Genomic DNA, 72,089 nt, shown 5'->3' on the forward strand with positions numbered 1-72,089 from the left:
TTTCATTTGCTTCGCCACCAAGGCTGTGCATTTGGAGTTGGTGAAGGATTTAACCACCGGAGCATTCTTAAATGCACTTAAACGCTTTATTTTGACGCGCTGTCGACCTACGAGGATCTGGTCTGACAACGCTACAAATTTCGTTGGCGCACGGAACGAGATGGCTGAGCTAAAGCGTCTTTTTGAATCCAGCGAGCACCTGCAGGCTGTGCAAGAATTTTGCCTTGCTGACTGTATTGATTGGCGTTTCATTCCGCCGCGCTCGCCTCACTTTGGTGGTCTATGGGAAGCGGCTGTAAAGACTGCCAAGCATCATTTCTACAGATCCGTCGGACTATCGCTGCTCGAATTTGATGAACTGCGCACGCTTGTATGCCATATCGGGGCAATTATTAATTCTCGCCCATTGTTATCCCTTTCAGAACATCCAGCAGATCTCGATGTCTTGACTCCAGCTCATTTTCTTGGTGCTGCTCCGCTGTCAACGTACGTTGAGCCTGATCTGACGAAGCTCAATTTCAATCGGCTGGATCGATGGCAGCGCGTGACGTACTACCAGCAGATATTTTGGGCTCGCTGGCGTGAAGAATACTTGACGCTTCTTCAACAGCGCTCAAAATGGCGAGTGTCGCAGCCTGGACTCTCCATTGATGATGTCGTTCTGGTCAAGGACGAGAATTTGCCGCCCCTCAAATGGCCATTAGCAAGGGTGGTCAGCCTCATCAGCGGCGCAGATGGCGTGTCGAGAGTTGCAGAATTGAGGACTTCCACTGGAACCATTCGGCGAGCCGTTCGCAAATTATGCCCGCTGCCGAAACAAGATGTTGTTGAAGACCCTGGTTCTTCAACAGGGGGAGTATGTTTGGTCATCCGGCCAAAAACAGCCAAAACCAGCAGCACATCATAGTTAATAAGTAACGTAAATAACTCAATGCAAAGTGCTCGTTTTCTTGTCGCTTGCTTTGCATAGCAAGCCGAGCACTTAACGTTTCCTTTTGTTGCCATAAATTTGCATAGGCTGCTGCGCAGCCGCCACATATGTACTAGTTATTGTCGCTAACTCTGCAAGTCAAGTTCGTTTTTCGTTATCGCATCTGGTACGGAGAAGCTTAGCTTTCCGTCTACCAGCATAAACTTTGTAAATCTCGGCGATCGCTACCTATGCAAAATAAACATTTGTGCACCTCTTTTAAATTGAACAATTTCGTTTCGCTTATTTTGCAAATATTTCGCCAACATAATTTCGCATATTTGGAATCATAAAAAAGCTTATGATTATACAATATCATTTCGAATATAGTTGGGTAATTCGTTTTATACGTAAGCCACCGTCAACTCTTTTTATGGAACATAAAAATATAATAGTTATAAAGAGAAGTTACATAGTTCTTACATAATACAAACCCGTTTAAGCTCTGTTTAATTAGGTTAAGCTGGCTGGAGCGAAAGCACTTAGTCCTGAAGGCTATTGTTATGCTATATAATCCTCTTTGTTGTTATTGGTCCCCTTTGAACCACCCGCTGCCGCTAGCTCACGATCTCCAGTTCTGTTATATCTCTGAGATCATTTAGGAACTGTTACCTTTAAGTAATTGGCCCAAGCCTGATAGGTGACAAAACAAAACAAACAAAACCATCCTTGTCTTTCCCATCTCTGCAGCTTTTTCCGAATTTTGAGATGCGGTTCAGAATAGAGGATGAGTAAATTGTAAGCTCTTAGGGTTTCTAATAGTCAATAATATTATGATACTTAAAGAATAACACAAAATATATGAAATCCAATTTAAAGAAATATCAGTTTGTAAGGAAGAATTATAATAATTTAAGTCAAATCATTTCAATTGCAAAAAAGCAATCAACTTTTCAGGCGTTAATTCCGATTAAAACGTTTCAAAATACTTCAAAGCTGTTATTTATATATTTTAAGGCGCATTTGTTATTATTGAAGGAATAATAATAAAAATCTTTTCGGCCCACATTTAAAATACTTTTTTTTCCGAAATAATCAGATTGAAAAACATCGGGAAACCGCACATTTTATGCACATTAAATTTAATAAATTAATCAATGTTTACTTTAAAAAATACATATAAACAATGAAAAACAAACAAGCAATGGGCAGACAGACAGCAAACAGCATTTTGAGGGCCAACACTGCACAATAAAATAAATAAATTATACACGTAGGCAAATGACAGGCAACCTGGCTCCCATTGCAGTCTGTACATAAATTACTCAATTTATTCAAATGTTCCGCAATAATTTTTCAGTTACAAACGGAAAACCAATAGCTCAAATAAAACATAACTAAAAAGCACAAGATTAACGCACTTAATCAAAGACAATCACTCTCGGTAGAGAGCAGAAGCACAAGAAGGACATGGAAACAAAATTAAAAAGGGATAAATGTGTTGTAAATTTATAGAATCTTTTATTAGCTCATGCCTAACAAGTCACAGCTTGATTGATCATAGATAAGGGATGACTATAAAGCATGTCGACAATGCGATTGGTATTATGTTGAAATTAGGCGCAACAAAGTCAAGCAGCAAACAGACTGAGAATAAAGGACACTCATATCCGTTTTCAATGATTTGCATATGACGAACGGCCGGCCATTCACAGCAGTTGGGATAAAACATATTTTTAAATCAAAGAAACCGCTATTAAGCTAAAAGAAAAACGAAGAAGAAGTAAACGAGAAAGGAAGCCGGGACAAAAAAGAAAAGAAAGCGCTATCAAATCCAAAAAAGCGACAGCACAAAAAAGGTTACAAATAGCCATAATAAAAACTTTATTTGCACAAAGGAGTGAAAAAAGTCAAGCCCACACACACTCACACACATGCACTCACACACACACACATTAACGTACAATGGCCAAGAAAGGCCAACAGGCTAGAAGACAACCCGTCTACTGGTGGAACAGACAGATTGCCGACCTCCGCAAGAAATGCATACGCGCACGTCGAATATGCCAGAGAGCTAGAGGTCGCGAAAACTTTGTCGAACTTCAAGAAGAGTATAAGGCTGCGAGAGCCACCTTAAAAAAAGCTATCACCCAAAGCAAAAGGAACTGCTACAGAGAGATGTGCGATGACGTTGAGAATAACCCATGGGGCACAGGGTACAAGCTGGTAATGAAAAAGCTAAGCAGCTTCCGTCCACCAGTCACAACATGCGCTACGAAGCTCAAGGCAATTGTGGAGGGACTCTTCCCCCAGAGGGCAGAAATTACATACTCAGTGGCAAGCTGTGAGGCCACAGAAAACATCCCAGGTGTCACTCTTGAAGAATTAGAGGCGGCGAGCAGAGGACTAAAACTAAAGAAAGCACCTGGAGTGGATGGAGTCCCAAACATTGCCCTCAGGACGGCTATCGAACACGAAGCTGAACTATTCAGAGAGACCTTCGACGCATGCATTAAGGAGAGGAAATTCCCCCGGATCTGGAAGAAGCAAAGACTGGTGCTAATCCCAAAAGGAAATAGCGCCCAGGACGCTTCAGGCTACCGGCCGCTCTGCATGATTGACACTGCCGGCAAACTACTGGAAAAAATAATTAGCAGAAGACTGGACGAAGCACTGGAAGGAGATGGCCTCTCAGACCGACAATATGGCTTCCGCAAAGCCCGCTCCACAGTAGATGCGATAGCAGCAGTTATACACACAGCGAAAGACGCCATTAAAGGAGTGCGGTGGCTCGAGGGAGAAAAAGAGTACTGCGCCATTATCACGCTGGACGTGAAAAATGCCTTTAACTCAGCAGACTGGGATGTCATTCTTGCAGCACTTGATGGGAAAAATGTACCAAAGTACCTAGTAGAGATCATTAGGGACTACCTTAACGACAGAGTGCTCCTGTACGACACAGACGAAGGCAGAAAGCATTATGCCGTGACAGCGGGTGTACCACAGGGATCAGTGTTAGGCCCAATACTATGGAACATAATGTATGATGGCATACTTAGGCTGGAACTGCCCAAGAGGGCAGAAATCACTGGGTTCGCGGACGATATAGCAATAGTAGTGACGGGAAAACACCTTGACATACTGACAAGAATGTGTAACAAAACTGTAGCAATAGCTAGGAGCTGGATAGCAAGCATAGGACTCAAACTAGCTGACCACAAGACAGAGGTGCTACTTGTAAGCAGCAGGAAAAAAGTAGAGTTCATAACAATAGAAGTAGGGAATGAACAGATCACCTCAAAAGCAGCAATCAAGTACCTGGGAGTCATGATAGACAACAGACTCAACTACAAGGAGCACCTCAAATATGTTGGAGGACGGTGTGCTGGAGTAAGCAATGCCCTAGCACGAATAATGCCCAACCTTGGTGGACCGAGGCAAGACAGAAGGTTACTATTGATGAATGTAGTCACATCAGTAGCCCTATACGCAGCGCCCATCTGGTCTGAAGCAATGGCTAAAACTTCATATAAGAAGCACCTGCTCTCAGCCTACCGAAGGTGTGCCCTTAGGGTATCTTTCTCGTTCCGTACTGTATCAACGGAAGCAGCAATAGTAATCGCAGGAATGCCACCGCTAGAGCTGCTGGCAGAGGCAGAAAAGCAGAGGTACCTTGGCAGAAGAACCGGCGTAACATACTCCCGGAGGCTAAGTGATGAGGCGATGGCAACATGGCAACACCGCTGGGACACATCCACCAAAGGAAGATGGACACACAAGCTGTTAGGAAACATAAAGGAGTGGATCGAAAGGAGACATGGGCAGGTCAACTACTATTTGGCCCAGCTGCTAACAGGACATGGCTGTTTTCGCGCATACCTGCACAAATACAAGCATGACAACAACAACACTTGCCCGGAATGTGCAAGTTGCATAGAAGATGTAGAACACGTGTTCTTCCACTGTTCGCGATACGACCGCCAGCGGAACCACCTAGAAAGGGTAGTAGGGGCGCAGGTTACACATAGTACGGTAGTAAACCTGATGCTGGCATCCATCGAAAACTGGACCCATGTGTGCGACTTCGCCAGAGAAGTCATAAAGCTACAAAGGATGGCAGAAAAAGAAAGAGCTGCAACCCTAGAGATCAGCACTCGCTGAATCACCACCCCCTGAAGTCATGCTTGACGGCGGTACCGGGGGGAACACATGGTCTGGAGGATACGGATAAGGATGGGGGTTTAGTACGTAGGCGCGAGCAAGCCAAAGAGTAAGTCTTGTCTCACATGCGAATCGTGCATATTGGTAGCTCGGGCTACCAATATCTTTCGAAGATTACCCAGCCTTTAGCTCGTATAGCTATAAAAAAAAAAAAAAAAAAAAAAAAAAAAAACACACACATTAACGTTAAAGTGGGACGCGTGGCGCATACCAAGCCAGAAAATATCCCGTTCATCGTGCAGGCAGGCTGGTTGCTGCCAGCAAGCCTGTGTATCCTTTCTTAATAATATGGTCAATAGCGACAAGCGTGTTTATTGTTGTTTATGTGTGTTGGTCGACTGTGTTTATGTGCAAGTAAAGAGACACATACACACACACACACACACACACATACATCCATACATACCTAAGACATTGTCAAATACGCCTTTGATTTTTGGTCTTGGGGTTTTTTGATTGCCTTTGTTCAGTTTGAGCTTTGTGTTGTTGTTGTTGTTGTGGCTGATGTTGCTTTGTTTGTTGCTGCTGTTGTTAAAAAACATTTATGCGCCATAATCAAAAGGAACGCGATACCCATACACATACTCGTATATAAGTAAGTAAAAATAATATATGTACATATATCCATACATACGAGTGTATGTGTCTGTGTGTGAATACAGAAACAGAAAATCCCGAACATTGCGTTGCTGATGCTCGTTCGGTTCACACAGTTCAGCCAGCGGGGTTATAACATTTGATTATTGCCGGGGATTAAGCCATAATTGCGTATCGCATTTCGTTATTTGTTTTCATTTGGCATCGTCTTCGCCCTTTTTGGCTTAACGCTTTTTAACTTTTTTCGGCATGTGCGGGCGTATTGACTCCAAATGGCTTCTGGCTGCTAGCGGTGGCGCTCGCTATCATTTGTGGCGCATTAGCTGCGCTTATTATGTGTAAATGTGCCGTGAGTGTGCGAGTGTGTGTCTTCCTTGTTGTTTTTACTAATAAAGATGAACGGCAAGCGCTTTAAACAGAAAAAAAAATAAACAGCAGCCAAGGGTTAATATTAATATCATTAGCGTTTTTATGCTACGATAAATTTTGATGAGCTTATGAGATGATGAGCTAAGCACTTTGAATCGCTTTTTAAAGAGATCGCTTACAAAATATGCCAACCACCAGAGACTCGATGTTAAGCCTCAAAGTATACAGCAAAATATTTCATAAAGTGATCAGTTCGACTGGAGGATGACGACAATGAAACCAAATATACACGAGCAACATTCGCAATCGCAGTATACAAACTCACTCCTTCAAACACCCAGACACACACACACAAACAAACGCTACAAGGCAAAAGGAAAATGTTGACTTGGAATTGGTTCGAAAATTGCAGGCATATTTGGCAACGGGTCATTAAATACGGAAATTGAGTCAACAAAGCCAAACGCCAGGCAGGAAGGAAATATACAAATACACACACAGACACACACACCCGCAATCTTACACACAAATCGTTACACACGCACAATACAACACAGCTTTAAGTTTATTTTTGTGCAGTGTGCTGGCGTTCGCAAAGTCAGGCCATATATGTATAGTAAAGATGCTGTTATTTTGTCGTTGCTGTTGTTGTTGTTGTTGTTGTTCTTGCTTTGCTTTTGATTATGTAACCTCTGACTGGCCAAATACATAGGCACACCCATTCATATGAGCATGCAATAATTGCTACTGCATAGACCAACAGAGAAAAAGAGCAACAGCGGCCATTTCTTTGGACCTTTTCGATTGGCTGCCAATAACAGAAAGGCTTCCAAGCGTAACCTGTAACTGTACATATGTGTGTGTGGGTGCATTCGTGTGTGTGTGTGTGCAGCACCAAAGGTTATATAAATGGGGTCGAAGGACATGTGTTGATTGTCGGTCAAGCGGAAAACTCAAATAGCAGACGGCCCTGCGACATATTTAGATTGTTGATTTTGTGACAATGTTGCTCAGTGATGGAGAAATTCAAAGTTGACTGTGGCCAGGTTGGAATAAAGGTGCTTAGTGGTTAAACGGTTCTTAGAATTATGAATTAGCAATGTAGAATTCATAATAACACCAATCATAATTTATAATTTAAATATGGAGAAAGCTGGGCTGACCATTGCATGTCGTTAAATGTTAAAATGTAATATATACCGACCATTTATCCTGCTAGATGTACAAAAAATCAAAGCTCTGAAGTTTATTTTCTCTGCAATAAACTTCGATTCCCAATTTATTTTTTCATATATGCGTTATTCACGCCCAATCATTAATGAGCTTGGTTACAAACCTTAACAATTGTCATATTCAACGCAAATAAGTAAATGCTAGATGCCACTTAATAGACCATGTATTACAGATTAAATGCAGGATACAGACTCTTATGATACGAGTATGGCAAAAACAAAGGTTCACAGAATTTATGTAAAAGGAAGACTTGTTTCTTTCTACGCAAATTTATTGGCTTAAAAAAAATAACACTGTAAGTTAGCTGCAGAAAAAACACTCCAAGTGTATATTAACACAACTAAATTACTTTTTATTAATTCGAATTGATACAATTAAGCTTTTTGTGTACGCGCGCTGATGGCGCTAGAGATGATAGTAACTATCTTATCGCTAAAGAGATCGACGCAGCTGGTGTCATCGATTTTTTGGAGATGTGCTCACGAGCCGATGAGGTCGCTACAACACCTTCGCACAGTTCGACTTCACAATAAAGAGTGTTTTTATAGCCTGTACCCAATGAGTAAAAGGCTATATTAGTTTTGTGCGAATGTATGTAACACACAGAAGGAGGCGTGGCAGACCCCACAAAATATATATATTCTTGATCAGGGTGACAAGCCGAGTCGATCTAGCCATGTGCGTCTGTCCGTCCGTCTGTATGAGCGCAAGGATCTCAGAAGGTACAAGAGCTTGAATTACCAAACATGGTATTCAGGTTACCCTAAGCCCTAGGCAGGTAAAGTTTATTTTTTTATTCTGATACACCATCCCCCCACTCCACCGCAATTCGTGTTTTTTTCCATAACTTCCGTAATTCTTGGAACACAAATTTAGTGACTACATCCCGTTAGTAATTATGAGTCTGTACCCCAAGTTTCAGAATGATAGGTCAATTCTGAAGAAAGTTATAGCCATAAATAAAATCGCTGCCCATACTCTGATAAACACGCAGATACACGAATGTACTTGTATGCTGTTGAAACTGTACATGAACATGTATTTAATTCAATTTAATAATTTAATTAATATAATTTTTTTAAGTAAAATGGTTTTTTCAGATTGCATAACATCCTTAAGAGTTGAGCTTGGTTTAAAATAGTTATAAATAAATAGGTTCTTCAACACTGTGATTTATATGTCAATAATTTAATATCGAATGCTCACGAATAACCGATTATATAGTCAGACGGACGAACAAACATGTCTCGTACAGGATATACAATTTCACCAAATATGTGTAACCCATGTCCTCGCTTTTCTTAGATAACTCCACAAATCCGTTACATGAATTTAAGAACTATCGATGCCTGCCCCAGGCCTTAGGAACACTTTAGAAAATCCACATAAAACTAATGCCTGTGGGAAAACTTTGGAGCTAGCTGAACGCCCGTGCCCACAACACTTTCCACAGTCAGCGCTCTTCCAATTAGTGTAAACAAGCGCCTCTAACTCATGGCACCCCCTACCCGGCATTAACACTTGTAATGAGACACCAACAAGCATGACAAACTGGAGACGCCTCGCAGTTAGTCTGGCGCAGTTGTGTTTAATATTTGAAATAATTTTGGTTATTTTGCAAAATTTACTCAGCAGGTGAACGAAACTTTTGCCAACGGCCTGCAAGTAGTTCAGGCATAGTCTCCTTATCCCACTATGTGTGTGCGAGTGTGTGCGTAGCAATTTATGTTAAATATTTATTATTAGCATGATTATGCGAAGGTTGCGTTTTGTGTGTAAAACTTTTGCGCTGTGTCTAGCAAAATGTTCACTGTAGATTTATGTGTAGCATCGCTCCATTTTTCCTTCCGCCTTCCCTGCGGTAATCGAACATTGCTTCCTTCTTGGCTTGCTTTGTTTGTGGCTTTGTCGAGCAGCTGTTGCAGGAAATTTTGCGGTTCAGGCACATTCTGTTCTGTTTGTTCAGTGTGTAAGCTTAAAAGTTTCGATTTAAATGTACTTAAATCGCTTAAATCACACATCCCACACTCGTGTGCACAGTCACCGGTCGAGAGGAAAGCACGGTAAACTCATCAGCGCAATTATAATCAGACGCACAGCAGCAAGCCCCAAACAAGGCGTCAATGATAGCCACAATTCAATGCAATGACCGCGGTTGGTGGCTTTCCTGCATTGGCTGCATAAGGGCATGGTTGTCTGGTGCAATGCTCAATTGGTCAGTTGGTCAGCTGGGTGGCCAATTCGCTTTGTGCGCCACATCGTGCCAACCAATGTTTATTAACCAAAGGCAACCCCCAAATGGCCAGTGAGAAGCTGACCTGCAACTGAAACGGCCACCAAGTGCGTTAGCCAAAATTAGGTTAATTAAATGTAAAGGTAGATGCGGAAATTACCTGGATTTTGCCGATTGCAATGCGGCACTGGGTGTTGAGTGGCTCGGAACGCTGCTTCACCATTGTGTTAAAGCAATTTAAGGAGGTGCGCAAACTAGACCCAAACAATGTGCGTTCTACATATTTTTAAAACAAAGCAACTTTGTTTGTTGGATTCTGAGTTGAAGACTAAGACCAGATTTCCGATGTACCTAGTATCATTTTTAAAAGCCTTGAACAAATAAATCTAATTGTCCATATGGAATAAATATAAAGAAGTGTACATTGGAATCTGATATTATTGTAATCGACTTTGACAGAATATTTAAATCGCAAATTTCTAATTGGACGACTACGGTGGTTTTTGGGAATATATGCTCTGGAATGTAGGCTTTCCTAATCCTTAGACAATACTCTTCCGTTCCAAGGCAAAATATATACGTAATATACTTCAAATATACTCCAATCGGCTAGTCCGCTCAAGCGCTTTCGTTCTTGGCTTGTACAACTTTAACAATTTCTTTTGTTAGAAGCAGTATTTATGTAAAAGTTCCCAGAGCGTCGCGGCCTAGGGCATGTTAGAGTATTTGCTGAGCTAATAGACTAATGCATTACTTGCTATACTGATATGGGGGGACTTACATAATCTGTTCCCCAACAACAGGCACAGCTATCTTACACAGTCGTTTGAGAGTTGCAGTTTTAGTTATTATTATGTGTGGGAAAATCTCTGGTTTAATTTACTTGAATCGATTTTATAACTAAAATTGAAAGAGGTGTTTCATGGTTATAAAGATTAAAAACAAAAGGAAATTAGTACATATTTTCCATTCGAAGAAAGTTAAATGCGCTGTTGATTTAAAGCAAACTCAAAAGCTATGAAAGCTATATAAATCAACGTATTCTTTTCTTGTACACACACTACTCGAAAATGTTATTAGTAGCTCGGGGAAGTGTTTCCATTTTATGTTACACATTTTCCAATATATAAATCTGATTTCGCTTTATTGCGCAATCTTATTTTTAACCGACTTCAAAGAAGGACGGGGTTGTCGATTCGTTTGTTTTTTTTTTTTTTTTTTTTTTTTAATTTATTATTGTTATCTTTGTTATCGCATAGATTTCAATTTTAATTGGAAGGGACGTACTTCAAGGGTACGGAGGAGGACGTTCTTTTTTTTATTGATTGTTACCTCAGAACTTTTGACTGGGTGAACCGATTTCCATGATTCTTTTTCCATTTGAAAGCTGGTGCTTTCCGAATGCTCCTATTTCAATTCATTCAGTTCTGACAATGGCATCCATGAGAAAACGACCTTAAACATACCTCATGTAGTCCAAATAGCTGAAAATTCTATTTCTGAACAGGATGCTGTTACTTCAAAATCATCCTGGAAACAAAAGCATTCATTGCACAAGACCTTTTTTTGCTAAAATTTTACTTGTTAAAACAAAGCTTCATCTAGACATTTTTAAAATGGCTATCTAGTGTATTATTTATAAGGTTTTCATTTGTACAGCAAGTATCTAATTTTAATTCCGAATGTCATATCCAGATCTGGTAGGCATATGTATTTAATTGATGAACATTTAATGGCACCCTAAGCGGTCACTTGTCTGTGCGCAACTACATAAGTGTATACAGTATACAAACGGATATGTTAAGGAGGTTATTTAATATAATCGTTCTCCTGGCTACAACATTCCTTCAAAAGAAGACAAAATACCTTCTCACTCTATAGAGACGGCAGCAGCCACTACTGTTGCTGGCAAAGTCAAAGCCAGACACTTGCGCCGTGAAGTATGCAATAAACATAATTAAAATGTTTTAAATTTACGTTAAAGCGCCAAGAAAATTAACTTTTCAACATTGTGTCACATGCGATACTGCGACAATTTCCAGCACAGCCACATCGCCACCAACGAGCATCGAGCTAGAGAAAGAGAGAGAGAGAGAAGTTCTCGTTCACAGGCCCAACAAGCACAATTAACATATTTTATCAATCTTTTTTGCTGCCGCGTCGTCGCCACCGCTACTGTCGACACCACTACCGTGCCTCGCACCCCACCATCACTACCGCTGCCACCGACGCCACTTACGCAATTTAAATAACTCAAGTGCCAAACAGCAAAATGCGCAACGCAAGGACACTTGAAATGGCACAGACACCATTACCAACACCACTACCAACACACAAAAGCTCACTCATACACACACAAACACTCGCTTATATACACACACACACACTTAACCGCCCACATAAACACATTAACACTTTGGGCATGCATCAGGTGAGGGGAAAAAATTGGGTATCCGCGAGGCCATGGGTCCAGCTCCGAGTTCAGCATTGAGGCGAGCGTTTTTCGCCTCTTTGCATATGCCAGCCAGCATCGACGCTCGGTACTGGCGTTGGTGTCGACGACTGCCACAAGGTCGTAGAGCGCGAAATGTTAAATACATTACGCACTTTTGTCGCCACTCCACGCGACGTGAGCGCTGCAAAAAAAAAAGAAGAGCCCAACAGCCATGTGATACACTTGGATAATCAGCCCAAGTGGAGATGGAGATGGTCATACAAGTATACTCGTTCGTATACAAGTATAGGCATGTACATATATACAAGTATGTACACATTTGCCCAGCGCAGCAGCGAATGAGCTGCCCATAAATTACACTTTAATTTTCAGAATTTTTGGCCACGGATTATAAATCAGCAGTGGCAAAGGGAAGTCGGCATAGGGCGAGAGTCAAGAGGCGAAGGAGCCACACGCCAAGGGCACATAAGCTGCTGCCGAAAAAAATGAGCAAGTGCCGTCCATATCCATGAAGCGACAGCTGTTGGCTGCCAGTCTGTCCGTCGTATGTTTGTTGTTCCCTGACTGGCTGACTGGCTGGCTGGCATTTTCGCTCACTCGCAATATTGAAATTTCAATTTAATTACATTGGTTGGCGCACGAGCCATGCTCTGTCCAGGACCAGACCCATCCTCATCGCTATGCCTACGATGAGTGCGCTCCACAACCGCAAAATGTGCTGTCGGTGGGTCAAAGCATCACCAGGCATCAGAATCATCGAGGGTGCACTTGAGCGCTGCGGTTTAGCTTAATTTGTTGAGATAATTGTGCTGAAATTATGTTATTATTAAATTCGCAGCCGTTTTGCGTTTCTCGTTTTGCACTCTGCGATGCTTTTTATTTTTAATTTTTGTTGGTTATTATGAAAATTGGATTTCAAGTGGCTGCGATTGCGTGAGCATGAGCGTATGAGCTCAACGTTGACCTTATCCTTACCCTTACCCTTATCCCAACCTAAATGGCGCACTAACTCAGTTTTGCTCTTTACGTAATTGGATTTGAGCAAGATTTGGCCAAAAAGAAAAACGGGCAGCTGAACAGCACTGCAAATGCCTTTAGCTTGGGCCCGAATTGCCTTGGAAAACATTTTTGCTTGCTTAAGTTTAACGCGCTAAATGTTTTGCCCCGGGTCACACAATTATGCCTTCCTCCTTCATGCACATCAGCCTCCAAAGGACTTGAAAAGTTGTATTCCTTTTTTTGAGAATTAATAAACCAAACAAAGCCGAGAGCGCTAATCGAATTACGAAGAAGGAAAATATGCCCTTTGCTAACAAAATCTAAGGCATCTCTGTGAAGATGGAGGATATAGCACTCTATTAACAATATTAAAGTTTTGGCACAAGATTTATTGAACAAATCGCAATCGATGCCACTCTACTTGGTAACGATGACAGTTTCCTACTTTATAAACGTAGATAAGTACGTTCTATCCGGTTCAGTTTCATATTTAAAAAACTAAATTCTAATTCGTAGTTTTCATTTTAAATTTTAATAAGACTTTTATCAGAAATTCAACTTAATAAATCAACTAAATAAAACTTTGTTGTATCAATAATGATAAAGATGAATTTCCACGGCAATAAACAAAAAGTTATTTTGACTAACCGAATATCATGAGGCACTATCGAACTCTTCCTTTCAAATTGTTAGAGGAAAGAGGTCTTGGAAAACCAGACATATATTTTTGGAGATCTTGCTTTTATACAGTCAGATGGACAAGCTAACATATCTAGACGAACTCTTCTTTTCTTATTAATAACAAATTTATATAATTTATTGAGTCTATCGTCTGTGTGACACAAAACCGAACGATATTGATCTTTATTTACAAGGTTTGATTACATACTTCATTATATCTTGACTTAATTTTAGGTATTTTACAAATTCGTAATGAAGAATTCCCGATCATTAGTGTTGTGCATCATAGTTACAAAAGTATATGACTAATTTATGAGCAAAAAATTGTGGGTAAGATGTCTTTGGGGCTTGATTCTTCCACTTCAAAATACAAACGATTAGAGTTCAGGCTATATATAGTATGTAATACCTAATTTCTTCCATATAAATCTTTATTTATAATCTATTTGGAGAACATTGAGTGAATGGTGTCACTACATTGAAAGTCTTGTGTGCGCATGAAATATTAGTATTGACTAGAAAGTTTATATTTATTTTATTTGTTAATTTTCTTTTTTAACAATATTCTAAATGAAAGATGTGTTAATATTATACAAGTAGAAACTAGAAGTACATTGGAGATTATTTTAATAGAGCACACATGTGGTAATGCAACTAGCTTTATATTTATAGACTTCAGACATATGCTACTTCCATGTACTCGTACATAGCTAGATTGAATCAGCACTCGTCTGATAAAACTCTGTGGAGCTTCTTACTACGAATTTCAAGATTACGATAATTTAATTAAATGCTCGAAGAACTGTTTGCATTTTTTTCACGTCTCTGTGCCCTTCCCTTTATTGATCTTTCTATTACCATCTATGTGGCAAAGAAGTTCCAATTTTCAATTACATTTTAACAAAAAACTACAACTACAAAAAAGCACCCAATATACTTATATAACTTTTTTTAAGTGGCGTTAGTCAACTCTTGTTGCATGCTTCCTCTGCTCCGTTTACAAAATTCGACACGACACAAGTTGCCGCGCTTCATTTTTCGCCAGCTTGGCACTGATAAATTAAAAGTCGTGGGGCGTGCGACAGGGAGGCGTGCCTAGTACTCGCAGCAACAACAAAGCACAGCATTATTCTTTCAATTTCTGCTTATGACTTTTAATTAATTAAGAGAACAAGAAAAACAACAATTTCATGTAGGGAGTGGCAACTAAGCGCATAGTCATTCAAAGAGAGTCAAAGTCAAGTTGCAGAGTGCGGCACATAAAAACAAAATACTATGAATGCAAAGCATTCATTAAAATATTTGCCATCAATGTACAGACAAATACACACACACAGCCACACACACGTACTATCATAGCATTAGTGGCTCTGTGGCCAACCATATGCCCATTGGCAGCCTCAGCAGCAAACGTCCTTGTTGGTTATGGCGCGCAAAATCAATTTGAAAGCGAATTAAATAAAAATGCATTTATGCGCATTTTGTGGCAATTATGTGAAGCAAATTGTATGCAACATGCGGCATCAGCAAGCACGGTCGTTTGGGTTTTGGGAGCCCAGAAGGGAGCGCTTATTCGAGCGACTGCTCCACACTTGGCTATGCACAAAGGCCAGCAAACAGATGCTGACTATGTTGAATGCCATGGACCACCACCATGGATAAAGTGGGCCCCGATGCCGCCTCGGCTGTTGCTGCTCCGCACATTTTAACACATGTCAACGTTGACTTTGAGGGGATTTAATATAAATCGAGCAAGCGGCAGTTGCCGCCGCACAAGCCACGTACTCATACTATATAGCGAGAGGTAATTAAGCTGATGTGAAAATCTTCGACTCGGTGCGAACATTTCTAGGTGGCAGCCAACCAACACCTTCTGTGAGCCAGCCAGCCAGTCAGCCATTCAGGCAGGCAGTCTGTCATTCAGTTAGTCAGCCAAATAGGCAAGCTGCAACATGAGCAGGTAATTAAATTGTTGCCCGTTCATTGGAGCCGGGCAGTGAGCGGCCAGGAAGCTTAACCCACTGTGCCCAACAAAATGTGTCAACGTCGCACATCGAAGGCAACAACAGATTTATGACACGACCAATACGTGCGTATGGGCGGCTTATGCAATGCCAGGGTTCGAAGTGTTGAGTGCATTCACCTGACAGTTGAAAGCAGCCCTATAAGGCCCATAAAACCTCGGGCGAAAAACCTAAAAACTTTGTAATAAACATTTCAATTTGTTGGCGGCTGCTGTGGAAATTTGGTGTGAAAAGATGTCACGAGCAGTAGAGGCTGTGCACAGTGGGCTGGACGCGATAGATATTGTTTGCGCAAAATACTTGTATAGATGGGAAATTGAGAATATGTGAAGTTTACCGACTTTTCCCCTATTCCAATACTGTTTGCTTAAATTTTACTCTTGTTGTTGTTGTTGTTATCACAAGGCTTCCCAAAATTACATGAATTGCATGATGTACAATCATTAAGGATAAAAAAAGCATAGCAGATCAAAATTAAAATAATATTTATTTCAATGCTAAAATAAAATATTTAGCCATCCTGCCGGTTCAATTTTTATACCCCATACCCAGAAGGTAAGCTCTGAACAAATCGATTACGCCATACTTTCGTCTTCTTCCCATAAGAAAGGATCCTATACCACATGTATGAATTAGAAACATAAGTGCATTTTTATAAACATATAATTATTGGAACGAAATTCCGTATTATATTTAATAGTAATGCTCCAAGTTCCAAAAGATTCTGATTTTTTAAGATACTACTAGTAGTACAATTATATATAAACACATAGTTCCTTTCCCATGCCTATTGAACATGGTTTACACAAAAATAAAAACAATTTTAATATTGATGGTGTTGCCTCACTCCGATAGTTCCTACATGTAGTTCCTATCCTATACAAAAATTGAACCAATTTGCATATTGAGAAGGATATAGTCAGACTTGATGGTGTTGGATCTCAAATATGACAAAATGCGAATTAGTTGCAAAAACCTTCTATAAGAAGAAAGGAGATCATGTGTACTATAAAACAGTTAGTAGCTGTGCAACAGACTTAACTTTTGAGCTGGTTTTTGGGCTAATTTCAATGCGTGAACCACTGTGCAGTGGCAGCAAGTGCTGCTGCTGTGATATTTTAAGAACAGCGACGTCTTCTCGTCTGCCTTGTGCCTGCTCGACTTCCACTACGCTCTGCAACTTTTATTGCCACAATGTGGCAGTGTGAAGTTGTTGTTGTTGTTGCTGCTGCTGCTGCTGCTGCCGCTTCGTGCCAATTGTGCGCCTGCAAAATGTGTCAAGTGAGCTGTGAGTGATGTGGCGAGTAACAAGGCAACTCGTATGCAGCCTGCGGCATCAAGCGATGCCAAGTAATAAGCATGATGCATAAAATGTATAATTGTCTCGTTTTTGCGTAGAAATTAAAAATAGACAAGAGGCGCATACATACATGTATGGGCTGTGTTTCTGGGCGAGGCAGCTACTCAAAATGGCGTTGTCTTCATTGAGACAATTGTGGTGGACTGGCAGCCACCCAACCACCGCAGTCCCGCCAAACACCCACGCAAGCAGCACCACTTGGTGCCATTCACAAGGCATTTGCTATTTATTGTGAAACGTGTCGTGGCACTCTGGCTCTCTTGTCAGTGTCAATGTCTGTCTAATGAACTCACACAAACACCAATGCGTCCAAAATGGCATAACATGGCAGCTCACACGCACACTGCCGTACATGCGTGTAAAAACGAAGAGCACAGAATGTTTTGCTTTGTCGCAATAATTTGCTTATTTAGCCTGCTTTTGTTGTTTGTTTTTTTCTTTTTTTTTTGGTGCTTTCATTCTTTTAAATACATTGCACGCGCATTGTTAATCTGCTTTTAATTAAAACCAACAGCAAGTAAAATGCGCTCCAACTCTAAGCAGCTTTCCTTCCACCTTCACCCTACCACTCCCCCAACGCCAGCCTTGTGCTAATTGTCCTTTGTTCGCCCACCCCCTCTGACTACGACCCACTCCTCGGCCGCGTTTTATTCTAATGCTGCTTGACAACGGCCATATAACTGGGATTCGTTTGGCCAAATATTGTATGTTACAGGCATATTTACATGTGTAGCTCGAGTGAGATTAGTTGGGGAGGCCGACGAGCTCCACTGCTGCTGCTGTTGCTGTTTCTGCTATTACTGCCATTACAGACATGGCTTGCCGCTTCTGGCAATTAAAATACAAATGTTTTCGTGACACCAAAGTCACTGACAATGACAGTGAATGAATGACAATGAATGAATGAATTAATGAATGCAGAAATGTGGCAAGCCATGAAAACAATATCAAAGCAACCACAACATGAAGCTAATTAAAATGAGAGACGTACTTATAGCAGGAAAAAGCTGAATGCCATTTCGAGTTGGCTTATATTCGTTACGGAAAAAATAAAAATTGTAGCACACATAAAAGGGAAAGAACATTTGTCGAACAAAAAGAGATAGTATTACATTCCATGAATATTATGTTATTTAAAAAAAAAAATACAATTCATCGCAGGTAATATCATCATCAATCAGAAAGAAAGTCTAAGTCGATGACTCAGAGTGCTGCATTTCCTGTTAATTTAATCGAAGTAAAAACGAAGTAAAAAATCGAATTAAAAAGGAATTTTTACTTCTTAGGCTAAATACCTCAAAAAACAGCTATTTAAAGATACTACACAGAAGTAGTCATGCTAGTGTTGCATAATAATGAGGATATTATGTACTGTACTTATCATACTCATATATTTAACCAACTACCCGCCAGAAAAGGGGCCTTGAACACAACAGAATTTTAGCAGTTCTTGTCTTAAAAACAACTTTTATTTATTTGTTTATTAAATTTATTCTGTTCCTGTATTTGAACAAACTTCTTTGCGGCGCCTAACAAATTTCTTGTAAATACAAATGTTTCTTGTTCGTATTCGTGACTTGAGGTCTCATCGTCTTAATAAAAACTCTAGTTAGCAATAAATGTGTAAATCTATATCAGAAAGCTCTGACTCTAATAGAGTAGATCAACACCAACTAAATACGATAATAAGTTCGTCAACACTAATTCAATGTATATGTGAATGTTTAAATTGCATTGTGGTTGTATTTTCGACATTTTTTTTTAAATTTTAAATTGATATAAATTTGAAAAAGGGACTTCATAGTATGTATCAAGAAGAGCTGACAAATTAGCTGGCCATTTATGCATCATCCGTCCCGATCAGCATGGTCCATAGTGATAAATGACAGAATATCAAATATAAATCAATCAAGCTATAAAAACCAAAACCCAACCCAATAGGGACATGTGACGAGTGTCAAAAACAATTAATTATAAAATTTATATAACAAACCGAGGCACAACAACAAAAATAATAGTACCAACGACAAAAGCAATAAAATTGGCCACAAACATGAACAATAACAACAAGAACATGTTGTGTTGAACGAAAAAAGATGAAAAGTGCGCCACACAAAATTATCATTCATAATAATTTGTACAAACAAACTGTGGGAAGGGACGCTGAAGTTGTGCCCAGGCTAGGTAAACAGCCGCCGGCACATCTATACACAATATGTATATATATATACAAGTATATATAGATAGATACATCCAGGCAACAATTACAAAAAATGATGTTTTATTTAAAATACCCGACAGAAGCAACAATAATAGCATTACGAGGGGCGGGTGAGTTGCGCTGTCGTATGTCGTAAAAATAACACAACAGTAACAACAACAATAACAACAACATCGCAACATCGACAACAGCAGTGATAATGTTTTACAACAGCAACAACAGAAACCGAAACAGCAGCAACAGCACATCGTTTGCTGGCAACAGCCGCTCTTTATTCTGCCTCCCAGACCGTCTGTATGCACATTTTTATCAATAAACAAACGTGAAAATATGACAAACAAATTAATAAAATGCAACAACAATAAAGTGGCCGGAGTACAGACATTGACAAAATATTATAAATGGAGCTGTATATTTGTCTATTTGTCTGCCAGCCTCACGTCACTGACAATGAAAAGGGGAAACTCCAACTGTCTGTCAGAGGACGCAGCCTAAATTTAGATTCCCCATCTCGTCGGCCAGCCCAGCACGCACTCGCAGCATGTACGGGAATTTCCGTCCCCTCTTCCGTAATTGTGACAATTTGGTTGCACACAAATGGCATAATAAATGCTGAGCGTATGCAATGATGTGTGAACTGCAACAAATTTGATGCCCCGCTGGCGCCCCCTCTTGAAATGTGCACAGAGGAAGTGATGTTGGGTTTAAAGGCGCATGCCAAAGCCTGTGCCTAGGCCTAGACCTGGGGCAAACAAATGTCACTCACACAACTTGTCAATCGAGTGCCCATCACTCTATGCATAATTCGAGCATCGATTGCTGTTGCAACTTTTAGATGAGCAGGCAGACAAAAAGCCGACTCGACTGCTGCCCTTTGTTTATGCAGCGATGGACGCGATGGAGGCCGCAGGGCCAGGGTCCATGAACCACGAATCATGCCATTGACATGGCAAACGAGCGTTTGGGGGTTCATTATGGTCTGCCATTGTAAAGTGACGCACACCCGCGCTCGCTTCCAGGGCCGAATCGCGTGGCTAGCAACAACAATGGAGCAGGAAGTGTCGGAGCTGCAGCAATGAAGCAGTTTTTTTTTTTTTTTTGACTATGAATGGATTGGTTTGCAGCGATATGTAGACACTCTTGTTGTTGTTTATGTTGGCCTATTGTTGTTATTGTTGCTGCTGCTGTGATTGTAACAGCGTGGAGCTTAAAGGATTTTAAAATGTGCATTTCCGGCAATCGCACGCATAATTAACAATAGGGGAGGTCATAAACAATGCAATTCAATTGATGCGATTCAATCATCGGCTTGGCTTTTTGTAAGCTTTACAAACTTGATGCTGCTCTGAAACTTGATTGCAGTTTGATATGGAGGCTGTTATCAGTTTAGATGTGAATGCAGGCTGCCATCACAGCCATTGCGTAATTCATTAAATTCCGTGATTAGGACGTTTTCGTCCAAACAAAATGTATACCATTAATTATTTTCTAGTACCATTATTAATTCTTTAAGAAATTGTTCCATCTTCTTTCTTTTTAATGCGTAAATGAGAAACTCTCACTATTATTTCAATATACTAGTACTTTGTACTGCGAAATAATTGATACATTTTACATAATTATGGATGACAAATGAATTAATACTTCTTATGTAAAGACGAACACAATTCTGAAAGTAATTCATATTATTTCCTTCCTATAAGCAAACCTATTACGTTTAAAAAATTAAGTAGCCAAAGTTATTTTGAGAAGAGCAGAGCGATTGCAGGCTTCTGCCTCCAAAAATTTAGTTTAGTTTCTTTTTAACAGCCGATTTCTTCAGAAACAATTCTTCAGTCTGATAGTGTGCCCATTATTAGAAAATTCGACTACCTTCTCCACGTTTGGTTGAGTTGAGTTGAGTTCCTTTGCCAAAATCATGAAAAAAGTACATTTGTGTGAAATGATCGGGTTTGAAAAATATATACCACTGGGACTTTTACAAACCCAACATTTTCCATTTTGTTCTATATAAGTACTATGGCATTACGTGATAGATAGCATGCATAGCCCCCATAGCCCCTTATCGAAGCAAAAGGAGGTATACAATTAAAATGAAATAATTTATTGCGCAGTGCAATTAGTGAGCATTCTTTACAAAAGGTAAATGGCCTCGCAATTAGTGAGCGATTTCCGGGCACGTTCGATCACTGCGTCACATTGCACTGAGTAAGGTAAAAGGTCAAATGTTTATCAGTTCGAAGCACGACGAAGACAAGGGCTTCGGCCACATAAATCAAGCAGCGCAGTGCATTGCACGTGACTGTCGATGACTGGTCGGTATTTTGGCCTCAATTGTTGCACGCACATTACCCGAAACCGTTACACTTTACGACAGCTATAAAATTAATATATATTTTGGGACCGCTTTGTCAGCAACTAATTGAAACATGTCTCTTTTCTTTGCTTGCAGCGACAGGACAGCGGCCGCTCATTAAAAAACTTTGCTGTTGGTGAGCAGCCGTAGCCTAGCGTATGAAGTAATTAGAAGCCCCACTAAAAACGCCTATAAATGTCAAGTGACAGAAATATTCGCGGAAAAGCGCACAGCCGCGGAAACCATAATGAAACGAGCAAATAAACGGCAGCTGGGACGCGTGTCTCACACTTTCCAGGCAATATGTTGCCAACCATTGGCAACCAGCAGTAACTACAACAACAACATCAGCAGCAACATCTTCAATAGCCTATCAAGCATAGAGCATAGCATGGCAGCAACATTTTTATGTTGAGCAACTGCCGCTTGCGGCAACAACATTGCGTACATGCAACAACAACTTCGTGCCACATTTAGTCGTGTATCAGACGGTTGTGTGACGTGTTGAGAGTACGGCGAAGCGGCAGAAAATTCCGCAGTGTGGGTGTTGTCGTCAGTGTTGTGAAAAGTGCGAGTGAGAGGCGACTTATTTCTGATTCTGAGCCGAACTGACAACGAGCTTATTAGCTTCAAATAGCATTTTAATCAAAACGAATACAAAGGAAGACAGTAACTCGAATCAAATTAAATATTTAAGCAAAAAAAAAATCAAATACAATCGAATAAATTAAAAAATTAAAAACGAAACCGTAAAGCAAATAATACTTTAAGTAATAACAAATTGAGCGACAGTTGCAAAATTACATCTTTACAATAAGTATAAAAAAAGTGAAATTTTTAAACAATGTGACATAAAGCGGTTAGCACATGCTTTAATATTTATATTTATCGCCTCATTCCGAATTGTTCGTTTTACTGCCAACAAGTCTTCATTTTTGCTCTGCAAGTCTGTCAACTAGAAGCCAAATCTGGACGAGCGAGCCAAAATAATTTAGTTGCTCGCCTCGAAAAACTCTCCATTAATTTCACACTTAATTAACGTCCGCGGATAGTGCTCAGAAGACAAAGTGGCCGCAGAGCCAGAAAAGAAAAAGAACAAAAAAGTCCCCATGTTGACAATGTGGCAGACATTATCAATGCTATCAACATCAGTCACACACGCATCACGACGGCAGCCGTCAACAAGCTGCAGCAAATGCCACAGCAGCCGTCAGGCATGTAGCAAAGTTTTATCTAGTTGCAACAACCCGGAAATGCAAAATCACGGTGGCAGCAGAAACTGCAACATGTTGCCAACAACAGGACCACCATGTGGGAGTTGCTGCCACAATGCGACAGGTTGGATACACGGCAAAAGACAAAGGCGGGGGCAGAAGCAGAAACTACAGCATCAGCAACCCATGTGGCAGTGGCTGCTGCTTTTTACTTTGCTGCTTGGCATCTTTAGCGGTAAGTAGAGACCAGCCACTTTCAGCCAAATGAGCCATGGCCAAGCGCCATGAGTGACTTTTAACAAAATGCGCTTAAATGTCTTTGATTTGGTAGCGACCAGAATAAAAAAATTAAACCAGGAGCAAGTTATATAAAAATGCAACACAAAAAAATGCAGCATTAGCCGGCAGCTAAAAAGAAAAAAAGAAAAACAGCAGCACAAATCAAGATGAATTTCCGTGCATTTTTGTGCAGATTTTCTGTAGCACTCGCCAACAAAAAACAACAAATATACACGTACGTCCAACTGGGGTGCGCCTGGCTATCTGTGGAAGAGAAGGGGAGGCAAGGGGAGGGTAGTGGCGAAGTCCTGGCCAACAACGAAATAAATGAAACCGGGCAAGCTCACGATTTTGGCTGCGAGAGAGCTTGACTGACAAGCGCCTGCTGCATGTATCTTCCTGCCTGTCCATACGAGTGTACGAGTGTATAGATGTGTGTGCGTGTCTGAATATGTGTAGTGTGTGCGTGCGGTTTGTTTAAAAAAGCTTCACGAGTTACAGGAGCAGCAGCAGCCAGCATAGCATCACCATCTCTATCGCAAAAAAAGGCTTAATATACTATACAGCACAGGCAGCAACAAAACACTCGAAAATAACGCGAAGAAATAGAAGAAGATTAAATATCGGGAAGGGAGCCAGCAAGACAGCAAAACATAGCTATATAGCTGTATAAATTGACTTGTGTTTTTCATTTAAACGCTGCATGAGCGTTTGCCTTACCATCGCTTTCAATAATTTCACTTGATTTTGCAGCTTTGAGAGCAGCTGCACATTTTTTGGCATTACATTCCATTCTTATTTTAACTTTTTTTTACTTTTTATACCCACTGCCACTTAAAACTGAAATTAACTTCAGCGCACGAAAGTGTGCTCCGGATACGGCACAAAAACACGGAGAATAAACCTAAGCTATCACGTCCTCCTCATATGTGTAGCCGTATATCGGTGTACGTGTGTGTGCACGGCTTGATTATTTCGTTTGAAAATTGATGTTGCCATCAATTATTGTGCGCCACAAAACACAATACGAGTACGAACAAAAATGAAAGATTCTTCACAGATGTTTGAGGGAGAAATTGAAAAAGAAAAGGGCGGACTGAAGAGTCAATACCCTGCTATTGCTCCTAGAAAAGCGTTACAACACTTTCTCATCAAATTCAATTACATCGGCATGGCTCAAAAACTTAAGTCCGAGGTACTTTTTAATTAAAAAAGCAGGGAGGCCTAACAACAAAAATTAACATTTTACCAAATCTCGAAAAACATACAACCTTTAATTTCTTTTTTTTAATTTCCAAGGTAATCAGCAGATATTATTAAATCTTAACTCAGAGAAATCGGGAGGTAGCAATCAAAGCTTAAAGCCACATAGATTTGGTAGAAGAAATGGCTTCTTAATGGAATCAATTCTTAATTATTCCTGTACTGCTACTTTGTCAATCGTATTAGTGATTACCTGAGGTCTGGTTCATCCAAATGCCATTTGACTTTATTTGTAGAATCGTTGCTCAATTCAACTATATTTGATCTTCCAATCGTTTTCTTCAAATATACCCGTATCGAATCGGAGCTCTCCTGGTTAGGACTATTATTATTAAACGGCATGCTATTTTTAGAAACATTCAAAAATGTGAAAAGCTAAACTAAGTATTTGTTCAGGTGTGTAAATGTGTGGAAATGTTAAATGATTCGACTCAGATTCAATGACTGTTATTATTTATTAACTTTCATTATATTTTTCGGGAACTTAATTCAATTTAATGGTTTAAGTGCTTAAATGTCTTTTTTGAAAGGTTTAAAGAGAGACATGATTCAAACACTCAATACCCTATAGCATAAAAATTTATAAAAGTTCTTAAAAATCCCTCCGCCCATACATACTTACGAAGCCTGATCGCTTTTATGAACTCTTTGCTAGAATATGCAGCATACCTTTTAACCAATGCACGCACTTAGGGTATAATGAACGAGCTGTGAGAGGAACAGAAACAGCAGCCGAGGCTCCTCTGACTGGCATAGACGGGCAAGAGTAATGGCGAAATGGCAATTGAGGTTTCCCTACTATGCTGTGGTTCTTAAAGCCAAGTCTTGTAATCGATGGCGTGGCAGGCAGTACAAATAATTGGGTGGTGCTGGGGTGTGCTGAGCTAAAATAAACTAAAATCAATTTGGTTAAGCATTGGCAATAGCAGGAACTGACGTAACAGCTACGAAGCCGCTAGCCCTCTGGCCACCCTGCCTATAAAACGCCCACACAACTAATCAGGATAAATAAATATTTATAATTAATTTAAAATATAAACATGAAACGCAACGAAGCCGCAATTAACATTGATGAAGGGGCTGAAGGGGGGTTCGGGAGAAAATGGGCCGGCGTATACCAAATATATCGTTCGATGGGCGGGCCAGCATTCTCAAAACACTTTGTTGTTGTTCACTTTAATTTTGATAAAAAGCAACGAACACTTTCATTAAGAAGGAAACCGACGGAAAAGTATGTGCTTTTGAATGGGTGTGAAAATACTATACTGAGGCGGTATGTTCGAGTATACGTGTACATATAAATGAATGCATGAATAAGCAATCAACAGTAATGGCCCAATGGCCATTGGTCGTCGGCAGAGAGACAGAACAAATTATGAAAATATATGCACGGCTTGGCACATGAAAGCCGAAACGGAACGGCTCGGCACGGCACGGAAGGAGGCGAAAAGGTTAAAGCGCAGCTGCCGTAAAGGGAAAAGCAACGGTCAAGCGGCAAGTAAAGCTCCTGCCTCAGCTAAAGAGAGAGAGAGAGAGAGAGCTAATGAGGCAGGCCACTTGGCAGCAGGTGTCTGCTTGGAAAAAAGAATACTGAAAAGCGCACATCATATGTATGTGTGTGTGTGTGTGTGTGTGTGTGTGTTTGTGTGTGGAAAGTCATGTGCGTGCTTAATGAACTGCAATCAATGGCAGCGATGGCAGCCAAGTCGATAAAACCGCACTGCGAGGCAGCTGATTGTGCGTGCACGATTGCGTGCAACATGAGGCAGGCCACAAATGCAAACAAGCAACAACAACAAGCCCACACGCACATGGATAGTGTAAATAGCGTTACACATTTATATATAAAAATATATAGTATATATAGATATACATTTATATCTCATGAAGACAAGAGCCCAAAAACAATCAGACTCTTCAATTTTTTAAAACTAAAAAAAAATATTCCATCTGGATCTTCTTAAAAATATATACACTTTTCATACGCTAACTGATTCCTTATAGAGCTGATAGCGAGATATTTATTTTACTGAAGTTAAAATGCTTCAAAGATTTGTTATTCTCTTCATTAAAGAGAAAAAAAAGATGTGAGAGTTATGGTGAATTTTGCTGCTTTAAAAATATATTAATGACAACAATATGTTACAATACCTACTCATATCTGCCATTGTAAGTTTAAAGCTCTTCCCATTTCCTTGTCATAAAATAAAATAAAAACTTGGTCTTCTCTTTACTTTTCTTAAGTCAGTTACGATAGGTATCTCAAGTAATAATCATGTAATATGTGTTTGCTATTGTTTCTGGTTTTTTATTATTGGACTTTTTTCTCTCATTCCATCAAATAGCATTCGCATCGAATTGTTATAATTTGGAACAACCCTCGGTTGTTTTCGTTTATAAAGAAAGTGTCCGAAAATTCGGTTCACATTAATTACGAACATTTTGTTGAAATTTATTTAAACACGGTGCCGAAAACAGAACAGAAATGTTGCACACAGACACGTATACAAAAGCACACACTTCATTAGATTGCACGCCATTTTGTATTTCGCGTGAAAATGCTTTCATCGCTGGACAACAACAACGAGCGACCCACCGACCCACCGACCCACCTACAATCGATGCCCGATGCCACAAGCATTTAATTACAAAAGGGGTTCTGTGGTTTATTTTTGGATGCTTCAGTGACGCTTCGATTTGTTATCTCAGCACAAACACGCACAAAAGTAGGCAATTGTTTTTGGTTTGTTGTAATGAGGCGTCCGTGCGGGTATTTGTGTATGTGTTGTGTGTGTTTGCGTGACTACAAAAGGGTAAGTGTGAATGCTTAGCTTAGTGTTATGTGTGGCTGTTGAGTTTGTGCTTGTTGAGCAATTAGCCCAAAACTAATCAGCCGCTTTTAGCTATCAAGCGACTCAGTTTCGAACCATTTAAGCTGAACATCCTCATGTGTTAAGGCTTAACTTTAACACGACCCCTTGGGCAAAATGTGTGAAAAATAACATAAAACCCAAATACATTGACCTCTGTTTCTGCCAACGGTAGCGGCATCGGCATTGGCATCAACATCACCATCGACATCGAGTACGACATGAACATGGGGACATGAATGTGTTGCCTTCAAAACCCTGGCCATGTTCTGTGGCCAACTGTGCCATATTAAATATAATTGAATTGATATGAAAAATTCAGACTGGCACGCATCAGGCACCCACATAGCAGACATTCATTTTTATGTTTATTGGCTGCCGCACACACACACTACAACACCCACTCCTACACACACAGATACAGAAGACTCACGGGCACACGAAATCACACAAGCACTCACACGCATTCATGCAAATGGCCCGACCAGCTTTGAATCGGACAAGCTTATTGATGACTGTTTGCCAGATGCAAAAAAACCGAAACTTGTTTTTCTTCCCAACTTAAGTAAAAAGCTGGCTACAAAAATATGATAATACATATGAAATGTCGAGAGAGGAAGAGAGGGACAACGTGCTCGTGAAGAGTAGGACGAGAAATGAGAAGCTGGGGATACCGACTGTAGCAAGCACGTCGGCATCATGTATGCCTTTGTGTTTGTCTGTAAATAAAACTTTATCATGTCCAGCCAAAATAGGAAGACAAAGATGTGTGTGTGTGTGTAGAAAAAGAAATTCGTCCAAAAGAAAAAAGTCTGACTTTAGGTTGTAATATTTCATAATTTATCATTGGCACTGCTGCTACTGTTGCTGCGTCTGCGTTTGCGTTTGCACTGGACGCTCATTTTAAATGCCAAAATAATGAAATTATAATTTATTGTTAAGCTTTTAATGGACTTTCTATGTAAATGCTGTCCAAGCTGAACGGCACTCTCTAAAAATAGCATCACATATGAAAGAGATATTCTATATTTGGTTTGATTACTTCTTACACGCTCACCAACAGATGGCGGATAGTAGTTAGCAGGAAAAATGGAATTGTAATTCTGTAAGGATCTGTCTTAATTGACTAATTATAGCTACTAAGTAAGTGATGATAGCAATTATAGAGAACATATTTATACATTTTTTATACATGCTCATACAAATTTAATGAAGTCTGCCGTGATAAGATGTCGTGATGGTGTGCAAAGAATCATTTTTGGTTCGATTACAATTTAAACGTACTTTTGAGCTGAACAACAAACATACTAATAAACAAAATAATTCTTTATATCCTCCGAACTGTGGCATCTACGACTGTGGCACCTTGATTATCAATATTATTTAGCAACCATTTAATAGATACGCATACAAATCAATATCGTCATTTCCATGAATCATCTTTACTCAGCCTTGCTGCGATACTCTCCATTTCCACATGTGTCAGCTGCCACACGCCTGAAAAACAATGAGCTGCACTTCAGTCTATTCAAGTTTGAAAACAATTTGACTCCATTAAGGCAACGCAAATACCAGATGGCATCGGCATACTCGCCCGCACAATCAAAGTTAGAATTAGCCATAAATGTTGACCGAAAATGTTAGTTGAATGGCTAGAGTTTTCATTGAATGGACTGCAGACCACACACAAAAAGCATAAAAACTATATGAAAACTTTTCAAAATTTCATTTCATATTTCAATTGCACGCCGTAACGCCATCCCGTTCCATAATTATGTCTTCTTCCCACTTGCACTCGCCCCATTGCCTCCGCCTGTCCCACCTCTGTATATGGAGATACTATGTGTGCGTGTTTGTGTGCGAAAACAAAAGCGCAGCAGGCAAGAAAAATATGTGCGAAATGTGTCAACAACTTTTCAAAACTGTAACAGCGCCAATTTGTCTGCCAAAAATGTTGAACGAGTTTCGGTTCGTTTCAGTTCAGTTCGTTTCGTTTCGTCCGTCTCTTTTCGAATAATTTAAATAAAATTTAACTCAAATTTTCTGTGCAGTCGGATACAAATTATGCAAATATTTTTGCACGTATTTCTATGTGCAGATTATTTGTATTTGTTTTTGAAAGTTATGAAAATGGCGTGTTTTCGGCATAATGTGAAATATTTTAATAACTTTGCCAAAGCTCTCTAACAATTTTCCATCTAGGCAACCATTTTTCACAGTTTGTAGATACAGATACACGAATTTCCGGATAAAATATTGTGTTAATTATCACAGAATGCCGTACCGAGCCACGAATTGCATCTGTGCTAGCATATTTGAGGATATGTGCTTGTGTGTATTCGAGTGTGTCTCGTTGTCTATGCAACCGCGCACAATTTATTTTCGTAATTTCGGTATATTTTTAGCAATGCGTAATTACATAAAGAATTCATGTGCGAATATTTGTTGTTGTGGTTGTGTGTGTCGGAATTAAATTACCTTAAACCCAAACAAATATTCAGAACCAAAGCAACTAACCATGCATTTTAAAGCTTGGATTCTTAAATTTTATATGAAAGCAAATGTTCAAGCAAATTCAAACATTAAATAAATTAAGACCAGTTCAACTATTTTAACAATGTTGGATTAATTAAAAAATCTCAAATTGTGGAATGGAAATTAAAGACCTTTTAAGTAATGGTAGAGCCAACACAAACCAATCATAATAATTTATTGCAGTGTGAAAATTAACAGACGCAATTTCTACACCATCTATGTATATACCTATGTTTTGATAGAACATTAAACTTCATTATTAAATTAGCATTTATTTATGTTTAAAATTAAAGATATATTAAAAAACAGTACTATTTCTTTAAACACAGATAATTACGATTTGTTGAAAAAAAATTTCAATGGTAGTAATAGAAATAATTATAATTTAAAGAAATCCAATTTATCTCAAATATATATTTGCTCACAAAAAAGAGAATACAGAATTATAAAGAGTGGCTCGCACTATAGCTTCATTTTCTACAGCTGTGACTTTTCTACACCGTCAAAAATGTTGCAAAATATAGTAACATTTGAATGCAGTTGCATAAATTAGTAGAACAACTTCTGTGAGGATGGCAGATTCAGCGGACGAATCCATATATTCCTTATACATAATATACGAATATGTGCGGAATTATGGCTTATCATGCCCCAGAAAGAAACAGCCGAATAATAACCAGGAACAGCAGCCTTGGTTGCCCGCGGTGCATTCACGGGTACTTTTGGGCGCTGACAATATGTTATATTACTTTGAACTCAGAGACGACATCAGGTCTGGGCATGCCACGCCATATTTTTCACCATGTGAATGCCACTGCGTCGGTTTTTGGCATTACCGCAGCCACATGACAATAAAAATATTAGCCGTAAATTATCACAAGTGAGTTCATCACAAGACAACTCTTGAACTCGCTCGACTAAGTGTGTGGGGGTTCGCATGTCTGCTTAATCTGTGCCTTTGGCGCTGGCTGAAAAGTTTGTCATTGGTGTCTGCACTGATATGCACACACACACACACATTCACACAGCCTTATATGCGAGTATGTATTTACTCTCTTCTGCTTTACTCTTCTACATGTTTGTAACTAAATATGTAAACGCAGCTGCAGCGCGCGTTTCAATATTTATGGGTACGGGCGGGTTTGTGTGGTTGTGGAGGGTATGGCAGGACTTGCTGCAGGATCTGGTCTGGCCACGTAGCATAACTGCATATTGTCATAATATTGAATGCATGATATATTGAATTTTGCAGTCAATAAACGTTTTATGATCACAGCTGCACATATTTCAATGAAATTTTTCTTATTTTCCATATCCCTATTGTTTGCATAGTGGGTGAAAAGTTGCATAAAAATTGTCAGGGTAAATGCGCAAGAGCAAAAAAAAAAGCACAGTACCATGCAAACAATCACACGTTAATTGTAAACATGCACTAAACCAAAAAATTTACTAAAATATGGTTCATAGACTTTCAGGTAGTTTTGAAAAAATAGAGTGGGGGATTTTTTGCATGGACCTAGCTCATGCAATTCGATTAATAATATATAATCGAAACTGAAAAAAAATGTTTATTATTACAATATAATACAATACAAATACAAACAAATTTGTTTTCAAACAAAAACCGCAATACACGCATTTATGGGAACCGACGACTATTCAGGTAGTTTTGCGAGAACTTTGATTTGGAGAATCAAAAGTGTAGAGTATATATACTTAATGGGGATGCAGACGCTTCTTACATACTTTATCACACCTAATTACCCTTTTTACTCTTCGTCTACAGGGTATAAATATACGGGGAAGCCATAATTTAAGCTCAAAAATAGCTTCTGTGTGTAAAGGCTTGTAGATGCTTAAGATACTATTTAGACTTTAACAAAAAACCATGACGTCGCTAATAAAATATATAGTGGGATTCCTTGGGAATAATAATAGAGAATACATTAGGATTGCCTGCTTCTGAATCTGTGAGTAGTAGTAATTCAGAAATAGGAATTTCTTTAAGTGATAATAATCAAAACGTATACTTACACAAATTAATACGAGCAGGAAAGTATCATATAAAGTGTATAAATTTCGTATGAAGCCAAAGAAATAGGATTAGGAAACGAAAACATGAGGATTTGATATCAAGAATTTGATCTGCTCAATTCAATTAGAAGCTATTACGTTTTCATATGTATCGTGTTTATATTTTTCAGTACACACACAAGTATACAGAATCCCAACTACAACTAAGCCATACACTTTTCAGTTAGATAAAAGCACATTTAATATTTCTTGGTGCTTGCCTAAAGGATGTCTAGAATGAAACTGTATGTCAAATGCCATAAGCTTAAGTCGGGCCTAATAACTAAAGCCAGTGCGCTACGTAGAATACAGCAAGGAAGGAATGTCAGGCTTTAAATGGGCCTACAAAGAAAGTAGGAGAAACAAATAAAAGTGACAAAAACAAATGTGTGCAAAATATAAGGCGTGCTAAGCACCACAAAAAGCAAAACATTGTCAGCGGCTGTGATGAAGGCGACAGAGGAGATGACGGCGGAGACGCTGTCAATGTTGATGTTGATGTCATTGCTGTCGATGATGATGAAGAGGCGACGCAACAAGCCGACGAGGATGAACTGCAAGCCGGAGGAGCAGGGCGAAGTTGCACAAGCAAACGGATATTACGACGCTTCCAGAGCATCTCATCTCTCATCTCAACGTAAATGTGGTGGTGGACGTGAGCATTGTCGTTGACAACTTGGCTGACTGACTGACGAAATGGGCAGAAGCAGACACTTGGGCAACGAGCTTGGATTTGGCTTTTTCAGAGGCATATATAGAGGCATTGGAACAGGCACAAGCACCAGCAAGCAGGCAGTCAGGCAATCTGCCTGTGCCGACGACATTGATGATATTGCGTTGCTATCAAGATTTCTATTTGAAACAAAAAAATCACGCTGTAGGGTGGGCTGGAAGTACGAGTAGGACAAAGAGGAAAAAAAAAACAAGCAAAGAGGTTTTACAACTTCTCGTAAGGCGGCTTAAACGATTTGCGAGTTTATGAAAAGCCAAACACACTTTGTCTACTCCACTCGTACATACTTGTATGGTGTACTCATATGTGGGTGCGGGTAGCATGGTGTATGTGTGTGTGTGTGTGTAAAAATAGCTGTTACCGAAAAAAAAGAACAGCAAATGGAAAATTGCTTTTTGATGTAGTCAGTCAACTTTTCCTGGCATGTGTTGCCTACTCTGCTGCTAATCGATCTGTAACTCTGCAACTCCCACTATAGCTGACTTTAAGCTGCCACTAAGGCGCTTCTGCCCTTCACAGACATGCAAATGATTTTAAGAGCCCCTTTGCAAGTGCAGTAGACCGCTCTTGTGCCAGCAGCAGCTTGTTACACAACGATAAGGGTCAGCCACCAACTGCCAGTTGCCTTTTTTCAATGAAATGATAGTCGATGGCGAAGTCTCAGTTCGTCCTGCTCCCCACTCACTGGATTGTTGGACATGAGCGCCCAAGCCGACCTCTTTAAGAACGTTCTGCAGAGAAAAATCAACGACAGTATGATAAGCGTGAGCCCGAAAGAAAAATCAACGAAATATGCATTTCAAGCCAGAAAATACATTTTGAACCGTCGACGATGATGTCGAGCACGCGTTGCTTGTTGCCGCTGCTCTTGCTGTTGCTGCAACTTTTAATCCAATGGATTTATGTGACAAGCAGGGCCATCAAACTGCCGCTGCAGCGCATATGAGAGGCAACTCCAGGGCTCACTCAGCGTATCAATATTGTTTTACGGCAACGCGCATGCAAATGTGTCCACGTAGTCAAGTTGCCGCTTCATCCATCGTAATTGTGGGCGCCCACACCCACCAGCCAAGCAGTTGAGCAACTGAGCCGCTGAGCAAGAACGCCAATTCAGCTTTTTTCTGGCCAGACCAATTCGAAGAACTGAATTGTCAAGACCACATCATTTCTGTATTGTAACTTAACATTTTTGTAGTTTCTTCATAAGTTATAGTTTAAATGGAACACACCGCTTTAGATATTAGTTTTATATAGTTTTATTAATACATACATGGTTTAAGACTTTGCGATCAACCAAAGTTGAAAGCCTCAGAAAATATGACGTGTATGTAGAGCACAAGCATGACATTTTTATTTCAACAAAATTACCAAACAAATTTTTAAAGGTCATAAAATACAAATACAATTTCTCATTTGAAATCTCGAACAGTTTGCAGCTCAACAGACTGTCAAAGCTACAAATGAATGCTCGTACATAAACCAAATTAGTCTGAATAAGTTTTTCCAGATATTTCGAACAGGGAACCATTTCAATAACTGTTTGATTTAGGACGTTGAGTTTGATTTGTCTATATAAAAACTTTTGTGAAAGGTACAAAATAATAAAACAAATGAAATTAGATAAATGTAACTGAGTATTTATATTAAAAAATAGCTTTATATTAGGAAAGATCTTAATTTTATGTAAATTAAAAAACCACCGTAATGTGAACTTAAAGCAGAGGCCAAAAATTATTTTAAAGCAAAACAGATTTAGGCAACATTTGAAAAGTATTCTTTAAAGTGATTTAATCTACGCACAAGAAAAGAATTATATAACTTATGAGTTTGAAACATTCAGAAGGAAATGTGGCGAACTGAATAGAATAGGTATATTTATGATCAACATGACTAAAGTAATCAATATAGACATGTCCGTCATTCCGGTTGTCCCGGTTGTACGTATCAACACAAAAACATAATAAATGTATTATCTGAAATAACTGAACTGTTAAACAGCTTTATATAAAAATACTTAATTTAAATACGTTTCGATTTATTTTGAAATTAATTGACATTGAAAGGAGTATATTATTTGAAATTACTACTCATGGTGCTGTTCAATTTGGTTTTCTGGTCTACTTCCTGGGTTCTATAAATGTACACACCACTAATATTATTTCACTTTTCAATGAAATCACTCTTTAATTAAAAAGTGCTGTTAATTCTCGTCACGCGGTTGCATTTGCCTATGAACATTCGAATCAAAAATAGATACATACTCGAGGTGTACATATAGTTGCAGTATTCTTTCAATTGTAACGACCATCGAAGGCTATTGCCTTTGTAAGCTGCACACCATTTTGGCTTTATTCAACTTCGTCTGTTTCTCAGAGGACAGAAATGCGCCAACACTGTGTGCAACAATCGAGTGCAAGTGCAACGCCAACGACATCGATTGCGTGCAATTTGTGGGTTTCGATTTTTGGAAAACCAGTTCCCAACCCACACACAGAGGCTATTTTGACGCATACAGCATACACATTCACGTCGCTGCCATCAATTTAAATAAATCCACAATTTTCTTCTTCTCTGTCCACAGATGCGGCTGAGGCCACGTTACGTAATGTAAATTTGCTCATCGAGCCGCCAGCCGTGCGACGTGGTCAGTCGGTGGCGCTACGCTGCGACTATCAACTGGATGGTGCGCCGCTCTACTCGATTAAGTTCTACCGTGGGCAGATGGAGTTCTATCGCTATACACCCGGCGAGTATCCGCACACGAAAGTGTTTCAGTATCCTGGCATTAGAGTAGACGTAAGTGCGCCTTGTTGTTAGCTGGTCGTTCGACTAATTGATCCTCTTTTTCGCCAACAGGATAGCAGCTCGAATGCCACGCTGGTGCTCATACGCAATGTAGGCTTCGGGCTCTCTGGAAATTTCAGCTGCGAGGTAACAGCCGATGCTCCACTCTATTCCACGGCCACGGCTTACGCGCAAATGCAAGTTGTGGGTAAGTAGAGGATGCGGGGGGCACGGGGCTAGATAGGGCAGTTCAGCAAGACAAGCTTTCAGTCAGCTTGTCTCATTAGCGCAGCTTAACAAAATGAGACCAGTCAACGCTGCTAGACGTGACAACAATGCTGTCAACTGCAGACAACAACTGCAATACCAACAAGAACAACAACAACAAGGGTAACCTCATCAACCACTTGCCGCTCGCTGCGCGCCCTGTTGATGACACTTCACACAAGTGCCGAAGGCCTTTGCAACCCATTCGCCCAGCGGTGCACGCTTTCTCCTTCCCAGCTCTTGCTGGTGTCCTTCCCCATCTCTTCGTCCCCTCGTTGCAATTAAAAGAACTAAAAAAATAAACGCCTCGAGCTGTTTGTGATTCTTTCCTGCCACAAAGACATCGTATACCATGAAGCACTTGCCCCTCAACATTCGTGCCTCGCCAGGCAAGCGCGAGATATCTCTTGGCAAAGGAAACCCACAAACAATCTGCCGGCAAGGTGTTGGGGTTGCAAGAAAAAAATGCATCAACAACTACAAAAACAAGAACAAAAAGCAAACAAGTAATGCCTCAAAGGCACTTGCAAGAGCAACTGCAAAGGTGTGAAAAAATTATGAGCAATAGACAATATGCTGCATATCGTTGTAGTAGTTGTTGTTGTTGCTGTTAGTTTATGCTGCCGGCTTTCTAACGACATCAGCCTAAACCTTCACACTCATTTAGTTATGTTAAGCAAAGGAATTGAATATGCTAGCATTGAAAGAAGGTGGCAATGAACATCAATTTACATACGCCTTTTGCGGTATTCTTAAAAGGACGCCTCGACTTCAATGTGCAACCATATTTGAATATCAGTATATTCACAACTGTTATTGATTTTAAGAGATTTCTTGGTGATCTTGTTGTGAAGAGTAAAGCAAAAAAGCTTCATTTTCTTTTCCAATTACTATACTAGCACACGCACAAAAATTTAAGTCGTAGGTTTAACGTATAGTCGTTCATTGTACTATTCTCATTGTTTCAATATCAAATGTGTTTACTTTAACAATCCTTTCACAGAAACTAACTTAGTTGCTGTTGGACTTTCCTTTTCGTTTGTCATAGCCTTTCGTGTGTCTTCTTTTTTTTTAATATAGTCATAACTTGTTTATAGACTCCATATAATATTATGGAATTTATTATGGCAACACTCAAAGAGCTTATGGTTTTAACGAAAATCGCTCGTATATAGTATATAACTATTTGGCAATTTATCGAGCAAACTATAAATATTTGCAAATTGTATAAATCAGCATAAAATAAAAACTTGATACGATTAACATAATTGATACAGAAATTCGAAAATCTTTCCAAAAACAAGATCATATGAGCTTAGCTGTAGTCGAATTACTTGATACTCTTAATCTGTGCCAACAAACATATATACCTGATATGTCTTTACTATGTAATTTATTATTAGAAGTATGTTTACCTTCATATGAGTATTAAATATTTGACTTGAAACTTGAAGCTGTACATAAAATATTTGGGCGCTCTTTCATAGAAGTAAACTTATTTAAGTGGAAAGGATTCTTCAAAAACTTCTTATGCGTTACTATCTCATATATTTTATATTTATTGGATCTACTTTCTGAATTATTACAGAATTTCCGGAGAAACGCCCTCAGCTATTTACGGAGCACACGCGTTACGAGCCGGGCGATGTTCTTCGGGCCAATTGCAGTACCCCGCCTTCACGTCCACGTGCCGAGCTGCGATTCACCATCAACAATGTGCCGGTAAGTGTGCCTGCCCCTTCCCCCCCCCCTCACCAATTGATGATTAACATTAAATGAGCTCTTGCTCCACTTATGTAAACAATTATGTAACATATAGGCTACAGTTCTATGCACGTTCATGTATTCGGCCTTGGTTATTAATCTCTAATTATGGTTGGAATATGAATCTTTCGAAAACGTATGTCTATTACGCATACGCCTGGGCGGCTGAAGACCTTCAAAAGAATTTACTTTGCCTTTGTCAGCTTTGCAGCTTCTTATTGCTGGAGCCTACGCTAATTAAACAGCTTTGACTTATTTATCAGCAGCATAAATCCTTTATAATTACAAGGACTCCCACTCCTACCCACAAACCCACTTACCCGCATGTAAATGTACAAGTGTGGGAGTCATGTGTAGTCTTGTTGCCTTCTAGTGAAACTTGTAAAGCCGGTAATGCCATGTAATTTCATGGTACGTGTGCCTCAAGCCCCACAAAAATTTGTCGTTTATTTATGAATACGATATAATTTAATAAAATGAAAGCTAACACCAGCCCCACGGCCCCATCTATTCAGGAGGACGAGCCTTTGGATTTCTTAATTAAAATTTTACACACAACACGAGTGTGCAGCCAAATTTACTGACTGGATTAACAATCTAAGATGATAACCCTATCCATCCCTCTGCCGCCCCCCACTAAGCTGGTACCCTAGCCATTTACTGCCTTCAAAATTAACTCAATAAACCAAGAAAGGGTTCTGTGTGCTCTGATTTGATAATGCGATTTGGGTGCTGCCTGTATCATTTATCAAAGGCAAAGCAAACAAATCACAAAATGCGCGCTGCCATATGCATTCCCATCTATTTACATATGTATATAATAGTATATCTGTAGGCTGTAGGCCAAACAGTACCATTAGTCATTTGAAGCATCAATTTTGCTGACCCCGCCGCAACTGCTTATCGGTTGCATAAATCTGAAACGAAGGAAATATACTCGTACGAGAATAGAAGCCCCAAAGGCGGAAACAAACAAAGTCAAGTCAACTTAATTTTAAATTGAAATACGTATTTGTTCCTTTAACTTGCCAAGCGGCCTGCGGTCACTAAGCAGCAAACCTTTTTCATCTTTTTTTTTTGCTTTTTTTATTTTGGTTCGTTGCTGCTATTAATCATAGTAGAGTGAGCCCAAAAAAGCAAAGCAATACATAAAATAAATTACGTAAAAGTTGTAGCAAGAAATGCACAAGGCCTTTAAATGAATTTACGAGGCAACACTTTTCATTTGTCACCCGGCTGGACAGACAGAAATATAAAAATACGAAAATACAGAGAGGCAAACAGAGATGCAGGGACGAAACAGTGGAGCAAGGCGGGACGGAGGAGACCGGGCGAGTTTCGGGAAAGCAAAGAAAAGAAAACTTATTAAACGCTTCATAAATTTTTATATTATGTCTACCCACATCATCAGACATAACGTGCAGTGGCAGTGTCACATCGACATTGGACGGCGTCTGTCTTATCCTGCCATTTTATATCTGCCATAGTCTACTTTTTCGGGCACACACACACACGCACCCACACTCAAACACTGAGACACCCACATGCAGGCAGTTTAACGTTTTATCTAGACGCCGCTTTCTGGCTTCCATCTCGTTTTGTTCTTTCTTACTTTATTTTTTCTTTGTTGCCTGTCACACCAGCCAACTAATGACAAAAGCCGAGACAAAAGTGTGTATGTTTCTGCGTTTGTACTTGTGTGTGTGTGTGTGTGTGTGTGTGTGTGTGTGTGTGTGTGTGTGTGTGTGTGTGTGACTGACTGCCTGCTTGTTTCGGTGTGTCGCATAAAATTTTATGTATGCTGTGTTTATGTTGGCTCAGACAAGAACAACAACAAAGCGCTGGCAATTTAGTTTCATACTGGATGGATTTTTGATATTGAATTATGGTCTCTCTTTGAATTAGAAAATTGCACGCAAAGTGAGACAAAAGCGAATGCCGTCCTGCCTCATAAGCTGTCAGTGCCAAATAATGCATAAATAATGCCTGGCTCCGTTTCTCTCACTTAGTGACATCGGAAAAACATTGACCTGCTGGGACTCAGTCGCATTCTTAATCTCTCCTCCAGCCTTGGGTCGTTTGTATCCATGCAATTGAACACAAAGTACAAGGCTGAGCTGTTTCGCCACAAATTAAAGCACACTCAGTGTCAAAGGGCAAGCCAAATAGTTGTATAAAATTTCATGTGTCTGCATAAAACACACATGTGGTCCACTGCCATTTCTGCCAGACCGATGTGGATGAGGATAAAGATGATAATGACGAAGATTGCGATAGCGACGACAACAAGCAGCTTAAAAAAGAGAGAGAGAAAAAACCTTAACGACTAACATAATTTGTTAAAAAGTTTTCGTCACATTAATGGAAAAGTAGCTCAAAATGAAATTTTTTGTGAATCATGGGAATTAGTTCGGATTAAGGCGGATGCTGTTGCCTCTGGTCTCCCCCGTCTCCGCCAAAGCAAGGGGCAAAGTGGGGGAGAGCCGAAAGACATGAACATGGATTTGTGCTGCAATCGATTTTTGATAAATTATTTATTGAGCATTAATGGGCCGCTCTCGTTTGGCTCCCATCTGTGTTCCAGTGGTCGAGCGTTGAATGTTTTGGCTTGGGGTTGACACAGAGCTACAAACGACGTGCTCGGAGACTTTCCAACTAAGCACATAATTAAAGCTTAACTGAAACTTTCCATGGCTTTGATTAATGATTGTTATTCACAAGCTCTTTGTGGTCCAAATCGATGGCAGGACAAAATCAAAATAAAACAAAACTTTAAGCAGCCAAATAAACCATATTTATGCAAAAACATTTATTATTCTCAAACTAAAATCAGCGAACAATACAAATACTATACGAATACAGCAACTAATTTCCGCAGATGCTGTACTCGTATTGCATTGGCACGAGTCCACATTGTGTTTTGCAGCTTTGTAGAGAATTATTATTTGCACACCAATGATTTGAATTCAACATGAACATAATGTAACTTCAAGTCTAACGTATAATGTTTATACACTTAGAGAACGTTTTCCGACACAATCCCATTTCGAGATGTGCAAATTATTTGTTTCGCAGTCAACACACTTACAAGTACTATACATACAAGTCAATAATTGCTTAATTTTTTTTATAACGTATCTTCAAAATGCCTACACAAAACCCAAACCAATATTTGTAAGCTTCCCATATTTGGAGCTTCCCATCACGATACGATTTGAACACGAAACATAAATGAACAAAGTGATACTTGCGAAATAATATTAATATTTGCTCCCAATCGTTTTTAATAAAATATGATTAGCAGTTTTCTTTAAGCTTAAAGACTTCATGTGGGTAACTTCTCAAAATTAACAGAAATGATTTATTTTGAGTGAATTGTGGCGTGGTTTTATGAAACTCACATTAGAAAACATTGCTTTTTATTTTCTTGGTAGAAGACTTCATCAAGATTTACCTATTTCTTAGGAGTTTCTGTTTATTTGTTGAAGATTTTCATTAATTATTCTTATTTTAGTCGTCTTTTCAAATATTTCTAAATATTTGGGTCTTGAAATGAAAGATAATAGGTTTTGTTTTTAGGCGCGTTTGGGCTTACCCAGCCATAAATGTAAATACATACAAAATATTTCAAATACATAAAAACGGCTGTTACTATATTACAAAGTGGGTTATTCGGACTTCGTTTGTCAAACTTTGCAGCTAAAGTTTTGATTTGTGCAATTCTCCTGTAAGAAACGTTGCTTCAGATGTCTAGGGCGGAATAAGATATGCTGACATTATGAAACCGCTTTATATTAATTTAAATAGCGAGGTTCGTTTACAACATTATGAATAATATTTTCGTCATTTAAATACATATTCTATTCATATTAAAAAGTAAATGTATACTATGTATAAGGCGTGTTTAAATTGTTGTAGCTGCTTTCCGAAACGCAAATGAAGCAATTATAAAATGTTAATAGTGGACAAACATTTTCCTCACACATTATTTGTGGCTTTTTTCACTCACACACTCTCTCTCTCTCTTTCTCTCTGCCATTCTCGCCCTCTATTTCTATCACTAGCTCATTTACCCTTTCTCTTCACCCCTTTCAGTTTAATGTTTTATGTACAGCTTTATGTGTTGTATATTAAGTTGCCATTTTCATATTAATTTGCATAAGCCTTTTGGGCAAAAATTAGCATGTTTTGCCCATACACTGTCATTTTTCGTAGTAAGTAAGTTAATGGCGTAGTAAATGAATGAGTGTTGCTATCAAATTGAACTTAGCAGGCCAAAAAGCGACGGCAGCAACAGTAAGAAGTAGGCAAACAAACTTTGGCAAGAGAGCAATGTTTATGTTGGCTAAAAACAATTTAAGCCACAAGCCAAAAACGCTGAATGTGCAAACAAACACAAACGTTCATTTAATTGCCCAAATTGTCTGTCTGTCTGTCTGTCTGTCTGTCTCTCTTTCTGTCTGCCTCTTCCATACAGTACGACCTTTCATTGTGCCCTCCTGCTGCTGTCCTTGCCGACTCCGCCATAAAGGTAAATCACAAGAAATATGAGGGTATTTTCTTTTGGGGCTCATGCCACATGCTTAATTAAAGCGTTTTCGCCTTAAGAGTCTCTCGTAAATTACGCGGCATTAAATTGGCACACACACACACACACACCCGAACACCCATACAGCCTCTAACACGCAACTGAAAATGGCTTTTTATGTTAAGATTCTCCTGCTGCTGTTGCTTCCGCTGCTGCTGCGACTGCCTGCATAAAAATAAAATTCAAATAAAAAGCTAAACCAAAACAAAATGTTTCGCTGTAAAAAGGGTTAAGGGGCACGCAACAACAACACAATTTAACTTTTTAATGTTGCTGCTGTGGATGTGTATTTGAAGGGAAGATTTTGCCTTGAAGCGCCCTTTTTGCACGGGAGTATTTCTATATATAGTACATGCATGTAAAACGACGTGCCATTGTTGTTGTTGTTGTTGACCCAAATTGTGTTTACTGTAATATCTTACACCTTTTTATGGTCGCCAGAAACGCACTGGCAACGGCTAGATACAACATACATACAAGTAAATGGCTCTCAAATGAGTTTACAAGTGCACATTAAATGCATATTTATTGCATTTTCATCATTAATGACCAATCAGCGGCAATCCTAGACTGAAAGAATTACTTGTATATTCTTGTCTTCTTACCTTAAATTGAAACAAGCAGCAGTTTCTATTTTATGACCCACCAACCTATGTTGTCGTATACACTTTATATGTAGAAAGCAGGACAAACGGAACCGAAAGCGCGCACGTTGCAGCACTATGAAGAGAAAGGAAATGACTACAAAACCATTTGCAAAATGGCGCCTGCAGTTCCTTAGGCACAAACTCAACAATGGACGCACACACACGCACACACACTGGTCCATTTGCGACTAAAAGCATGTCGTTATGCGTTGCAGTTAGCAGCTGCAAGAAGCAGTTGCCTTAGCTGTACTCGTATACTTGTAGTATGTAGATTTTCCACTGCCTGGCAAAGACGCGTCAAACGGAAATTGTGCGTTGAAGCGAAAGGCACACGAATGTGACTTCGTCTCTGCCTAAGTGGAAGCTGATATAAATATAAATATGAATATGAATATGCAAGGAGAGGCAAGTAACCATCAGCATTCAATTTAAGGAAGCAGGGAGCTGGGAGCAGACCCATGCATTTCGTGTAGTTTGTTGTGTGAAACGGTTCGCATGCTTGTACGTAGCTGTTGGTGCCATGGCGGAAATGAAATTGCTAGCACAAGAGTACACGCACATGCAGACAGATGGAGAGACAGACAGACAGACAGACAGACAGACGGAGGGACAGGCAGGCAGGCAGGCAGATGTTTGGACAGACGCTCTGACGCCAAAATGGGGCGAACGAAAAATACATACTATGTACTCGTACGCAGTAGAAATAGTACTAGTAGTACAGAAATGGAAATGTAAGCATAAGCGTCAAATAAACAGTTTGCACAGCGTACGGAACCAACAGCTACTACAGCAAAATAACCTTGAGTTGAATGATATCAAAAGAGCACACAGACACTCGCACTCCGTCCGCTACACACTCAAACAAAATGCCGGACAAATGTCCGGACAGGCGAAAAACCAACGAGCCATATGAGTGAATAAGTGTGCTGTTGCTGCTTGTCCTCTGCGTTGTTGTCACGTGTGTTGGCATGTGTGTGTATGTGTGTTTATGTGTGTATGTGTGTATATGTGTGTCGCAACAACATCGAAAACTCGTTTTTAAATGACAACAGCAACAACTACGAGTATAACATGGACAACAACTACACCAAAATATGACATGCCATGTCCGTTCTTTTTCAGCATCCGTTTCCTTGCGTTCAAGTTGCTCGGCTGTGTTTGCCCTTCTGCCGTATGTACAGCACCTCTTGTTGCAATATTTGTTGTTCTTTTCCATTTTTGGTGATTTTGTTGTTGTTGTTGTTGTTGTTGTTGCATAAGTGGCCTCAGTTGGCCTCAACAGGCAACATGCTTGTAATAACCCACAGACAAATTGCCATTCATATCTAGTTGGACGCAATGTGGACCAACTTTTTCAACTCTGCACCTCCATCCAGCTACACAACCCCAGCACCACCATCACCATATGCATCCTCCCATACATGCCCTTTGGCTTGGTAGCCGTAAGCGGAAGGCGAAATCAGTTGAACTCTTCGAAGAAAAAATTAAAGCCTACTTTAAAACTGTACCCTTGTAGTCCTACATACGTAGTACTTAGTATCAGGAAGGCACAAATGCATTTTAATTGTAATATACACACAGCATCTGTAACCACCATCTCTCCACCTCTCGATCGCCCCCACAGGTAACAACGGATGAGACACAATACATCAGAACGGTTGACAACTTAATAGCATCCAGACTGAGCCTGAAACTGCAATTGCAGGCCGTGCACTTTGTGGCCGCCATCAATGGCAATGCGGCTAATGCCCACTCGACAAATGCAGTGGGTGTTGGCGTTGGCGGTCTGGTGCTCCGTTGCACAGCGCAGATAGGCGATCTATATCAGGAGTACAAGGAAATCGAATTGGGCACACCGCAAAAGGATCCGGTGCCAGCCAGAGGTGAGCATCAAATATGCATTAATGTATGAGCTTTGGTACAGCTGCCCATTTACATGCGTTACCACTACCTTTAGACCAGACAGATCAAGTTAAGCAAATTGGGAATTTATTTCAGTACAATGCCATTTCCCTTCGATATTTAATGTATTGATACTATAGTATTCTTTAAAGTGGTTTCAAAAGCCAAGTATCTAAGAACACCATTTGGGAGGACACGTTTGGATGCACACTTGAAAATGTATCCAGACGTCTATTTGGACAATGTGTTTCGAGATAACATTGAGATCGTCGAAATAAGAAAATTCCTTAAACTTACTGGGTGGTTAAGGGCTGAGCTTTAAAACAAATGTGGGGGCCACCATGTTCTCTTTTTGAAGCAGGAGGCAGATAACATTTTAAATTGTTAGGGATAGTTGCAGCAACTATGTACTTATTATTCATGATGTTATTTAAATAATTGATTTCGTTTTAGTTACTCTGTCATCGGGCACAGGTCTGCGAAATTTCATCGAAACCTATTTCTACACGTCGGCCGCAGCTCGTCGGCAATCTGACAGCTTAAATCACTATCTGGTTGCCTGGTATCTCAGTGTCATGATGTGGGCGTTGGGTCGCAGCTAGTGGACTCGCCCCTGGGCTAATTGAAGTGTAGGAATGTAAACCTAAATGAGAATCAAATACATACATTCTAGAAGATATGGTAATAGCAGCTTGTTGTCTAGGGCATATTCACATGCAAAGTGTAGAATAAGTTAAGACATATGTATGTGTAGTTCGGTAGCATTAAGTCTAGCTATAATACTGCATAAGTTGCATGCCATCAAATGATATGAAATTTGTAAATATTTACTTTATGATATAAGCCGATGCATAGGCTCAATATTAAATTAACCCACACATACACACATACACGTACACATACCCAAAGCAAACAAAAAAGCACATAGCGCCGCTAATTGTTAATTAATGGTTTATTTAATGATGCATACAAATGCCATACGAATGTAATAAGTACATTACAGAAAAACTATTTCTATTGCATTTCATTTGAAAATACAATTAAAAATGTATTAAAAATATCACAAATACGAAAATTAAAAATCTACTCCTAAGAAACTGCAGGCCATGTTGTCAGGCCTACAAAAAAGTGCAACAAATGCAATCGAATTCAAAAACAAATTGCAATTGTAAAAAGGCAAACAGATGACAAAATGCATTCAAAATAAACAGACATAACTAATCACTGGAATGTTTTATATTCATTAAAAATACAGTACGAGTATATTAACAATTAATTCAACTTTTCAGCAAAAGTGATGTGGGTCACACATGTCCCTAAGCATTTATTAATTAACACCTAGAATACAAATTGATATTCAATTTGAGCTGGAAGCGAATTGTAAGTATGGCATGGACTTTTTTGTTAGCCAACAATTGAATCATACGGCTGAGCTACAAGTGTACCAGCAGGCCCATGGCTAAATATCATCAAAGGTAATGGAAATGCTAATTGGAAGAACATATTTATCATATTAATCGTTTGACTTCATTTCCCAAGGTTAATTCCTATTCAATAAATGCTTAAATATACGGTTATTCAACAGCCTGTACGTCACGAAAAGAAACAATGAGTTTGTTGACGATCCTTGAAATTGCTGAAACTATCCCTATTTCGACAAATGTCTTAGTTTAAAAGGAAACCAAAAGAAATACAGACTTTTCCTGTTTATTCATACCTTCTCCAAATAATATATTGCAAGGAAGAAAATGATCGAATTTTTTTCAGAATTCAAGTAAGTAAAATGCAGATTTCAAATAAGCCTGCCGGCTCTTTTGACTTAATTTCTCAACGTTAATTCCTATTCAACAAATGCTTAAATATACGGTTATTCGCCAGCTTGTACGTCACGAAAAGACACAATGAGTTTGTTGACGATCCTTGAAATTGCTGCAAGTATCCCTACTTCGGCAAATTTTTTAGCCTAAAAGTTACAATCAAGGAAGCCAAAACAAATACAGACTTTTCCTGTTTATTCATACCTTCTCCAAATAATATATTACAAGGAAGAAAATTATCGTATTTTTTCAGAATTCAAGTAAGTAATTCGCAGATCCCATAAAGCAAACACCATTACACACAAACTTTAAAAAAAACTCCCTTGTCGTGGAACAGTTGGTTTTATGTTGATAATTAAAATTTCCGTTTAATTATTTTGCAAATAGATTTGGTGTGTGGTAATATTTAATAAAAACCAGGAGTAATTCTTTCTTTCGAACAGACTTTACACAACATTTTTCTTTCACCTTGCACACCGGTTTTCTTCGAAACTTAGAATGGCTTAGCACCTCCTTCTGCTTACGAAATCCACTTCCATGCATTGCTCGGACGTATCATCATTAGAACCGACGTAATGCGCTTGTCCGGAAAATATGTGCGCCAGGAAATGCAAGCGTTATCGCAGTCTTTAAAGTCCTCGTCAGTCACAGCGTAGAGTCCATTAAGATTGCTCTCATAGCACTGACGAAACCACCAACCTGCATGATAGCTGAAGGCGCAGTTCTCATCGTCATGTCCATCGTTCTTCCTATCATACGTGGTGAATTGCTGACCCAGATGGTAGGTCAATGAATCACCAGCACTTCCCGAAACTACACCTATATGCTTTAAGGTGTAGTTCTCTGATTCGGAGCCAATAACAAAATGATCGTACTTGGCATATACTGGGTAGCTGTCTACATTATACAGCACGATCATCAACTCGTGTGGCGAATCTTTTGTCAGTTTATGCACACGGTCGAGTCCCAACCAAAACTCCTCATCCAAGGAACCGAAACCCATCTTATAGGAATCCCAAGGCCTATAAAAATCGGTGCGGCCATTCATGCGACGCTGTATAACCAACCAGCCGCCTCCATCGTATTTCCTTTCACACAAAACTTGGTACTCCTTCACATCGTGTTTACCCGTCAAGATGTAAATACCAGTCGTCTGTACCTCTTTGCAGCCTTTGATCTTCTCTTGTCCCAGCGAAGTTGTCCGCAAAAGCAGTAGAGAAAACAGAGCTATTAGTATTGCTTTCATTTCAAACTGCGAAGCAAAAATGGAACACAGCTCTTGCTTCCGCATCTACATTACACGAAATTACATAAATCGTCATTTAAAATAGACCATTTCATTGGAAGAGTAACTAATTTAAAATGCCACGGCCAGAAACGTAGCTATATAGAAATGGATGGGCTTTTTCTTTTTACATTGCAGTTGTTCAACTTAACTTATTAAATGTATCGCCAAAAATTCAGAATATGCTATGAACAAAGAAGTACAAGCTTGTCCGCTACTCTCTAACACAACTATAATAAAAATTATAGTCATATACCTTGGGTTCGTAGTAATTTCGGGAAATTATTTCGCTAATTAGTAAAAACCGGCTTGAATAAAATTTCCTAAGAGACTGCAGACCAAATTTTATCTGTTACACGCATTTTCACAAATCCTTTCAATCTTCAATTAAAATTAATTAAATGCATTAATAATTAAATAAGAAAAAAATGTATAATACAAATTACTATGGCTGGGTATTAAGAGTTATGCACGCATGAGTCTAGCATTCCATCTTAACACCATTCCCAGATAGTTCTAAGGGTATATTCCAAAAGGAATAGTCGTAGACTACATGTTATAGGTGCGTATATATTATAGGTACACAGTCTTATAACCAGCGTAATAAAATATTGCAGTGAATCAAAACCGACCATATGAGATCATTATATTAATATTGTCATAGAAAGCAAATTTTTGGTACAAATATATATTTTGTTGGAGGCCAAAATGCATAATGAGATTGTTGCAATAATATCTGATGGTATTGCATAAGCCTTGTGTACATAGATTAAGTAAACATTCATTAATTCATTCTATAAATGTGACCATATTAAATAATACATCCCACAAGGATTGGAAAGCATTTATTAATATTTAATGAAATGAAAGTGTTTGATTTGAACTAATTGATATTGAATTTACATACCGGGAACATTAATTTTGCACGCTTTGGATGGGAATTTCTGGCAACAAATACTACAAATAAATACAGTTTGGAAGCAAAAAAAAACACGAATGTGCCGATTTAAATACATTTTAAAAATATTTAAATTCCTGTTTCTTTTTATACTCTGTACTTGAAATGTAACAAGACGAGTCGATCTAGCCCTGTCTGTCTGTCTGTCTGTCCGTCTGTCCGTCCGTATGAACACCAGGATCTCAGAGACTATAAGAGATATAGACACCAAATTTTGCACAAAGATGCGTTATGTGTGTATTCTATACGAGTTTGTTTTATTTTTTTGATTTTCTCCCCCACTTCCCCCCTATGGGGGTTTTCCCGATTTTCCATTCGTATAATCGCCTATATCTCGGAGACTATAAGACCTAGGAACACCAAATTTTAGTCCCAGATGCCTTATGTGAATACGCAGAAAATGTATATTTTGGAATTTCCCTCCCTCCCCCCTCTACCCCGCAAATCGTAACTCCCGTAATTCTTGGAATTTCGAACTACAATTTTGGAAATACCCCCAGTTGGTTATTATGTGTCCGTATGCCATTATGATAGACCGATTTAACAAGAAGTTATAGCCATAAATATATTTGCTGATGCAGCGCTGCTGCAGCGCTGCTCAAGCGCTGCCCGCGGCTGTTGTTGATGTTGCTGTTTGGTTGACTGCGAAAATGCTTACACAGACACGAATAGATGCGCATAGGCATACATACACTCACACAGACGCAATTGCTATGTAAATGTGCAATTATAAACCCTTTACGTGAGTTGGAATACCGAGAGAGGTAAAATCGATCAAATTTTTTTTTTATTTTCTTAATTTTTGTTATTTTCTATAATTATTGTAAACATATGTACAGAGTATTTCAAAGTCGGGACACCCGACTTTAGCTTTTTTACTTGTTTTTTTTTTAATTCTCTTACTTTTTTTAATTTCTATAATTATTGTACGCATATGTACAGAGTATTTCAAAGTCGGGACACCCGACTTTAGCTTTTTTACTTGTTTTAGATTCAAATTAGATAAAACAAGTAATAAACAAATCAGTCATATATTAATAGTTACCTTTTAATGGCAAAAGCCGATTCTTTAAAGAGAAGCAATAGGAAAAGGTTCCACGCGATTTTAGCAATTGCCGCGATTTAGAAGCGTTTTGTCAGAGCTCAAAAAGTGCAGCATACTTTCGGGATGAGCTTTAAATTGCAGCCGAACCACTGAACTGGAAGCAGTTAGAGCTGTTGAGTTGCAACTGCATATAGACATTGGCAGTGTATAAAATGTAATTAAAATCAAATATACTACAACAACAACAACTACAATAAAAACAACACACTGTGCGCATCGTCATTTCAGCGCACTTTGCGGTAATTTCCAAAAGCGAAAAAGTCATTAAAAGATAAAATCGCAAAATCAATTAGCCAGAAACTTTAGCAACTACATTTGTTGGGTGGCCACCGATGTGCGGCCTAGGCGCCACTGCGACGGTCCAGCCCAGTACAGCGCAACCCTGCCAAGCCCGGTCCGATCTGTTCTGGCCATAAATTGCAACACTTTTATCGCGCTCTGCCTGCTGTGTCCTTGCTATGGAGACAGTCAGCAGCACGTTGCCGCCTATTTCGGTACTTTGCCTTCTTTACTGGCTACGCTTTCATTTCTCTGCCTGGGACTTCTCTCTATACTCGTACGTACGACTGCACACACAACGAGACGCGCACAGTTGCAGCTTCCGATTTCCGTTTCCGTTTTGCGGTGCTGTTTTGAAGCTGTCTGTGCATTTGGTTTTTATTTGCTCTGCGCGTTTGTTACATAAGTGGCAAGTCCTTTGCTTTGCCCGACTTGGCCACGTTTGCCTCTATTCGTATAAGTGTATGTGTGCGTGCGTGAGCATGTATTTGTTTTGGCAACGCATTTTTTCATTACTTTTTGACTGGCCCGCGTCCAAGTTTGAAGCAAAGGCAAATGCATTTCACTCACATGCTCTCTCTTTGCAAATCTTACCATCTCACACGCACAGACAAAGGGATTTTCGCTGGCTTTTCAAGGCACTGGCCCCGCCCTCAAGCAACGTCAAGCAGAACCACACGCATACACACTCAGGTCCAGCGGTCCTCCTACCGACTTTATGCGGACCATGAAATATTTTCATGCAATTGAAACGAATTGCAAAAAATGATTTATGCAACAGCATTAAAGCGCAAATTTGTACATTTAAAGGAAGCGGCACTGATATACGACCTTTTGATATGCTCGATGCGCACGGCAATGCTGTTCAGAGACACCAATTGCTATACGTTGCTGGAAATATTAGCTACTTGCAATGAGACCGATGCAGTTCCCCAAATACCGAAGGTTTTATGTTATTAATAAAATAAAATGCTAGCTATATGTCTGGTTAAACCATTTTATGCTGTACTTACATAGCTTGGGTGCCCGTTAAAATTTTTGTTAAGCGTAATACTCATCCCTAAAAGCGTACTCTTCATAACAGAAAACACATCCTCTTTGTTGAAGCTTTTATGAACTGTGCGACAAAAGAATCTATAATAATGTATTTTTTATTTTCATTTTAACGACATTAACAGAGTTTATATGCTAATGGACTAGTTTGTTCGACATTAAACAAAATATGCAAATTGATTCATTTTTTCATTAGAAAACAATGTTTTTAATGAGAAATGTCATGTATAGTATATACACTGTACTTAAATAAATGCGGCAAGTGACTGTGTTATTAGCTCGATTTTGATGCTGATACAATTGTTTAATTGTCTAATGAGAGGTGTACAATATTTCTTCTATAACTGTATTTTAAAGTACTTTACAACTTATTCCAAACAAATTGCTTGAGCGATTATTACGAAAATACAAGTATAATATCATCTTAAATAAAATAATTACATTTTACTCAAAATTGCTTTGCTTTAATTTAGACAAAAACTGTATTCTTTCTTCATTTAAATTATGAATACTTATTTTACAAGCAGAACAAAAGTCCTTCATATACACACCGTATCATAAATCGCCTTTGAAGTCAATTCATTAATGAAAACCCTCATTGAAAGTAGCCATAAAGTTTAAAGCTATGACAAAGAAGAAGCACACAAAAAAAGTTGCTGAAGAGGCAAAGAAAGGTGGACTCATAAAATGAATTGCTAAAATCGCTGTACTGCCCGACATTGGCCTTACTTTACCAACTACATATATCTCATCGGCTTGGCCTATCGAACTTTCGTCGTACTCGGACCACAGCTGCCGACAATGCACAGTGGGAGAAAAGTCCAATCTGGCATAAATTAATTTTTCATTTGATATTAGTTTAAATTTTTTCTCACTTTTGTTTAACACTAGATTTCAACAATCAACGTTCGTTGGTAGTTGCTGATGTTTTTAATTTCAGAGCTCTTTGATTTTCTCGCTCTTGTCTTTAAAATCCTGCTTTGCCTGGACCAAGACCTTGGCCTAATGAGTAGCAGTTACCTAGGATGCCTTCTAACGCTTCTACATCAGTGATCGTCGATTTGTTATCTTGGTGAAATACATTCTGCTTCCTACTTAAATTTTACAAATTGCAGATTACAGACCTGGCCCTTCCATTCATTCCCAAAAACCTCGGCCCATACGGTTCTCGTAGAACTCATAGAACTTGTGCTTTCCAAAGAATTTTGGCATTCTGTAGGGGGATAGGAGACTTCAGAACATTGGTAGGCCAAAAATATTTTAAGGAACTTTGCAACATTTATGAATTGTTAAATGTCAATTTATATCTTCAATTTGTTTTTTTTTTTGTTTAATTATTTCAATTCAAAACCATAACATTTTATTGCAAACCTTTTACACATTTATGTAGATTCATTGACATTTGGGCATCATTTGGATTCAAGGAAGGACACATCCCCGCTAGAGTTTTGCTCTAAATCCTATAATTCATGGTATTTTGATTTGTAATTGTATTGGTAATTACATATATACCCATGTGCCAAGTTTTATCTTAATATCAGCCAACAGCTGTTGTTGTTTTTGTAATTCAGGTGCGTAGGCAACATAATGGTCAGACACACCAAGCTTAATCTTAAACCAAATGCAAGGTATGTAGATCGATCATTACGGCCACACTGTGCAAAGATTTCGTGTTTGATGACATATTGAAAACGAATTTGTGGCCAAAGTTCATGGCAATAACCAAGCGGCCATTTTAGTTTCATATTTAATGGCATGCATTCATCTATCTGTGTGTATGTGTGTGTGTGTGTGCGTTATGCATCTATGTATCTCATGTCTGTGCACTTTGCATACAATTGCTTCGTTAGCGTTTAAAACACATTCATTCCGTTTGTGAGTGTCGGAGCAAAAAAAAAAGAAAAAAAAGCACACAAGGCAAAATTGATATTGCATGCCATGAATATTTGATGTTATCTGCACGCTTCAACTTTATTCCGATTTTGCTTTGTCCTTTTGCCTTCACTTTCATCGTGTTCGACAAAATATACATTTATTTGTAATGTCAAGCCTGATTTTGGCAAATGAAGTTTCGCACGATATTTACAGGGCACATTGTTAACCTCATCGCGCAGTGACAAATCCATCGTTAATATCCGCCTGTTCGTGTGGGCATGCGAGTGTGTAGAGATCGTAGGTGGTATGATGCCAACAATGGCGCTTCGTTAGTACTACATTAACAACAACTACAGCACCAACAACAACAATAACACAACCCCAAATAAGTACTGCGCCTGAGCATCAAAATCAAATTAATTTACATAAACGCAAATTTGATTTTTGCGCAATTGAAATGCAATTTGTAAATGAGACTCATTGCTGCCGCAAACCGAAAATAAGCATGTAATTATGTATGTATGTACATACATACATAAGTACTATGTGTGGATAAAAAATTCAAATGTTATAAATTATTGCTAATGAATTTGGTGGTTTATCCTGCGGCCAAACACCAAAACCAAAGATAGGCACTATATTTTATTAATTACAAATGTTAAAAACTAACAAATAATGCTGTAATATGTAAATCACAATTGGATAAGAAACTTGAATATATCTAACTCCTTAATACCCTGCCTAATAGGTTATTACTGGTTCAATTTAAAAATTAGTATAAATATGTAGTAAGCACCTCTACCCCCAATTCAAATACCATTCAAGAAAGTCCTTTCCAGTAAAAGTCACGTAAAATTGCTAATTGTCCTTTAAGACAAACCTTTCACTCGTCCGGGCCCCAAGTTTCAAACCCTATAACTGAATGTCTTGTACATCACTACACTCGTTTAAGTAAATTCATTAAATAAAATTAATAGTTAGCAGAAGGATTTCACAAAACATATATAATAAATAAAATATAGTAAAAGAACAATATTAGTTTTCATTAAAAGTGTTACAAATTTAACCTTGAGGCTAAGCTATTCCTAACCCCGAACAGAAATACTATAAATAAGGTAATAACTTTTGTTTTTCTGACACTTTTCGAACGATCCATAACCATATATTCCTGTCTTAGTAATCCATCATTCCGTTATTCCTAGCTGAATGGGGAAATGCGCTTTAAAGAGCACCTGCAAGCGATCGATGTGTGTCGTAATAGCAGACCCTTTCTTTTAACATCTCAAGTCTACAACACCAGTATCATCTTATACCTTCATAACCAAAATGGATCCTTCAATTCTACCTAAAGCTGTTTGCGCACGAAAATAGTATTGAATAGATTATATATTCGCTGTAAAAGGAAGGGCTTATTAGGAGTAAAGTAAAAACAATAGTCGCGGACCGCCGGGCGTCTGTTCGCTTTAGAGTTTTATTGGAGACTGAAACTTTTGCTATACATGTCCTTTATGCTTACATTTGTATGCAACAGTGACAGATAACTTGTAGATAACATAAGATTATTATCTGCTTATATTAACATGCGTGCATTGGTACTTATGTTTGTATTGATTTTTAACAAATAGTCTATACTAAAACTTTTTCTAATGCAGCACCAGAGTCTTTGCTGAAATGCGTAACATCTGATTATCAAAGTCAAAAGGTCACATCTCAAAATATGATCTAAGCCTGGTAGTCACAATTTAACAAGGACGTCTGGATCGTCCGATCTGGTCATAGAACAGTCAGGACACCCGTGGAAGCTTACACAACAATCAATCACTGCAAGTGCAGTATCAATAAATATGTCATTGAAATAGTCTCCAGACAGGCTTTTTAATAAATATAAGTTACAAATCTATATTGATTCGTATGGAAAAGAAAGTCCCTTGCCTAAAATTTCAAAACATTGTAGCTTAAAGTGGCATTTAGATACAATTCTACACTTCGTGCTCCCAAAAAACTGTTTAGTTATCGTTTGGCATCATTTAAATTCTATCGACACAAAATTATTAAAATTGTTGTATACAAATAATGTCAATTTTTTGGATATTTGAGGTCTCGTACCAATATTTTCGATAATAACTTTGAAACAATGTGAAATCAAATATGCTTCAAATGTTTGCATCATTTTACGGTAGTCGGAATTGTTTAAATATTAGCTAATATTGTTTACAATTTGAGATAATTCGATATTTATATCTATTTGGCTATTAATTGTGAGCAATTGTTGGCAAAACTGTGCAAATAGCTGAACTTTATGTTCAGAGAGAAAAATATTTGTCATACATTGGGTTGCTAATTAGCCGCGTATTGAAAATAGCCAACATAATTTGCTTTATTTATTACCCAAAGTGATGGCAACAAAAGCAACAACACAAGCTAAAGCAATTTGTTATGATTTTTTGCAAGCTTTGACAAAAATTAAATGTAATTTAGTAAACCGAATTTGCAGTTTTATTTGGTTGGTTGTTGTTCTTTGTTTGTTTGCACTTTTAATGGAATTTAATTTTGTGCAAATTTTCCCATAATAACAATAACATAAAATGAAATGCTCTTCAGTCGACACATTGGGGCAATATTTAAATTAAAATGCCATAAATTGCAATGAAATATTTTGCGATTGCAATTCCCACACAGCCACAGCAAAAGTCCGGCAAACCACAGCGGAGATCTTCCAAAGAGCTATGCCTCTGAGCTTTAAACTGTAGACAGGCCCAAGCTTTGCGGCCTGTCAGCGCTTAAACCGTGTCAGCTGCGCACGTGAGTGTGCCTGTGCCTGTGCCTGTGTGTATGTGCGTGTTGGTACAAGGGACAGCAGCGTGTAATCAAGAGTCAAACAGACATACAGACAGATGACATTGGTAGCCATGACGTGAGTCACAGTCAGCGCACGCCGCGGCGACCTCAGCGCCGTCAGCGCTGAAAGACCGCAATAAAAATCAACAGTAGCAGAAGCAACAACAACACAACAACAACAAACACTACAACAACGTATACAGTTGGCCACAGCCACTCAGAGAGTTCAGTTGAGTTTTATTTTCAACTTTGTCATAATTTTAAAATGCCCGCCAGCCGGCCCAAGTGTTGACAGTTATTATGCAGCTGTCAGAACATGGCCAAGAACCAAAAGGCAAGTGCCAAGAGGCACACACACACACACACTCAATTAAATTATTGAAAGGCAATTGCAAGTTGAAATAAAATGTATTTGCTAGTTTCATTTAATTGACTGAAATCGTAAACCACCAGCGCCTTTCCGATCTACTCAGCTTAAATTTTCAAGGGACCATGTGATCGGCCATCACGTAGTGGCACGCGTTATCTAACAGCCCTGGCCAGCCTCTGTAAATTTTCATGAAATACGGCGCGCTCCTGTCAACAGACATTTCACCAATTGAATGCCTAATTGTAACACACAAACACACCGAGACGGAGACAGAGAGAGAGAGAGAGAGAGAGAGAGAGAGGGAGAGAAAGATAGACAAGAGCTCATTACACATACGCCACGTGTGTTGCCAAACATTGCTGACGAGGAGCCCGAGACACACGTTGTGGGAATGCGTGTGCCCCATACACTCCATAAGCGCATGAACTGCATTTGCACGCATGACTTAAGTAGGTCCAGCCCGAAGGTAATTGTTGCAAGTACGGTCTAGCAACAACAACCGTAACAAGAACACGACCACGCACGTACAACACTTGCTTCAATTGCCGGCTGATTATTCAACCCATTTGCGGCCAGCTTGTGCAACTCACAAATACACATACAGTTCAAAATGTGTCGATTTTAGTCGGCTTATTTTGGGAGCAAACGAATAAAATATATATTCGATTTCAGCTTCTTAAGCGCTTTGCAAAATCAAGGTTTTTGCTCATTAGGAGTAGCTGCAAAGTAGACGTTAGTATTTGTTTAAATATTAAGCAATTATGAGATTAACGTACTTTTCACAATACTATAGAGATTATAATGTGGATATTTGATCTTTAGGGTATACTATATTTTCTACTCGACTCTTTTCTGCACATTATTTAAAAGTTCATGAAGTATCTATATTGGACGTCTACATGAATTATGAACACAGATTGCTTTCGTTCTGTAAAAGACCAAACTAATTTAGCTTATATTTTTTATTACTTTATGGCCACTAATCTATCGAATATTACTTAATTTTATTAAAGGTAACAAAATATTTCAACAATTTCGTTTATCTTTGTATTTATCCAACAACAGTTTTTCTATCAATATTCAGATGCAACCAGTAGTCTCAATAGACAAGAAAGTCACTGTAGTCTGACAAGAGTGTAGATAGCTCTACAACAAATGAAAGGAATCGACTATTATACTAGTCAGTAATGGCCGCTTCTCTTTTTTTCTGCAGATCTAAATTCTGACTGTCATTTGCATGGCACTATGTTAGTCGCCGAAAAATTCTGCTCACGAACATTTTATTTTATAAACGAAATTTCATTGCATGCCTAAATCAATTGCAATTGTAGCTGAAATTAAATTGTCATTGGCAATGTTATTTTATTTGCGCGCCTTTCCGACGCCAATAAATCTAATAAAAATTCGAGGCTATCCTCAGGTCAGCTGCTGGTCTGCAGTTGCCTACTGGGGACTGTAAGCTAATGTTGGTCCAACTACCACAAATAAATAAAAATCCGCCTGGTTACCCGCCGCCACTAAATTTCAACTGTAAGTAGCTCGGTACTGATGCCACCATTGTCGGCATTGTCCAGCGATGTCTTTCTCTCCCTTTGGGCCACCGGCAAAGTAAAACCATCTACAGGAACAACTACAACTTCATTTCCGTTGCAGCTTACACTTTTTTCACAGGCTCTGAGCCGTGTGTGAAGTCCATTTTGCTGCTGATGGTCCTGCTACTAGTACGTATATATGTAGTATGTACTTAATCTATTTTTTCATGTCGTAATTGTATTTTTTATTTTATTTTATTTCCATTTTTTTTTTGTTGTGCGGTCTTTTGTTGGTCACCTTTGCAAAAAAAAAACAAAAAAGCAAAATATTTTGTGGCATTCCTTTGCACATTCCTTTTACAATAACACTGAGAATATATTATTACTGTTTTTGCACAACATTCCCATTGTTTTGTGCTTTGGCTTCCGCTTGTGTTGGATTCCTCAAATTCTATCTACACAGTTAAATGCAATTAAAGTGTGTTGTCAAATAAAATTGTTTAAAAAATTGTGTAATAGAGCAATCTGAAATTAAATGTACTTAAAAAGTATGTGAAATTTAATACTAGCTGTAAGTTGCATGCTACATTTATCATACAAATATCTGAGGCAATCTAATTGAAATTGAAATAAGAAATGTAAAGCTGCCCACATTGTTATGATCGATTTAAAAAAAAAACAAGTCATTGTCAGAAACGCTATTTGAAAGTTATTTATATGTTTCTGTTAACTCTGATAAAATGGCTATATTATTATACTCTGTACATGAAATGTACAGAAGTATATTAGGTTTGCGGGAGCTGAAAAATGTAACAGGCAGAAGGAGGCGTGGCAGACCCCACAAAGTGTATATATTCTTGATCAGCATGACGAGACGAGTCGATCTAGCCCTGTCTGTCTTTCCGTCTGTCCGTCTGTCCGTCAGTATGAACACCTGGATCTCAGAGACTATAGAGTTATAGCCATAAATATATTTACTGCTGCAGCGCTGCTCAAGCCCTGCCCAAGCGCTGCCCGCGGCTGTTTGGTTGACTGCAAACATGTTTACACAGACACGAATAAATGCGCATAGACATACATACACTCACACAGACGCAATTGCTATGTAAATATGCAATTATATACCCTTTACGTGAGTTCGAATACCGAGAAAGGTAAAATCGATCAAATTTGTATACCCTGTACCCGTAGGGTAAAAAGGGTATATTAGGTTTGTGCAAAGTATGTAACATGCAGAAGGAAGCATCTCCGACCCCATAAAGTATATATATTCTGAATCAGCATGACGAGAGAAATCGATCTAGACATGTCCGTCCGTCTGTCCGTCTGGATGAACGCAAGGATCTCAGAAACTATAAAAGCGAGAATAACCAAAGTTGGCATCCAGATTCTCCTAGGTCCGAGTTTATTTTATTTTTTTTTAATTTTCACCCACTTCCCCCGCTACAGAATTTCGTCAATAGCGTCCACATTTCAAATGCTACCTAAATCAAACTTTGCACACATAATTTATATATAATTGTTTACTGTTGGTCAATTTTATTCAATTCGGTCGATTCTAAGAAAAGTTATGAGCAAAACAAATTCTCGCCAGTACAACCCCCACAAACTGCAGCAACAAGTTCGCTCTTCTTCTTCCTCTTTTTGCTTCTGCTATGGGCGTATATAACTCAGTGACGGAAGTTTACCTGGGTACAGGGTATTTTACTGTCGGGCTTGCTCGACTGTAGCGTTCTCTCTTGTTTTTTTTTAATTTTCTTATTTTTTGTTCTATAATTATTACAAACATATGTACAGAGTACTATATTTCAAAGTCGGGACACCAGACTTTAGCTTTTTCACTTATTATTATATTATAAATACAATAACCCATGCAGTAGATGCCCGAATATCATCTGCAAAAAAGGTAAGTAGGAGGTTTGATCATCTTGACCACAATAAACTAAGTAACTTTTTCCAGATAGCCAGGCTAAAGATTTGTGTAATGATTTGACACCACAATGGCAACAAAATAGGCACACATATGGGCTAACCTAAATATACTAGTCGCTCCAACCATTGAACATATTGTCAATTTATTATTAATGGAAATTAAAATCTTGTATCCACATCAGTGCCTTAGTGGGTATATATATTATTATAGGATTTCTTCAGTTTTTGTAGGAAGGTTGGAAATACCAACACTTAATAATAAACTAAATAACATATCAAAGCCAAATATTTTTCAAAAATTCACATTATTGTTGTGATAGATATTAATTAATGAAGCTATAGGTACATATATGGCTTGTAATAAGCTTGCTCTTTCGTCTTCATAATCTACATAACATGTTTGTTGTCATTTATGCCTTTTAAAGGTGCAGCTTTCAAAGTTTATCATCAATCAATGTTTTTATTTGGCATTTCTTCAAAAAGTCCCTTGAGAATAGCTTTTCCCCCCACATATATTCTCAATCAAAGGCCCCAAATGAGTTTTGTTGTCAAAAGTTTCCATTGCAACTTCAAAAAGTCGTCCTTGTACTATACTGAGCATTAGGAGGCCTTAAAAATTATTCTTACATTCAATTAAGAGAATCTTTAGAAGTTGTAGGAAAATACTTGAGATTATGTAAATACGAAATTCTACAAATTCTATGAACGAGAAGAAGCAGTGTGTGGCAAGCCAAGTACTTGAGCAAATTAACAAAATTTCAATCACACTTCATTAGCAGAGAAATTTCAATAGCACCAAACAGCGTCAAATGTAAGGGGACACAAACATATAGTACATCCACATATATAAGTAGTATGTATGTATATACTATATATATATATATATATATATATATATATATATATATACAAGTAGATATGCAAGGGAAATAAATGCAGACACACAAGCCGAGTACAACAGTAATCAAAGCGAGGAGAAGCGGCAGGACTCGTAGCAGGCAAGTTTAGGATGTGTGTGCGTATTTCAAGAACTATTACAAAAGCCAACATCGAACGAAGACGACGCTGGCAAACACACCGCACACATTTAGCAAATGAAATGTTTCCACTGTGACGATGGTTTTCATTTGATGAGCGGGGGGGTTGAAAGAGGTTGTGGTGGTGTTGTTGTTAGTAGGACTCCTGCTGTTGACAACGCTGGAATTAGAAGTCAACTTGCTACTGAATAGTCGAGCAAATATCCAAGTTAAATTATTGGCACAGACAACATATGCTCGTAGCTCGGGCAAAATGCTAAAACTGGAATGCAAAAATGTCAGATCAGGCAGTAACTGCTATTTAAAAGCAGGAAGCTACCATAAGTGATCCCAAATTAATTAAAAATTCGTAGAATACTTTAATTTTCAATGAAATCAAGTTAATGTTTAGTTAAATTCTCACAAAATACTTTAAAATAGTTGAAACAATACGAGTAGGAGCAATAAAGTTTTCTCTTCGTATGCTACGAATTATTAAAAATAGTAGTTATGTTAGATAGAGGAATATTCTAGGCATACTTCTAACTAACGCTGCTACTTTTTCGACTAATGAACTGATTTCCAATTTTACGAAGCTAGAGAAACTAAAATCAAATAAGGTAAGACAACGGCCTGCCACTCCTGAAACATACTCCTATTTATATTACATCAGAATGCAAATTATGTCTTACATATGTGAGTAAATTAATTAAATTAATTCTTAATGGAAGGCCTGTGGGTTGCAGTCTTTGAAGGCGTCTCGAGTCGTGTTGTTTGTTTGTTCGGAAAATGGGTGGCTCTCGTGGCTGATTAACTTAACCGATTGGGTCTGTGAGAGTCACAAATGATTGTGGTATACGCACCAGAGAACTGCAACGAGTACTACATTTTCGGTCATACTCGAGTATTTACCCATACTCGGTATGATTATTTCATTTGGGTATAGTGACAAGCAATGACTGGTTGCGAACGAGCCCTCAACGAACACTCAGTTCGAATCAAAACTGCAAAAACTCAGAAGTGAGCGGTTGTGCCCGAAACTTCTTGCATGAATGCAAGCAATGATTGGTTTTAAACGAACCTTCACCAACCAGTCAGTTCGACTCACAACTGCAAAGACTCAGAATGAGCGGTGGTGACCGAAACTATTTGCCTGCGTACAAGAAATGATCGAACGTCGTATTTACAATCATTCCCGCGTGACCGAAATGACCAATGATATCGGCGGGTGCACGTGCTCTTGCATTTTCTATTGTTTTTTCGGCTATTAGTTAAATAGTAACATCGTATACAAATATGTAAATGCATATAAATTAAAGAAGCCAACCAAACTATTAGCGAAAAGAAATACCTTCCTTTTTATTTAAATTAAAAAAGTTATGGTATTTTAATTTATGTTAATTTGTTTATTTTAGGTCATGTTTTTAAGAAATAAAGTCATGCTAAATATTATAATATAAAAATAAATATATTTATACATATGTGTTATTTTCATTCTGTACTTCTTTATTTAAAATACCTACATACATATACACATGTTTGCGCATAATTGCAAACAACACATGCACGCACAAATGCATAAATATGTACATACATGCATATTTCATACAGTCATACTCGGGTAAAACCCGCGGAATACTCGAGGAATAGCGAGTATAGCTCGCGCAATACCCAAACAATACTCGACAAATAACGGCACAATACTCGTTCGATCAAACGCTCATACTGCAAAGTCTGGTTTGCTTCGATCAGGACCCAGTGATCTTAAAGGAAGTGACCGAGCCTGAACTGTTCGAAAGCAAACCAGTAAAGGCCGGTGCTTGTTCGTAAAAATGGAAAGATTGCTCATGCAAGTTCGATCATAAGAAAAATGCTGAGAGTACTCAACTCGTTCGTGCTCGTTTGCAACCAAGCAAAGATCTGATTTGATTGAATTTTCAGCAAGGGTGGTCGAACATACTCGAACATACTCGTTGCAGTTCTCTGATACGCACCTTACACACAATTGAAGGGGCTTTTGAAAGTATTGTTAAAGTCACGAATATATTAAGTCCTAAAAATATCGATTGTTAGTTAATCGTACATCGCTAGCTTCGCTTGAGCCCTCTTCCCTTAATTTTGCGAACTGCGCATTAATTAAAAAAAAGACGATCCAATATCTTACAGCGCAACACATAAGAAAGATATATGGATCATTTAAGGCATTCAGGTATAAAGCTGTTGCCTTGTGAAGCAGATTGGCCACTGTGGAAACGGAAGATTCGTGATATGCGAGAATATCATGACGGTGCTCTAGATGTACTGGATGGCAAGTTGATCAAGCCAGAGTCACTGCCGGAAAACGCAAGTGAGGCCGAAGACATAAGGAGAAAAGTGACTTTTATAGAAAAGCAAACAGCTATGGTAAGACGTTGATCTCAAGTGCAGTCACAGACGAAGTTTACCAAAAAATTGAGGACAAATGCATGGGAAGTGCTAAAGCAGCAGTTCGAAGCCACATCCAAAGAACTACATCAGCTCCCCGATTTGATTTTAGTGTGTAAAACTTTACACATCTTACCCAGCAGGTTTGAAAATTTCCGACACAGTTGGATGTTGTTGACAAAGGATACAGAAAAGACTTTTAATGAGTTCACAATGCAGATATATATGTTTGAAAGGAATGCAGTTCTGCCGGCAGCGCTGCCCGCATCTGTTGTTGTTGCTGCTTTGATTCAACTTTGTGCTGCATACATACACGCATATAAATACACATAGACACGTGATGTAAATGTAAAACTGTACATAAACATGTCTTCTATGTATGTATTAAATAAATGTTCTTAATTAATTTAATTTTTTTTAAATAATTAAATTTTTTTTTAATATTTTTTTTTTAATTTTTCTTTTTTGTGGAGAGTACAGGCTATTTTACTGTCGGGATTGCTCGACTGTAGCGTTCTATCTTGTTTTCAACTATGTATTATTTTTAAGATTAACAAGGGGAAGTGTTAAAGTCACGAATATGTTAAGTCCTAAAAATATCGATTGTCCATCGCTAGCTTCGCTATAGCGCTCATCCCTTAAAGTTGCGAACTGCGCATTAATTAAAACAAAGACGATCCAATATATTTAATAAGTATGCGCAAAACATGGGATTGGTATCACTTATGAATTGCTGTATAATACTGCCCCCTAAAGGAGTGGGCCAAATGCTTACACAGGCTTTAGAACGCCTTCGTATCGACCGGTACACACTAAAAAGCTTTAAGTTGAGCTTCTTTCAACCTTTGTTTTTACTTGGGACCCATTTTGTTAATTTAGAATAAATCCAAGACATTGAAAAAATGTATATGGATTGAATAGTCTGTATTCACTGTAATTTCCCATCTCTTAAGCCATAGAGTCAGTTTTGTTAACTGCAGGATAGTTAAAGCCTCAGAAGCCTGAGAATCATAGCCTAGCTGTTTAATATTGGTAACATGCCTGTGTATTGGGTGTTTAGAATAGGACTCAGGACACTGCCTTCAGAAACATTAGAAAAAATGGGATCTGCTGCTCGGTTAACTTTTCAAGATAAAATACTTGTAGAATGATCACCATGAACCGCCACAAGGCAGTATATTTTAAGTTCTGCGCATTAAGGAATCCATTTCACAATACGGTGCCACTTTTTGTAGCTCTAAGCCTTTGTTGTTAAAAAATAAAAAGTTAAAATATTCTAAAAAATTAGAACAATATCTAATAATAAAATGCAACTCGTTACACAGCACAAAGTATTGCGCATCACGGCAAACATTCACGTACACATTTTTGCGAAATTTTTTTTATTTTTACCTACCTGAAGCAGTTTATTCTAGAATGTGGTAAATATTATTTCAATGCTTCAAAATTAATGCACGAACAATGGTATAAATGCCCATAAAACAAAAACTACGTGCGGCATAAATTGAGGATTTGAGCGGAAGGTGCATAATAGTGAAGGCTCTTAAAAATATTATGCTGCAGCGTAGCAGTATATACAAGTATGTATGTATGTGTATGTGTATGTGTACGAGGGTGGTGCCATGACTTCACATATTACCCACGAAGCCACTAAAATATTATTTCATGAAATTTGCTTAAGGATGCAACGGCAGCAGCAGAGGCGATGGCAGAACCAGCAGCAGCGGCAAAAGTTTGCTTATCCTTGAAAGTTTATTTTACGCCGGAAATAAACAAAATTGCGCTCGTTGAACGTTGAGCGTGCGCCATATGTTGCACGTTGTCTGTACGGGTGAGTGTGTGTGTGTGAGTGTGTGTGTTGATGCGAGTGTGCGGATTTGTGTATGAGTGCGCACATAAAGCAAAGCGCAGCAAAGCCCTGGCAAATGCATAATAATGCGCGGAGGTAGCCCTAGGGCTAGAAAAACAGGTGACTACCCTATGGATGAGCGTGTCTTAGAGTATAGGGATGTGTATGCACATATGTATATATATATGTATATATGTGCGAGGCAAAGCTTTATCAACTCACTCGACACATAATTCGGTTTATTAGCGTGCGGCTGCAAATAAATAGTTTCCCGACTCCACTCAAACGCTTTAAATTCTGTGAATAATTTTCCTAAAAGCATGCAACACTTCCTACGCTTTAATTACCCTTGCCTTACTTTGCAACATTTGAAGTGCCACAATTATGAGTATAGGGTATGTGCGTGTGTGTGCGTATGCGTGTGGCCTTTGGCCGTGGGCGTGCCAAAAACCTCAAAAGTAAAGTAAGCAAGCAAGCAAGCAAGCAAACTAAAACAACTAAAATAAATATAAAATGTTGTAATTTAGCAGCATATTTGCACAGCAATTATTTTCATAGCAATGGCAGCAACAACAACAACAACAACAACAGCAACTAGGCCAAAAACAAAAGTGAATTGTTGGAGCAGCAACAGCCACGAAACAGCAGCAGCAGTAGCAACAGCAACCCATTAAGAAAACATTTAATTGTTATTTTTACCAAATGAATAGCAAACGGCCTGCAGCGGCACACGACACAAATTGCGGTGTGCGCTCATTACGACAATGGGTGAGCAAAAGAGTGGGCGCTGCATGCTCACAACTACAGCTAAAACCCTTACCCTCTGCAACCTGCGAGCAACCTGTGCTACGTGCATTGGCTTCTTTCATGCACATCTTTGTTGCGATGCCTGGTTGCACCTATTTTGTTGGGTACGTTGACAAAGCCGTTTCCCGCCCACTGTCCGCTGGCCATTGTCCGCTACCGCCCGCCCGCTTAGCTTGTCCAGTTGGTCTCCGTCGACCCGTTACGCTTGCGGCTGTGTGCCAAGCTGAGTAGAGGATTGCGTGCTAGCGCTATATTTTTTCCACTAATTAAAATAAACAAACGGAACGGGCGGGTGTGGGGCGAAGGACAAGGGGCAAGATGCATAGGGCAGGGCGTAGGGGCAAATAGCAGTGCCCATCCCCACAGCGCATACGCATCATCAGTTCGACGCACAGGAAAGTCAACTAGAATCGCTTGGTTGCCCTGCTCGCCTACTCCTCCTCCTCCTCCCACTCCCCCTGAAAAGTTTTCTATGTGCTCCATAGCGACCTTTACCGAGTGCTGTTGTGAAAAATGGCGCAAGGTTACGATCCGCAGCAGCAGCAGCAACAACAGTAAATTTGCATTGAGCGGCAACAGCAGCTGTGGCAGTGGCAGTGGCAGAGATCGTCATGCACATTAGTTGACCCGCGGCTGTTGGCGGTTTGGGTTTTAGTTTCATTAGCTACCAGCCCGTAGGTGCATTGATGGGTGCGTCCGCGGATGGTTGCACAACAGGCTAGCGCTGTTGACATGGCATTGACTTGTTTGTACGTTGTTTTTACGCCTGTAGGTTGCCCTTTCACCATTGACATACACGTATACTGTTTAATGAACGGAAACTATGTTTGGTTAGCTCTGCTATTGAATTCACTTTTTCCAGTCGATAATTATCGATATAGATGAGTTTCATTCAGTATAGATCTGAAAGTTCGACCATTTCAATCATAAATTATTGTAGTCCTTTCAAGTATTCAAAAATTATGTAGATATCGATATACATCAGTAGAATGGATTTAAATGAAAATTTCCATTGAATTCACTTTTTGAATATTCAGTCGATAATTATCGATATAGATGAATTTCATTCAGTATAGATCTGAAAATTCGACAAGTTTTCAATCATAAATTATTAAAGTCCTTTCAAGTATTCTAAAATTAATAATTATAGATATCCATTAGTAGAATGAGTTTAAACGAAAATTGCCATTGAATTCACTTTTTGAATCGATAATTATCGATATAGATGAAATTCATTCAGTATGGATCTGAAAGTTCGACAATTTCAATCATAAATTATTAAAGTCCTTTCAAAAATTAAGTAGATTTCGAAATATCGAATTAAACGAAAATTGCCATTGAATTCACTTTGTGAATATTCAGTCGATAATTATCGATATAGATGAATTTCATTCAGTATAGATCTGAGAATTCGACAAGTTTTCAATCATAAATTATTATAGTCCTTTCAAAAATTAAATAGATATCGATATCTATCAGTAGAATGGACTTAAACGAAAATTGTCATTGAATTCACTTTTTAAATATTCAGTCGATAATTATCGATATAGATGAAATTCATTCAGTATGGGTCTGAAAGTTCGACAACATTTCAATCATAAATTATTAAAGTCCGTTCAAGTATTCAAAAAATTTTTGATTTTAAGAAAACTTCTTTAATATAAGAAAAACTACGGTCGAACATACAAATAATATTCATTCGAGTATTCCTCTCTGGCCGTAGCTTAAGTCTCTTTTCAACTCGAAGTAGTTAATAATATAGTTCAAATAACACTTCTTCGTAAAAACATTATATTTTTTGTTTTTATTAGTTATTGTTTTGCGAATTGGCAGCAGCTTTGGCCATAGCGCGACAGTTATTTTTACATTTATTATAAGAGACCACTTACAGACTTAACGACTTCAAGTATGTTATCTGAACTTCAATCAAACTTACATTGTGGAATTCCCAATAGCTCATTGAGCTGTACCAGACCAAGTATCTTTAATTTGGAAATTCACTGAAAAATGTTGTAAATGATTTTTTTAAATTGTTTATTCTGTGCACAGAATTATCTGAGCACTTATTATTTGTTTTAAAAACATGAATCGTCCATTTTAAGTTTCAGTTTGCATACTTATCTCAAAACTTTCAAAAATTTCAATCTTTTATTTTTTTCCTGCCCGTAAATTCTCATGTAAATAAATAATCATTATAGTTCAAAATTAAGGCTTCGAAATCCGCAATCTAGACCAAATATACATAACTTAATGTACGAAATCGAATAAGAATATCTAACACGATATTTACAGAATTTCAAGCAATTACCATCAATTAGTAAACTCTTTTCAAACAGTTTGTGTTACAGCCATTGGCACTAAATCAATTTTCTGAAATTTCGCACACGCAATAAAAATTTGATTGAAAATATAAAAAAAGGACCAAACAAACTATACAAAAAACATGTTAGAAATACAAAAAACAAACTATACAAAAAACATATTTCTAACAAGCTCGATGCACTTCTCCCCTAAGCCAAACCAAACCATTCACTCTCTGCCACACTTTTTACACAGCACAGCACAGCACATTACACTGCACATTTCATTTCAGTTTTGTGCTGCAAACATTTTGCATAATAATTTTAATAACAACTTTTTAATTGCTTATTCATGTACAACGCGACCGGACGAGGCGTTTAAGCTGAAACTCAGTTCTGTACATTGGGCCAAGATTCTGCCGAATTGGCCTGAACAAAAATGCATAGTGTCCAAAACGCTACGAATTTGCAGTGCTTTAATATTTTTGAATAACCTGCTTACTAATGAGGATTACATTTCATTGCCACTAATGTTTCTGAACTTTATTTTCACAATAATGTGTACTTTCAATTGTGGACGAAGTGTAAAAAGGTATTACGAAACTGTGCAGTTTCTGTAAAAACTAAAAATTGCACTACAAAGTACTTATATTTTTCATCAGCATGTTATGACGAGTATCCCTAGATCTGTACGCCTGTCCATCCGTAAAAGAGCTAGAATCAATAAACTTGCTTTACAGGTCGTGCTAAGTGCAACCACCACTCAACCGCAAACTGTTGTAACTCTTGAAAGTTTTATAGATTCATATTCATAGACCAACATTAAAGGCGATTATAGCCGAAGTTGTAGAAGAGAGGAGAACAGTAACACTTATACATAAGCGTTTTTTAACCAGATGAAATTTACAGTAGCATATACTATATGTATGTATTTATACAAGTATATGTTGGAGCTCGCACGGCTCTTGGAATTGACTCCTTATAGTATTTTGGAGATAATTTGTGAAATGCTTGCCCAGGCCCAGTGTGGACTAAATGGGAATAGCCTGGCGAGCCGCCTCCCCCACTCTCTCTCCTTCTTTTAACTACATTCCGAGTACGAGTATACCCTGTCAGTTATGCAGGAAAGTTTTACTTTTTAAATGTTTCTTTATTAGTTGATGTAATTGTTTTTTGCTATTTTGTCGGCATTGAGCGCTTTTACCGTTTTAGCGCGGCAAACACTTGAAGACAGCCAACAACAAAGCAACAGCAACAACACCAACAAAAACGAAAACTGAAAAACAATGAAAAGGAAAAACAACAAATTTTCGTGTAGCACAAAAACTTGGCCTCAGGCGGAACGGAGGGTGACGCAGAAGGAAACGTCTTGCAAGTGGACACAACTTGGTTAGGTTTTGTATCTTTTGTGTTTCTGTGGATGCGGTTGTTGTTTTTGCAATGGTTCGTTATTGTTGTTGCTGTTGTTTTTGTTGTGGATACTGTGCAGCAGTGAAATCGAGCTTGGGTCTTGCGCTTAAAGTTTTCGTGTAAATTTCTAGCGCGCAAAACAGTTTTAAATGCATTGGCCAGCAACACGAACAAATATACCCCAAAAAAGAACAACAACAATCACAGGAATGGCAGCAACAAAAAAACAAAAACCGTTCTGAATATTTTGTGTTTTGTTTTGTCAACACACCGGAAATGCTCCAATTTGCTCTGCCTGCTGCGGAAATGGGTGCAAAAAATACTTGCGCACAAGCACGAGCCAAATCGTACGTATTTATGTAAACCTACATCTTTATATATCTATCTATATATATATATATATATACAGTTATATATTTTTGTAGAGCAACAAAAAACCTTAAATTGCAACTGTAATTTGCACTTTTGTTTTGTTGTTGCAACATCGACAGAAGTTTTCTGCACAAAACTTTTGTACAAACAGCAGCAGGCAGTAAACAAAATCAAAAACTGCAACAACAACTATAACAACCGCAGCCATACAAAATTCCTACATTTAACAAAATTTTTGAATCAAAACTAAATTTAAGAAATGCTTTTGGCGACGAAACTTTTCCAAGATTCTGATGCAGTGAATTGCAACTTGGGCAGAACCGGTCCCGGGGCCACAGGCCAAGTGTGAAGATTTAGCAGATCAAGAGTAGTGTTTGCTTTGAAAATTTGTTGTGTGTTTATGGGTGTATGTGTGCAAAAGAATTTGCTCAATCAACATTAGCATGTTTCCTCGAGAATGCTTTGAAATTTGTTCAGTCCTTTCAAAAGTCAAGCAAAACTATAAACTTCGAAACTTAAGCTAAAGTTTCAATTAACTATTGCTTTTTATCACACCCCAGACCTCGACAAATAGTGCAATCTTCAAATCACTGATAACAAACTGACAGCCAACTGATATTAGTTAAGCACAGGTTAATTGCCAGAGGGCACGTGACAGGCACACAATGGAGTTCGAACAAAACTACCCAACAATATACAACAGACAAGAGCGAAAAGGCAAGAACAGGCAGCAAATAAATGGCTAGAGTATACAGACATAAACACATTTGTGCTCACATATCAGGTAATAGATGCCAATGGCTGATTTGTGATGGCCACCATCTGAAAGCTGATGTGCGAGGTGTGAGGCGTGAGGTGGCGCCTTTGGTCAGGCCGCTGACATGTGTAAGTAAACTTGTGATGAGGCGCGAACGCACACAAGACCAGAATCGAGAAACGCGGACGACTTCCCACACAGACAGAGACTGAGGCTCTGCCAGCAATTACAACATCTCCAACAACAACTCATTAGATTAATGACGCTGGTAATGGATTATCGAAGCTGGTGCAGCGCCATAGACAACAACGGCACCAGTCTATGGTTGACTCTGGCTATGGCAACTAAATAGCAGCACGTAATTACTGACATGGCTCGTTGGAGACACATGCGACAGAGGCAGTAGCAACAGCAACAGCAACAGTATCTGAGCCACAGACGTTGGGAGCAACAACGAAAGGAACACCAACAGCAGCAGCAACATCTAGGACAAGCTTAACAGTAGTGACAACAGCAATTTGTATTAATGTTTGATTAGATCTAAATGCTTTCACACTGCAACGAAATGAACAGACAGCATCAAATGCACATTTAATGAAGCGTTTCACATTGAAAACTGCACAAATTCCGTATTTGTTCCGCTTATTTCTGTTACAAAAGAGACAACAACGAAAGCACAAATACTACAACGGTCTTTCACTTGGCAACTCGTTATATCAATAATAACTGAAATGTCTTGTTCGGCTTGTGATGCACGCCGCATGCTAATTGAGGAGACCGCAAACAGCAAGAACACGGCCCATGTAGTTGAGTCTCAGCATGTGTAGTACAGTGTGTTCATTAAATATAGCTAATGCGATATTTCAAAATCTGGAATTTTGTCATCATGGTCACAGCTTTGTTATGCCAACTAGCATTCTAAGCTAAATAGATAATTATGCGAATAATTATGAACAAATTATAGTGTGAGAATTAACTTAGTTCGCCTAAGCAGATATATAATCTTATATTCATAAATATTCAAAAAAAACAACAATGGAAGCGATTCAAAAGCCTTGTACCACCATTCTGACACTCGTTCGAAATGCTTCTTAATCTTGAAAAACGCTTTAGGTGATTATTTTGAACAAAATAAAATCACTTTGCAAAAGTGAAGTTTTCTTTCAAGAATCCTTTTTATTTTGCAATGAAGATTTGCATTGAAGGCATTCAAAACTAACTGGCAAATAAAACATCATCTGATGGTTGATATTTTGTTACAGAATCATGTGTTGCATTTTTTAAGAGTCTTCTATTTGAAATGTATTCGAATTGGGTGGCATTAAATAGAAATTTATATCTAATTGGAATACGTTATATATAGCCTAATCACAATGCAAAATATTGCATTCAAACAACAGCAAAGATATTATTTTATAAATTTTTAAGAGAATATAATACGACTGAGCCTTAATCGCTGGCATCTTAGTCAATTCCTACGGTATCCACTTACTCCACTTTTCGTCTTTTGTTTTTAAAAAGGCAACTGCCGG

The 72,089-nt window shown here is 38.6% G+C and overlaps 1 protein-coding gene and 1 pseudogene across 1 annotated transcript; one reads left to right on the forward strand and one right to left on the reverse strand.

Moving 5' to 3' along the window:
- Positions 1 to 22,437: 22,437 nt before the first annotated feature.
- On the forward strand, positions 22,438 to 45,551 carry LOC115621211. Its single transcript, XM_030514793.1, has 6 exons — positions 22,438 to 23,108; positions 35,208 to 35,422; positions 35,483 to 35,618; positions 37,266 to 37,399; positions 44,301 to 44,559; positions 45,032 to 45,551. Exons 1-6 carry the CDS (start codon positions 22,769 to 22,771, stop codon positions 45,178 to 45,180), a joined length of 1,233 nt encoding a protein of 410 aa, XP_030370653.1. The 5' UTR covers positions 22,438 to 22,768; the 3' UTR covers positions 45,181 to 45,551.
- Positions 45,552 to 46,731: 1,180 nt separating this feature from the next.
- Positions 46,732 to 47,652, reverse strand: LOC115621336 (annotated as a pseudogene).
- Between the last annotated feature and the right edge of the window lie 24,437 nt (positions 47,653 to 72,089).

Source organism: Scaptodrosophila lebanonensis, unplaced genomic scaffold (assembly GCF_003285725.1).
Source record: "Scaptodrosophila lebanonensis strain 11010-0011.00,11010-0021.00 unplaced genomic scaffold, SlebRS2 tig00000024-arrow-pilon, whole genome shotgun sequence".
NCBI lineage: Eukaryota > Metazoa > Arthropoda > Insecta > Diptera > Drosophilidae > Scaptodrosophila > Scaptodrosophila lebanonensis.

Excerpts from the sequence above, each read along its gene's own strand:
- LOC115621211 (XM_030514793.1), top strand. The coding sequence starts at position 22,769 with ATGTTGACAATGTGGCAGACATTATCAATGCTATCAACATCAGTCACA. Across the intron at positions 35,423-35,482 it reads ATCCTGGCATTAGAGTAGAC|GATAGCAGCTCGAATGCCAC; the intron begins GTAAGTGCGCCT and ends TTTCGCCAACAG. Across the intron at positions 44,560-45,031 it reads GGATCCGGTGCCAGCCAGAG|TTACTCTGTCATCGGGCACA; the intron begins GTGAGCATCAAA and ends ATTTCGTTTTAG.